Source organism: Lagopus leucura, unplaced genomic scaffold, assembly GCF_019238085.1.
Source record: "Lagopus leucura isolate 7727_CA_CO unplaced genomic scaffold, USGS_WTPT01 Super-Scaffold_100009, whole genome shotgun sequence".
Lineage (NCBI taxonomy): Eukaryota > Metazoa > Chordata > Aves > Galliformes > Phasianidae > Lagopus > Lagopus leucura.
Window position 1 is genome coordinate 16,082,933 of NW_024962266.1, and position 72,089 is coordinate 16,155,021.

The 72,089-nt window shown below is 37.2% G+C and overlaps 1 long non-coding RNA gene across 1 annotated transcript; it reads left to right on the plus strand.

Moving 5' to 3' along the window:
- Positions 1-21,326: 21,326 nt before the first annotated feature.
- Positions 21,327-28,692, plus strand: LOC122181490. The gene is made up of 3 exons (XR_006179444.1): positions 21,327-21,348; positions 25,635-25,683; positions 27,586-28,692. It is a non-coding gene; the product is annotated as an uncharacterized LOC122181490 (long non-coding RNA).
- Positions 28,693-72,089: the final 43,397 nt, after the last annotated feature.

Sequence of the window (72,089 nt, forward strand, 5' to 3'; positions counted from 1 at the left end):
CAGTCCTAGACCATGAATTCTGGAAAGTATGTTCAAATGAGTTTGAGTAGCCTTTCGGCTCCTGCAGGCTGAAAGCAGGGGAAACTAAAGCAGGGAACTACTATGCAGGTGGGTTAATGCTTCTGAAGTGGAAAGTGATCAAGTGTGCCTACACTGACAGCCTCATGTGCTCAGCCAATGCTCTGACAGACACCATAGCTACACAGAAGTTTCTTGCTCTAGACTGCATCCTTCAAGAGTCATGGGCAATTGCCTGAGGCCAGTGCCCAGCTGCTCCAAACTGTGGCAGTGTCAACATAAAACAACTGTTGAACCTTCAGCAGGGAGCACTTTTAAAGTCATACTGTGCTCCTGTGCAAGTCAGGTTTGAAAGACAAATATACTATGTAAGTTTATTTAAAAAGAAAAAAAATATTAAAAAAGAAAAAACCCAACAACTATTCTGCCATCCCCCCGTATTTTGGCCACAATGATTACTGACTGAAGCTTAAGGAGATATTTCAGAGCTTTGCTGATTTTAGTTTGCCTCTTTCTAGTTTTTGTCTACTGAAGACTATTTTCTGCTCATCTGCCTATGCAAAGCAGTGCCCAAAATGCTTTATGCAGTTGGTAGTGGAATTTCTGGAAGAGCTAAATTGCAGCTGCTGAGAGAGAGAGAGAAATTATTGGAATGGGAGAAGGTTCCAATTCAGGTCTTGCTGTGTGTGCTTCTGTGATTTGTTTGCATAGCGCAGCACTGTAGCTCTTACCACCTAAACAGCCCTGCATCATCTGGCCTCCTGCTGTAAGGGTGAGATGTCTAAAAGCGCAGCAGGGGCATGAAAATTACAGAAAACTTGGAGATCAGAATTGGCCAATACAGAAGTTATAGTAATTGTTTAAATCTGTAGTATCCAACTGGTGGATGATGGCTTCAGACTTTTGCTTCTCGTAATTATTTTAACAATGCTGCAGCTTTTAGTCATGTCTGATGTACATCCAGAGAGCAGCTGTTGCTCTGCACTGCTGTCAGCAACAGGATGTGGATCTTTCTGCCTCACCACTGGTGAAACACAGTCTTCTTCTACAGAAAGGTGAAAGGTGTAACTGTGTTGCCAAAATAAAGGGTGTGAGCAGTAGAATGGTATTAGATATTTTTTTCCTGAAATAATACGGGCTTCTGTTTTACCCAGAAAGGTTTCCTAGGATTAGCAATCATTTAAAATCTTGTAAGCATATACCTGAAGTATGACATGAATTATCATTTCCTATTTCACTGTTCTTGTTTACGTGCTGCCAGTGATTCCTGGGTCTGTAAATTATAGCTAAGTTACTGCAGCCTACAAATCCTGATTTTTTTTTGTACAATCTCTGTTGTGAACAGTAAGAGCATGTGTATTCTGCTAATCCATATTCAGGCACAAGTGTGCAGTCAGGGCACTAAATATAGATTGTTTTTAGTCCAGGAAAAATAAGTTGTTATTTTCTCACAAAAACGCACCTTGAAGCAACTGAAATATCGCCTATTTTCTGTGTTTTTGTTTTTAAAACTGTTTTAAAGTATTCTACAGCAGACATTCTACCCACAGAAAACAGCAGGAGAGTTTTCTTACATAATAATCTGACAGATGTGTCATGGTATCTAATCCTTTAAACCTCCAAAGCCCTCTGATAGTGGATGTTTTAAAAGGCCAGATTGAAAAGCATGCTGCTCTTTTATTGAGTCTTTGCCTTCAGTGCCCATTCCCCACTCAACTGCTTTATTTTGCTGAAGCAGAGTACACGGTAGCTTGAAGTCAGGAGAAAAAACACGTATGTTAAAGAACAGAGTAAAAAATGCCATTAAAATAATTAAAGCCAAATGAGAACACTGTTTCAAATCTACGTTTAGGTCTGGATCTACTCATTCAAATCTCTCTTCCGTGCTTTCTCTGTGATTCTATCAAGAAGTAAATCAATAATAATTACACACACAAAATGACCAGCAGACTTGCAACTGAGCCATCAAGATTTTCACATTCCTTAACTATGCAACCGTGTAATCATATTATTGTAACTCTTGTACTCTTTCTTCCCAGGCATTTCTGTTCCGTAGCACACTATATCTGTGAGTTTACCAAGGCCATTCCACATTGGTGACTCCTCTATTTGTCCAGCTAAGCACCTGGTATAGTTTTAAAAATAACTAAGTCATTAGTACAGTCTTTGCCTCCTAGCTCATTTCAGCCTTTTCATTTCCAGGGTGCTTACAGCTTTAATAATCCAAATGTCACATGAAATGTCGAACACGAATTCAGACGATCAGAGTTTTAGTTAATTGTGTTAAATAAGTTCCCCTGATAGTTAGGTAGAGTTAGGTTAGATAGTTAGGACATACAGCCTAATTTCAGTGAGCAGGAGTTCTGGATATCTAGAGTTTGGATAATCAATGTCACAATATTTTAAAAATCTTACCCTATACTGTCATCTGGGAATTGGATTTTAACTTGTATCCAAACTTAAAAGAGGAAAGAAAAGCTGATTTGTTGAGTATTTTTGACATTTCTAATATTGTGTTAATGTGTAGACAAGATTCTTTCAAAAATGTTGTTAATGTTTATATCAATAAAATCATAACTTCCTAGTCATAATCTGTATTGCTTTTAGTAGGACAATTATTTAGGGCTAGTTCACTGAAATGTGAACTGACTTGAGATACATCACCTGATGATGTTTTCAAAGAGTTGTGAAATAACACTCTGAGACTGAGAAACTAATCATCTCTTCTTTGATGGCACAAAACACTCTTTCTTCTTCATGAGTGCAACAACTGACCTTGACTTTATACATGGCCAGTTTCTACCTTTGCTGAAGCTTTCAGAAAAAGCATTTTTCAACACGCTAATCCTATAATGCAGTGATTCCTTTTTCAGTGAGGATTTCTCAGTGATTTTTAGTTCTGTTCCGGCTAAGGTTCTTTATGTACCAGCTGTATACACATTAAATGCAAGATAAAAACAAGAGGATAGACAAGAAGTGAAGATTACACACAAAGACTTCTAGGTTAAAGTGATTCTGCCAGACTAGCAAATGTGAAATACAAGGTTAAGAAAAAGGCTGTTACTTAAGTGGCACATCTTGCTTTATGGGCAAGATTATTATTATTTATTTATTTTTAAAATGTGGATTACAGATTATCTAAGGATGATCTCCATCCTTTGCACATCCCTTCTTATGGAATCAGACCTCTTCTGTACTTCCTCTGTGTACCTTATGCAAAACTGACGATTTTCAGATTACCTAATTTCTTGCTTGTATTTTTATTTTATTGATTATTACTTTGTGTATATTGAGGGTAACCTGATGACTCAGTTAATATTAAGCTTGGAAATATATTATCCCGTAAGTGTGATGATATTCTCAATTTTAAAATATATTCCTCTCTTAACTTGTATACACATTTTTTATGAAATTATGTGTGTAACGGAAGACAACCTTTGTGATTAAGGACTTAAATTGTGAAAAAAAAATCAGGACTTAAGTTCTTTTAGGTTCTGTGTCCTGTGTTTATTGAATTGTTGGTTTTTTTTTTTTTTTTTTCAGTTGTCTTTTTTTTTTTATTTTTAACTTTTGTGTGTATCAAATCATATCAGTTTGCAAGTATGAAAGAGAATTATTGCAGTTGAGTATTATTTATGTCTTTGTGGGCTGTTTGCTACTGTTGAATATCTACACTCAAAAATTAGGAACACAAACTCCTGATTCTACAATCCTATTACAGCACTTCCAGATGTTTGCACAGGTAGCATTTTACAGCAAACCTATGCTTTGTGTTTCATGGCTTGGTGCACTGAAGGGACAAAGAACAGGAGACAAAAAAAAAATTTTTAGAACAGAAGAAAATTGAAGGACATGAGGATAGGGTAGGTGGTGCCTTCGAAAAATGTATTATCCTGTTCTTCTGAAAATGGAGCACAAAATACACTGTGCTTATCTGACCTTTTAGGAAAATTCTAGGCATCAGGCTGCTTTTCTTCCTTAAGCCAGTATTGCACTTAAATATATCTAACTGCTTTTGTTTTAAAGAGTCTTTACAGGCTCTCCACGTTTATTGGTAAAAAGGTTACAACATCAGGGAACAGCTGAAATGTACCATGGTGCATATGGCTACAGCTAGTTTCACTGTTATCTTTCTAAATCAAAAATTTAGATGCTCGGAAGTGATGCAGTCCTGAGGCTGGCTACAAATGTAGGAGAGCATGTGTGCAATTTCTCATGTTGAAATTCTTTGTGTTTTAGCAAACGAACAAATTGTTCCCATAGCCAAAAGCGGAGACTTGAGTTAAGCTGTTGGAGCAACTGTCTAGAACAGGAAGAGATATGTTCCTGCTCTAATAAATAGTTAATTAAAAGAGATGTTTTATATAGGCTGATTTATTATTATTTTTTAAATATTAAATTATATTCCTAATTTAGAACTGTGGATTCCTTCAGGTACCTAGAACAAAATGGCTGGCTAGGAGGGAAGCTCTGCAGCAGAAAAGTTGTCTCCAGAGCAGGGAAGGTGCCAGGTGTACCCGTCTGAACTGGCAGTGCTGCACAGTTCTGCATGTGAAAGTTCGTCAGGCCAAATTCTGTTATCAGTTGCTTCTGTGAAGAGCCTGTGGGCTTTTGCAGGTGTAGTGGATTGGAAATTAGCAAAATTAGTCAATAATTCTGCTGGCAATTCAGAATAAGGAATAAAACCCACTATTTTGTGTAGCTAACTGAGGTGATTACCTGCATAGGGCTAATGGGAGTGAGAGTAGGAAAAAAAATCCACAAATGAAGCTATTTGTTAAAAATGATACTCTCTCAAGACTGCTTCAAGTGAAATATTAATCAGGAGAACTAGAAATACTAGCGTAAGTTTTGCTGTGTGTCTCTTCGTTGTTACCTAATTGTCATGTAATTAGCCTGCTGTTTATTGGGAAGGCACACGGTATGACAGCTATCGGTAACATCTATTTCTTTTAAAAATATAATTAAAAACCCACTACGCCTTTAGCTGAATGTAGGACTTACATTATGACACTCTGGGGGGGCTGTTTGATGATGTGCAGTATCTTGAAATCAGAAGGGATAATGCATGTTAGAAGCTGGGTAGTTGTGGAAACTCCCCAGCACAGGTGAGGCACAGGGCTGTTGTCTGTGGAGAAGGCTCTGTGTTTTGCTATCACCATGCTGAGTGGCTGAGGCACATTCAGAGGGACCAGAGGCAGTGGGTACTGGCACTTGGACCTGCTTGAACCACAGCCCCCCCTGCTCTTCCAGCACCCTCAACCCCCTCATCCACAGCAGAGATAGAAAGTTGTACAGCACAGAATGATTTAAAGTTAGCACTGGATTTTGGAAAAGGCCTTGATGTGAATTCAGTAAGGAAAACCAACATCAGTAAACCTGTCCTGAGTGAGTCTTCCTGCTGCTGCAGCTCTTCAGTGCAATCTCCTGTGCAGTGAAGTTCTTGAGGAACTTGGGTTCCTGACCAAGCAGAGCTGAAGCTCAGTGTTTGCACTCTAATTGCTCAAGGGTGAGGAATCTCCATTCACCATTTTGGGACGTTTAATGTGGTGGATGTAAATCACTTTAGCTCAGTAACTCTGCGGAAATGGATGGAGCCATTGTAGCTCACGTGGTATGGTTTCCTGTCCCATCATTAGCAGTTTTGTTCTCAAATTTCAGACTATAGCAATGCTGCTAACACTGCTTGGAAGTTCAAATTATATCTGTTTCTGAAAGTGGATGTCTCCATGTACGTTTTCAACATCTCAGTTGCTGCTGTGCCTTTACACTTTATTCCAAGAGTTATTATTTTCTGAAGTTGTGTTCTGACTGCACTCCTTTCCTTGCTGATCACTGGGAGGAAAAAAAACTTGCTGCAGGATCAGGATCTGAACTGGAACCAGTGGTCTGTGCTTATTAACAAATACGCTTAGCGAGTGCAGATAGGTTAATTGAAGTTAGTTGTGTGTGACCAGGTTGGTTTGTCTTTAATCTCTTATGTTTAAATTTTATGTGCATGAAGACAATTAATCCTCTTAACTGCTGTAGACTTTGAATGCTTAGTAAATAAGTGGCCTCTTTAATTGATGCTGTGCTGTTTGCCTGTATAAGCCAAAATAAAAGTAAAGCTCTACACACTGGGCCTTGAGGGAATCTTCATCAGTGCAGTGAGCAGTTCTATTATGTAAAAGGCTTAAGAGTCTTCCCAGCTCATTATTTTTATAGTATTGTCTGCTTTGCTCTTTTAAGACAATGTTCCTTTTTTAGCATCAACAATTTTGAGATCAGAGATCATTTCCTGAGCCAATGCAAATGGAGCAAGATATTTCAGCACTTGACAATCAAAGATGCACTTCTCTTGTACACAGCTTAACCAAGCTTTCAATTTTTTTTAAACCAAAACCCAAAAAGTTGTTCTTTTTAAGAGAAGGGTTTATTATCTACACAGTGCGTACACTAAAATAATAGTCCAGAGCTTATTACATAATCATACATGTTTTACAGAGTGTATATCTAGGGTTTATTCATTGTCCAACCATCCAAAATACTGGTATTCTGTACTGGTATGTCTGAAGAACATTTTTCCTGAGATATAAAGAATACCTTATTCATTTTTAATTATGAGTCAGATTTCAGGCTGGCAAACTGCAATCTTCAGGTTTTTTTGGAGTAGCATTTAAGCACTGTTCCACTGAATCCATGCTAGTGACAACACATCTTTGTTTATCCCAGGTTTCAGATCATATCCATGTTTCTTAAATCACTGTTCAAGTGATGCTTTATTTTGCCCTTCATGATGAATAGATTAGGGGTAGTAAAATGGAGGGAAAAGAATACAAATGTTAGAGGCAATTTTTCGCAAGGTATGATGGATAAGAGAACTGTAGTCACACTTAAAATGAAATCTAAAACGAGATGAGTTTCACAACAAATATTTTGCCAGACTGCAAATGTCCTCGGTGCTATGCCAGCCATCAGCTGAGCACAGATTGGAGTTGTTAGTGCCTCAGCCAGGCTTTTTCTGCAGGTGTCACACTTGCTTACTGCCACAGCTTGATGCTGTGTTGCTGTGCTCTGAAGTCCTCAGATCTTATCGCATTTACCTGTAATTGTGTTCATGCATAATTTGTTATTCAATTCAGTCATATGTAATATTTTGGGGGAACTAATAATCCATTTAAAGTACAGTCTGTATTTTTGAATAAGTTTTCTTTGAGGTTCTTAATTTTTAACACAACTTTTAAGGTCAGTGGTCTGACTGTTTAAATTATTAAATACTTCTGAATTTTTAATATCTTTTCCCAGCAACGTAGACTGGATTTTCCCTTCTCTTCACAGTTCCTGGATGTGCAGTATGGAGGGTGATGCTGCTCAGCATTTGCTTTTTCTGTTTTACATAATTGTCATTAATGTGAAATCCAAGCTCTCATTTTACCAATTGTAATGATAACATAGAGAATATTTTGCTCCCTCGCTATGAAAATTGACCTGTTTCTTTAATCTGTATGAGGTTGCACAGTAAGTATCATGTTCATTCCTTGATTTGGATCAGTTCTCAAGACAAGGGCCAGCACTAGCCCAGAACAGCACTGGCAGCAGAAATTGACAGTCTGCATTTCTGCCAAATCTGAACCTGAAGACCCTGTCCTAGGACAGAGTTTTGTCCTCTGAAATTGTGGAGCAACATGATACTGCTCATTTTTAGCAGAGTAACTGTATAGAGCAGAATTTTGCAAGGCAAGAAGAATTCAAGTTGAGGTCCATTTGCACTAGCTGGTGATTTAATCCAAAGAAAGATGCAGTCATATGTATATCTCTCCACTAGCAAGTAGAGAGAGAAGCTTCTTGAGTACCTCTCAAATTGCTTTAGAATTCCAAAGCAATCACATTTGCTGTTGTCTGTCAGTGGGAGATTCCTGGTCAGAGATCCTTGACTTCTATATGTTGCCCTTACTGCTATTTTTTTTTTTTTTTTTCTCAGCCTGTGTGTGACTGAATCCGTGGCTGAGCTGTGGCAGTAGAGTGCAGTGGATGCCTTCAGTGTGTTCCTGCTCTCTAAACAAGGGTTAGCCTTTATCAAATACTTGGCAACTAGTGAGAAAAATCCTTATGACTGGATTTGCTTGTTTATAAATTCTCTGTGTAATACGGGCAATGAGAAGCTGTGAGATGCCTCTGGGACTGTGAATTGCCTGGAGAATTTGTTCTTCTCATCTTGACCAGAGAATCTCATAAAAGCTGCAAACAAATCGCACTGCAGACGCACAAGTGACATGGAGTGCAGTTGAACTGAGCTTCCCGGGCTGGCTGCACAATTTACAGTGTGTTACTTTTCCTTTCATAAATCTTGAATTGAAGAGAATAATGCCTGTATGTGCTAGCAGCTTCTTTGTTTTTATTTACTGGAGTGTGGTATTTCTCATCCTTCCTATTCCTCTTCAGAGAGTGAGTGGTTTTACCTGGTAACAACATATTAGGGTGATTGTGATTACTCATGGGGTTGATCAAGAGGTGGAACTCGTAAGTCTCAATTTGCTTGTACAAAAATTTCAACTGGGCTACTTTGTTTTGTCCAAGAAAATTGAGAACTATCCCTTCTATTACCTTTGTGTCTATTTCCTTGAATGGATTGGAAATATTCGCTCTTAGAGCAGTTATTCTCTTAGATGAATTGTAGCTCTTTAGTAACAGTTGTCTTAATTTGGAAACTTGTTTCACTTTCACATGATAAATGGCTAGAACAGTTCAAATAGTCCTCACTTGGAGACTACTGTTAGTGGATTTGGTTTTTCCCAGTAGAGTAATTACAAGCATTTACATGCAGTAATGAATGTGAATATTTGCAAACATTACATCTTTTTGTTTGGGTCAGTCATTTGGTGCTTTGTTGCTGATATTAATAGAAATCGGTGCAAAATCGCCCTATCAGTGGCAGTCACATCAGCTGCATAACTAGCAGCTATAAAAGAAGTGTAAAGTAAAAATATAATTCGCTAGACTTTCAGAAACAAGAAAATATCCCCTCAGCAGGAACATTTCCCCAAGCTCTCTAGAGAAAGCACATTGTTCTTTGGCTTGTCTAAGTATAGAAATGTTGGTGATACAAATATTCTATCCTGTGACTTAAATGAACAGTGGCCATTTTTGTTTTGTGATCCGTTGGAGTCTTCTTAACACCTTGTTTGCTCTTTTCCTGATTAAAGAGGAAATTTAAACATCCATTTCTTTTACTTCTAAGTGCTGAAGGCATAGGCAATTCTCTTCCCTAATCCCTTTAATTCTAGATTTATCAAGGTGTTTTGTAAACTTACCTAAAATTCTTGAGTTCCATCTGTGCTTTCCTGGATGTGTTTATGATTGCAAAATGACAATTCTAAACTTAAGAAATTCTAGGAAAAGTAGTAGACATTGAGAGCAGTTTGAAGCGAAGAGAATCTGGATAAATGAATTGGTGCATGGAATGGTGCTCCCAGTTAGCTCTGCAACTGATATGTACCGATGGACACCATGATCTTCAAAAAAACATTTCAAATACAAAACAGGGACTTTGTTTTTGTTTTGCTTGTCTGTAAATGAGAAGCTTAATTTTATGCTGATGGAGTCAGGTAATATGCAGCATTTTCTGATGATAACCATGCGTATGTGCAGACTGAAGTGACCACCCACTGTGTGCATCGTGGTGCCCAGTCTCTTGGCGCATTCATGCCTGGCCTTCAGGCTGCACTATTTGCACTGATGTCAATGCGAGCTGTGAGTGTTCAGCAGTTCTGGAAATCAGACACAGATTGTCTCAAGTTGGGTGCCCCAAATCTTCAGAAAGTGCTGCTAATTAGGCATTTTGCTGGAGGGTGCTCTCTGAAACCACCATGAGATAGGGTTACTGTGATTGAAGTCTCTTCTATTTTGGCATCTAATTTCAAAATGAGTGACAATAAACACAGTGCCTGATCAAAAGATATGCAAAGCATGAGGTCCCCTCCTGCTGCATATTTATACGTTGCAATGTGTTATAAATACATTAAACTCAGTAGAAACCATTGTAGTTTATATAAATCAGCTGTTATTGAAGACCTAGCCAGTTCATTAGTGTGTGTGTTTCTGCATATGAACACGGTTTGCTGGGCTGCTGGAGGGAGGCAGTTATGGGAGTATCAGACCTGTGGTGGTCCTCTGGCATCTTACACAACTTGGAGGTACCAGCAGATAATTGTGCGAAGTCATGCATACGTTTTGCAAATAAAAACACTTGAACCTCTGTTTTCTTTAACTGCCTTTCAATCAGTTATAGCGTAAGTGAAGAAACAGATATGAAACACTGGTGTCCTGGGTTAAACATATCCACCTTTCAGAAATAGATTACTTTCCCCTTTGATGTCTCAAGAACATTTTATGTCAGTGCTGAAGATGGAATTTTTCTCTTTGCGTGTTTATCTCTGTCAACAGCCTAATGTCAGGAGAAAACAGAACCCAGTGATTCTTATGCAGTTTTACCTCATAGGTAAATGTTATTGCATCATGAGAGGGTAGAGGGAAGGGCCATAAAATTTATTTTCCATCCTTGGCATTTAGATTAATGCATGATGTGGACCAGAGGAATTTCTCATGGATCGAGTGAAATGGCCATATATGATACAGCAGTATGTTGGAACTAGACAGAAATTCTAACTCATTCATGTTCTTGTATGTCAGTGTTTGAGAACAAGCTTGGGAAATTCTAGAATGTATCTATGACAACTATATATAAAAGACAATTCAGTCTGTCATCTGTCATGGTAATGAGTGCATAAAAATCCGGTAGAAGACCAAATACGTCTCTAACGTTAGTAGGCTTCCCAGAAAGACAAACAAAACCAAAAGGAAGTACAGACGCGTACGTAATTATCTCAATTCAGAATTTTCCCTTTTCATAAAGTGTTAATTTCTCCTGTGTATAGCTACTTATTTGTCCAACACACACCATTGCTTTTCATTTTTTGAAGTTAAATGTTAATGGTGGGAAAATATCTGTCAAAATGGAGAAGTTACTTCTTTGGGAGGGGTGATGATAAGGGGAAGGAATGTTCTTTCTCACCATCTGTTTTCCCTAGAAGGTGGCCCATGTGGAAAATTGCATATATAACTGTAAAGTCAGCTGCTAATGAGCCACTGGGGGCGATCTTGGAGTAGGAAGAGTAAGTCTTACCAGGCTCTTGCTCATTGTGCTCTATGGACATTAAATGTTTGCAATATTCCTTAAGTTAGTGAGTGTTGTTATGCAAGTATTAATCCCTTTTATGTACAGGCAATAGAATCTAGAAACAAAATGATTTTTTCATAATCATGGAGAAAATCACTGCTGGAGCCAGGAGAAGTTCTTACAGGATCCTGTTTCTCTGCTCTGCACTCACAAATGCATCAGGATAATCCTTCCAAGTTTTTTGTCACTGTATTTTGTAGCATGACTCCAGCTTACTGTGCATGGAACGTACTGCACCTCTGCAGATAGCTGTCCTGGTTCTTAGCCTTGGCACAGATCTGGAGAACTGCAAAAAAAAGCACCACTGTGAGGGGTCCTCAAGCACATATCAAGTCCCTGACCTTTGTTTTTGGTGGGACTGTGGCCCTGTGTCAAATAGCTTACAAATCTATGCACGTTGTTGAAGAAATGTACAGTCATAGGCAAGAAACTTTAAAAATCCAGCTTTAACAAAGCTGCTATAAAGAGGCTTGCACCTCTGCAGAGGTACAGGGCCAGAGGGCAGCTGCTACCTCTGTGCCTCATTATCAGGCATTGTGTGTTGGCTTGGAAGGCAGCACAGATCCGCTAAACCAGAGAATCCATAGACTTACGTAATTATCAGCTTCCACTGAGCCCTGATTTGGCCACCTGGTTCCCTTTCTAGCTGGAGAGCTAGCATGTCAATAATAGCTGCTAAGAGGTGAAGCCTGGAGGAGAAAAAAATAATTCCTGTTGGTAGTGTTTGTGAAAGTCTGCTGGAATGTGGCTGAGCGTTGTCCTGACCACAGAAAACATGACAGGATATTATTTGTGGGGAAATGTAAGCAGCTTTTTTTCCTCTTTTTTTTTTTTTTTTTTTTCTTTTTTTCTGTTTACTGACTCAAATTAGCTTGATGGAATAGATAAACTAGTGCAGCTCAAAGCATTTAAGTTTAGGAAAGTATTTGCTCCCTGCTCATTTTGTTTAGTTACACTCATTACAGTCATTAAGAGCTAACCAGATTGGCCTAAACTGCAGCAAGCTGGTAATTTTCAACTGGCTTGGTCCCTAGGACTTGTTTACCTAATGGTCCTATTGCACTATTCATAATAATTTTATGTATTCTGTGATCACATAGAAAGATTATTGGGCTCTTTATTGGGTATGATAATGAGAATATTTTTGTTCAGAAGTGTGTGAGAAGCATTGCATGGGGAATATTTTCTCACTTCAGGCAGCTGTCTAGTGGATTAAATGCTGTTGCAGAGCCTTGATCGGGAGTTTATGGTGTCATGCTGAAGGGTTGGTGACATCACCAGCTCAGCAAGTAAATAAATCCTAACGTGTTTAATGACAACTTTAAAATAACAGTTTGGGACAGTGTAGTTTAAATGTAGGTAGGATGGGGAAAAAGTCCCTGAGCAGGAGGAATTTTTGATAGTAAAGACCTTGCCAAGATGCACTTTGTTTATATATTCCCTTTTTGTTATAGATTTCTCTTCCCTGGAAGATGAAAGGAGGATGTGTTTTCCCTCTGTTTTAAACCTTGTGATACTACATGAAGAAACTTCTTACCCACACACTGATTTAATGAATCTGTAATTTTAGGCTCGTCTATTTGGAGAGAAGGGATTTTCCAGCATTTCCTGAGGAGAGTTTCTGAAAAGCAATAACTATAATATTAAAAACCTCCAAGTCACCTTTTCTCCTCACAGGAAATAACACAGCTTTCCTTGCATCTCTGACAGTATTTAATTACATACAGATTCTTACAGAATGACAAATGGCAGTTTGTCTCAGTGGTAGAAGGTCTGAATTTTTAGCTGTGAAATGCAGATGATGTGGGTCCTGGATTATCTGGGCTTTGCCTATATATTGGATCTCTGTCAGAATTTCCACTTTCCTTTGTACCCTATAAGGCACCAAAAGAAAAGCTGCAAAGAGATGGGAATTTGGCAGTGTGTCTGTAATGTCTGTGTGATACTCCTGACTGGCAGTGCAGCCTGACTCACTGCCTGGCTGTGGGCAATGCCTGAGCCCCACGGGGGAGCGTGCAGAGGAGAAAGTGGTGTGGATGCATATTTATTTGCAGGGAGCTTCCTCATTCCTTTTCTTTTTTTATCTGCCTTGGTGATTGCATGCAGAACTCTCCTTATAATGAAGAGTTCTGGGTTTCTTTTTGGACATCTCACAGCCACTGGTCGCTTTTGCAGACAGCTGCTGAAGGACAAGGATTTGCTGACTTCAGCAGCAGCACAGAGGCAGCTTTTTGCCACAGCAGAAAGTTCTTTGTAACTTGGGACCCCAGTTCTGAGTTCTGACAGTCTCAGCACAGCACCAAAAAATTACGAGGCGAATGTTAACATCTCCCACTTGGGAGAGTTAATGGTGTGAATCTGACGATTTCTTTTATCCCCCACAACAAGGCGATGAGAGCAGCACTGATGTTCCAGTGTGGGTGTGGTGTGCCGCATCCCGCTGAGTTCTGGTAGCTCACATCTGTTACAGAGTTCTGCCTTAAGGGTTTTACCTTACAGGATGTCTCGTAGTCTTGACCCCATCCTGTACAGGAAGGCAAAATACATTTTGGGGGCCTTTTCTGCAGGGCTGGAGTCAGGCCACTGTGGGGCCAGCATGGCAACGGCTGTGTGCCTCAGCAGTTGGCACTCTGCAGCTTTTGGCACTTCTTGCTTCTTTCGTGGGTTCCTTTTTTTTTCTTTTTTTTTTTTTTTTTTTTGTTTTTTTTGGTTTTTTCCCCTGCCCCCCCCCCCCCCCTTTTTTTTTCCTTTTTTCCTTTTTTTTCCTTTTTTCCTTTTTTTCCTTTTTTCCTTTTTTTCCCTTTTTTCCTTTTTCCTTCCCCCCGCATTTGATTATTGGATTCATGGATTGGTTTCAAATTTAACCACACTGTTTTGAAATAGAAGAGTTTCAAGACTGCCTAACCTCGAGCCTAACAGCTGAAATTCGCTGTGCACTTACCACTTGGCAGACACCAGAAATAGCTCACTGGGTGCTTTTTATAGTCATCATCAGAAAAAAATAAAAAATCGCCACCCCATTAATACATTTCTTTTTTGTTCTAACTGCTGGTAAATGTGAGTGTCTGCACAGATTGTTGCTGGCTGAAACTCCAGTCATTATACTGCAATAATATTTTCGATAGATTTTTCAACAGCTCCAGAGTTTCTGTCAACATCACTTTGGCTTTTTAAAGTTCTTGTCTTTAATAGGTCCCAGGACCCATGAAAACATTCAGGTCAGTTTAGTACCTGAATCTTCCCAAGTAATTAGCAGGTAGAATTACCTGGTAGCAGTCAGTGTTTTTCCCCATAATCCATCCACAGGAGCTGCAGCACGGTAATTGCTATCTCTGGCGGCCCTGCAAACATGTCTAATTTAATGTGTCAATAGGGATTTTTCTGTCTGTTTTTTCATTCCTGATGCCAGGCAGTGAATTTTCCTTTCAGAAGGCCAGACTCAAAGTGAGATGGATATATTGAACATGTGGATCTCAAGGAAATGTATTTCTCAGCAACTGTAAATGTGTAAAAGCATTCAGAGCTTGTTCTCCACATGACTTTTCAACAGGTTAAAAAAAAAATATGTATGTAGCAGAAAGATACTCACCGATATGGTCCTCATTTACTGGAGCAGATAAATGCCAGGCTGACCATGTTGCCTCCTTGCCAGCAGTGCAGCATTTCATCCCTTCTGGCTTCTTTGGGGATGCTCTGGTGTTCTCTTGTGTTGACTCAGTGATGTCAACCGCTGGTAAGACACATGTAGCTTTTAGTCTCCCCTCAGTCAACATTTGCTGGTAGTGAATGAACAGATGGGCTCAGATCTGCTCTGAGACCAGATGTGGCGTGTGCATATTTACAGGGGACTCCATAGGCAGGCTTTTCACCGGCAGGTTCTGCATCATGGCTGGCTCTGTGGGTACTCTTGTGACTGTGTTTGGGAGCAGTGGTGGGTTAGAGGACTGCAGTTCTCTTAATTGCTTCATTTGCCCAAGTGCTCCTTTCTTACATGTGAGATTGCAGAGTACCGTGTGCTTTTGCTCTGCATTAAAAAAAACAAGATCCTATTCTTCATGAGGAAAAGAATATATTATAATGATAAAAGTTGTTATTCCCAAAGAGAGACAGAGTGATATGTGCATTATATATTCTCTACAGATCTATAAACGGTCCTTTGAGTCCATTCACATCACACTGTGAGTCACTGATGTTTCCTATTTAGTTTTCAGTGAAGACCTTAGCATCTCTGTTGTAAAGGAAAAATAAAAATTAAATAATCCATCGTGAACAAACCCATTGGGCATGTTTCGGAGCAGGCCTGGATATACAACACACAATATTCTTGCTTATTAAAGGAGAGGATTCCAGAGAATTAGAGTCATGTTCTGTCAGGGACTGTAAGCATACAGAATAAAACTGTCCTTCCTGAGAGCATGAGCATGTACAGATCCTCAGGTGACCTAGCTGCCATTGTTAAGCTGGAGGCAGCAAACCCATATTGCATTAGCCACTTGATAATATGATCTTTTATTCCTTTCCATTAAAAAAAAAAAAATCCCATTTGAAAAAATAAACAGCCTAGGCTTGTAAGATAAAGGACTGTAGTGTGCTACTCAAGTTCTTGTGTTCCTTTTTCTTAATTTGAATTTCCCAGTTTAAAAATTGAACCTTTGAATTTGGAAATACTGTTTTCACTGGCTAGCATTAACATTTGTAAGCACTGCAGTTATTGAGTAAATGGATATCAAAGTTAAGCAAGTGTGGCAGAATCTATAGTGAACATAAGTAGAACAATTTTATCAATGAGTTTAGACCATAATTTAATGTAAAACAAAAGAGAAGATCTTATGTAAATTGAAAGATTCGATTCCTTTAAATACAAGCAAAATTTCATGTAATCGTGGATCACATTTTTAGTATGAGAATTATTTGTATTTTGTTTTTTGGAGGGGCCTTAAATTATACAATATAGTAATACTTCAATGCAGTTCATTTTAGAAGACCTAGAAGTTTTATAGAGAACTCACTCCAAACTGCCTCTCTATTCAGCAGATTAAAAATTGAGGTCCTTCTGTAGTTTAAATGGCAGTCAGTAAATCCACAGGTAATCCCTGTAACTTTTCATATAAATTTGATAACGAAAGAAAGTATGCTACTAGCATCTCTATAACATAACCGAGCTTCATTGCATAACTCAAACCATGATGGAGATTTTGACATGCTCAGTGGCAGTCTGACAGATGTGTCATAGTGTCTAATCCCCCAAAGCCCCAAAGCTCTTTGAAAATGGTTGTTTCTGAAAGACCAGATTGGAAAACATGCTGCATTTTTATTAAGCTTTTTCTCTCAGTGCCTGTATTACTTCCAGCATCCTCTTGTTGGCAGGCTGACTGTACAGCTGTGCACTAACTAGTCTGGCAGTTCAGCTTTGCTAGCAAAGAGATAGTATAGATATTACTATGTATAGTTAAATTACATGCTTTTCAAAAATAATACGGAAATGTAATTCTTTGTTTATGATTTTAAAATATTGAAATTGTTAATTTAGGGCTATTTTATCCACATTTTCCTCTTCTGTCAGGATATGAATAATATATTGATGTGTCCCAACTTCAGTATTTCTGGCTTTAAAAAAAAAAAAAAAGAGGTAACATTAATACAGGTTTGCAATAAATTCAGAAAGTATTCAGGAGAAATAATTGTAATGCTAGAAGAAAATATACTATGTGCTTGAATGCAATTTTAACAAAATGGCCCCCAAATCTAAATGCAGACAGAGTTTCTAGTCCTGGGATTTGCCAGCATATCTCTAGCCAGACTCATGGGAGACTGACAGGGGTTCCACTGAAGCATCGCTGTGTCCTATAGATTGTGCTCTGCAGTTTCTCAGTTGTTTGGATAACATCCACAATTGGTAAAAAGAGAAAATTGGGCCAGTTTACATTCTGTTACAGAGCAGCTTCCTGGATGACAGAATAATTTCCAATCAAAAAGCCCTGGATTACTCCCTGCTGTGAGCTAATAGGGTGCTAATTAGCATATTTCATTTATTTACTTAACTGGGATAAAAACAATTGGGCACAGGTCCCATTTACAATGGCTTCCTGGGGAAGCTGCAAACTGCTGTAAGTGTAACCGTGCTGCATTAAAAAGATATAAGCTCACATAAACATAACGTGCAGACGGAACACAAACTGGCATGGCTGCCCAATCTCCTTATAGACCAAGGTTTAGAACATTAAGTAAAGCTGTATCTCTGTTTCCTTTAAGTCTTCAATGGGATAATGAAATTAAAGCAGCATTTTTCCAATCTTTGCTGGTCCATTGGTGACAGTATTGAAGAAGCATTTTGCTGAGGACACCATCTTGCTTTGCCTAGTGTTCTCTCGTGCTGGCTGCCATCTTCATCTGTTGTGACTATTAGCTGTGCTGAAGGTTCATGCAGGTATTGGCTCCCCATGAAACATGAGTTAGAAATTATTGTCCTGCAACTTTTTCTTCAGTTAAAGAAGCAGCAAACAGCACTTTTAAATTGGCAGTTTCAGGCTGGGCTGCACTGAGGTTTCTGGAGGCTCCTGGGGTCCCTGAGGTTCTTAGGTTGGAGTTTCTTAAAACTGGAACATATTCCCAAGGTGGAACACACCTGCCCAGTGCATTGTGCCATCAGTGAACATCCTTCTAGTTATATGACTATTGAAAGGAGCCTTTTATTTATTTGCTTCTTCGCCCTCAATGTCACTTTGCTCCTGTTTTCCTGTGCACAACTCTCTTTCCACACTATTGAACATTTTAGACCTCATTTTTTCATTTTTGTGTCTTAAGCTAGACTTTTACCTGCAGTGAAATTCCTTATCCATTTAGATTCATATTCTGTTTAGTTATGAAAATCTGGATTAGCCCTGAGGCATTAAAATATCTCTCTGCATCTGGGAGCCAAGTTCATTAAACTGTATGGAGAGATTTTGAGATCAAGAGACTTGAGGTTTGTGTCTGCCCTTCTTCTCCTCTCATTGTGTGATGCTGAGTAATCCACCTTTCCATTCTGCACTTTCCTTACCCATAAACTGGAGAGAATAATGTTTTATCCTGCCCTTTTAAACATGCTTTAATATTCTCAATTGGAAGATACTTCATGGCAAAGATACAATAATGCCCAGCCCTCTGCCCCCACCCCAAACCTTTTCCTCATAGCTGTGGGAGGATCTTGCTCTTTTTCCCCGGACCAGAAAGACCCTATGCTGGGAAAGAGCAAACTTGCTCTGTATGTTTTCTGGACTGCATTGTTTCCTGCACTGCACTGAGTAAAATACCCCTTTGGAAGAATATTGCCCTTCTGCATTTTCTATGGTTGTAAAATGGCTAAGTATAAAGCATCTAAGTATAAAAATTTATAAACCAACTAGAGTAAATGGAGACCTGAGCATGGGGAGACGCAGTACCTTTCTTAGGCCTATTAAAACTTGTTCCAAGGAGGCATGCTTTCAGTGTTTATCATGTTAAAGTCATACTATATCCCAGAAAAGCATAAATTTTTCCATTTGCTCTCCCTGGATATAGAAATACCGTCCGTCTTTTCTGATGCAGCAATTTCTCTGCAGAAAAAATACGGTTCTGCTTTGGGGGTTTTAAGAGTAGGCCTAGCTGCTACAAGCTATATACCTGGGGGAATTTTAACATGAAATGACAAATTTGTTATTTTGTTTTCCCCAAATCCACCTGAACATTCTGAAGAAATGAATGGAACTACCCACAGAGGACTAGCCCCCAAATTTGAGAATATTCCCTAGTCAATCTCGTAGCTACAGTGTATTGGCACAAATTTAGGAAAAAACCCAAAAACTACAAGCAAATTTTCCCAAGGCTTATGTATTCATGACTACAGGCCCAGAAACCTGACCGTTGATCTCTGTGCAGGAGAAAGTAGTGGTCATGCTTTCAGGGCATTTGGATTCCATCAGTGGCCAAAATCTAGATGATAGTTCTGTACAATTTTAGTGTGTTCCATGTTGGAGAGCTCATCGTTGGTGAGTGAACCAATTTTTCAGTAATCTTTGTCACAGCAGGCAAAATAGAAATTGGCCTGTAATTTGTAATCATTACTTCTTTGCCTGAGATTAATCATGGATCACCTACAGTGAAAACAGATGCCTTCTAACCTTAGGAAGGACCATTCTCCATTCAGAAGGCCATAGATGCTTTCTGCTCACAAAGCACACTTTGTCTTGACCATCCTTCTTTTTTTTGTCGGATGAACTTTCATCTATGTTTGCTTTTCTCTGTAAGACTGTATGCTTCAGACTTTTTACATAAAGCAATTTTCTTGATTTTTAGTATTATGAATGAGATTGGAGGGTGGGGGGAGAGCTTTGGGGTTTTCCTATTGATATATTTTTTAGCAGGGACAAAAAGGTGTTGTAGTGCATGCAAGCACATGAGGGCAGTGATCAGAAATAACCTTTATTGACATAGAAAAGCTCTGGTTACTACCAGGTAGTTGATATGAGGAATTCGGGTTAAAGAATACTGTGATTCTAAATATCTTAGTTGGCTTATGAAAGCAAAGCATTCACAAAGCAGCCCAACTAGTCTGACACTGTACTATATATAGTGAAACTGGAAAGCTTCCAATATTCAAAATGATTTCTTAACTGACCTCCTCATGGTATTACTAAAGTTTTGTATATAGTGTTTTAATTTTTTTTCACTTAATATCTGCCTTCATTTGGACACAGATTTTACTCCTCTGCTCTGACCTTGAGTTTGGTGTTGTAATGTGAAATACTTTTGAGTTGAAGTTGTCTCATTTGCTATAGTAGTAATAACAAAACAGGAGATCACAGAAAAGGGAAAAAAAAGTGTGAATAGGTTGCAGAGATGACTACGAGGTATCAATATTGCAAACAGTAAATATGGTCATAGTATTTCATTGGCATCAGGTTTCCAGTAAAGATAGTGAAGTGTCATACTTGCTGTATAACTTTGATCATCCCTGTTTGAGAATCAGAAATTTAGAAAAGGACAAGTGAGAAAAGCCTTCTAGAGTGCTTAGGGCAGTGAATAGGCTATTGCGTGGCAAACAGCACAAAGGAAAAGTTACAAAGGTGAAAGACAAGGGTAGAACGCAAAAAAATATATATGAAGGCCTGCAATTAAATTGGAAATGAAAAAGATTCTAAGCATCATACACCATCACTGGTGTATGCATATATCCATATGGTGGTATAAAACATATGGTGGCATACCCATCGCTGAATAATCTAAGAAGTCCTTTCCAGTATATTTCCTACAGTGATGTGTTTCTACATATGTGTTCATGTAATCTTCTTGGATTGGGATAAAATGTCAGAATAATGTTTTGAGATCTAGTTTTCAAATAATGAGCATGTGAATTGGAATACATAACTTAAATCAAGCTGTAGGATTAGAAATTTCTGAATAGCTTGTTTTGGTTAGCTTTCTTCTTGATCTGTAAACACCAAAACTATTGATTCTACTTAAAAGAGAGCAGCAAGAAATACTGGAAAAAATATCATACATAAATTACTGATCACGTCTTACTGTCTTGCTGATTACTTTTTCTATTTAACTGAGAAGTTAGATACATCTGACTTGTACTTCAGATTCAAGGCAATTCAAAAAAAAAAAAAAAAAGAAAAAAAAGAAAAAGGAGGAGGAAAGGAGTACTGGCAAATTGTAATTTTTCTAATATATCCAGTGAGGCCATTAATTTTAAGTGAATATTTTTGAAGTTTCCCTGGTGGGCTGTAGCTTGCTTTAAATTATCATTGGTGCATGTGTTTTATGTGGGATATATATATGAACTGAACTGAGCTCCCTGCAGAATCTGGGGGAAACTGCATAATTTTACATGTTTTAGAAACATTTTCCTTGTTGAACTGGGATGTCTCTGGATGGGAGACTGTAACAGAAATGCTAAGTCATGGCCTGACGCAGTGATTGAGCACCTTGTGGTAAGGCAGGGCCAAACCAGGGTTGCTCAGGTGCACCTGCAATGCACCTGAGTGACCAGAAGGGGTGGATCCTGACTCCACCCCTTCCCAGACCTTATTCAAGGGTTGGCAGTGGAGGCAAGGCACTGAAGATCCCTGCCTGTCTGAGGCCTTCTAAAGGTAAGCTGCTTTTTTCCTTTGTTTCTGTGTTCATGGCTGCTGCATATGTGCTTGTTTTCATTTGCTGCAGCCAAAGACTTTGCTACAGCACTGTTATTGCTATACTTTCCAATGCTCTATAGCATTACAGGTGCTTTCGAGGATTACTTTTATTCGTTGTTGTGGTATGTTTCTCAAAATCCTTTTACTTAATTATGTACAGAGGTAATGAAGAAGAGAAGTTCTTCTCTGTCTTAGTGGTTCAGGTAGTTGTCTGTAGAAATTATTTAAGCGCGTCAATAAAATAAGTGAACCTTTGTGCATATCTGCCTGGGATATCCTACTGTATATTTGGAATATTGTCCTATGTGGACTTGTGTTCTCTTGTATGTGGGACAGAACTGAAACTCATGTTTTCTCTGGTGGATGAATGCTGTAGGTGTTGGTTAGTGGAAGAAAAAAGGGTGTTAGAATGTTGTCATAGATAGCTCATGCCAAAATTTGTGAGAAAATACCCCCTGCAAGCGTTGTTGGAAAAAATGTTGAATGCAAAGCTGAGATGTTAGTTCACAAATGTTCTGTGACATGTAAAATTGAATTATGCCTGCTGTTGGACATGGAGACATTCTCATTCTATGCACTAGGGGAGAAAAGTTGGCTGTGAACTTGTGGCCCTTCAAGGAATTGCTCCTTGGTGTATGTGACTAAAAGCAATCATATGTTGGCCATCCTGGAGAAACTGAAACTTATAGGAATGTAATTGCCTCCTGGAGGTTTGAGATTAAACAAGACAGGAGAAATATTTGGATGCTTGGGAAGAAGGCACATTGCTCTGAAAAGAACAAACTGTTTCCTTTTCCTGTGTTCTGCTCCTCACCCTGAATGAGGTGGTGACAGGGCAGGAGGGTTCTGGGTGAGCTAATGCTTGGCTGATGGTGCGTGGTCTGAATGAGTAAATACCTTCTGTCTCTGTTTCTTATCCCTTTGTGCTCCAGGATCACACCAGGGGTCCACAAAAAATGAAAAGAAATTGTGCTAAGGGAGTTTCTATTTCTATCCCATTTCTCCCAATGTTGCTGATGTGCAGTAGTTTTGTATGCCAGTCCTTGCTGCCCATTATGTCTGCATATCGTAACTCAGGGATGAGTAGTTGAAAGAAGCTGAAAGGCTCCTCCTGGCTCTAGGTGATTTATAAACTGAGTATTTATATAAAATAATGGAGGGAGGGGGGATTGTGACAGTATGGTAACTACTCAGAAGAGACAACTGGACATTTCTGAACTAATGAAGTTTGTCTGTTTCTGCTTCTTTGCACACAAGAGATGTACTCAGATATATTTACTTAATTAATTTTTTTGCTATTGTCTCATTTTCTGCGTTCCTTTGTTTCCTGATCGATCTTGTTATTTGAGCTTCTCTTTTGTCTGCTGAAACTGATATGTGCATAAGCTGTAGCAACGATAGCTGAATATTTGAGATTTTTGAATCTGTGACTCATTCTGCTGTGAACTGAATACATCATTTTCTTACTCTCTTTACCCTTTAGAAAAATATTAAGATACATATTCACATTCCCTTAAATGAGAAAACCCTACCTCTTTTTAAAATATGTTTAAAAATATCCTTTGGTATAGTTTCAATTTTTGAAATATCAATTTCAGTGAATTGGTGGTTAAAAAAAAAAAATTAAATAATTCTGCATACATCTCCTGAAAAACAAATTCACAACCTCACTCGATCTACTCTGCAGCAACGGGAAAAGGAAAAACAAACAAACAAACAAAACACCCACCAGTATAGATATAGAATAAATATGCCAACTTGAAGTTTTGGTTTTAAAAAGTATTCTCAGTCAGTATAGGCTTGTGTTTTCCAGCGCCTCAGGGCTACATTTTCTTTCTGTCCATCAGAGAAATCTTTTTGTGAAAGTCCACCTTTTGTAGACTCGAGGAGAGGCTGTGACCTGCTGCACTGCGCCTGGTCTGGGAGTCAGGACCACCCTCTCCCTGACCTTGGGCAAATCCCTGTGCTCTGCTTGCCTTCCCTTGCTCTCTCCTGCCCATCTTCTGGTGAGGTGTTTGACGCAGGGACTGTCCCTTGTTTGTTCTGTGTAAGGGCTTCTCTCAGCACGGTGCTGTTCTCTGTCGAGACTCCAGGTTGCTGTTTCTGTACAGGATGTAACTTCTGGTTTGCTTGTAGATGTTTTTAACTAATTGTTGGTGATAGGTGGGTGACTGAACTGGATGATCTTAGAGGTCTTTTCCAACCTTGATGATTTTATGATTCTATGAATTGTGTTCCAATAATAAAATGTAACATACTGACAGTGCATATATTGTGTCATAGGTATGACTTCAAGTAGTTAATGCAGGAGACGCTCATCTCTTTGGATACTAGCTTTTATTTTTGCATTTTTTTTTTTTTTGTCAGAAAGCTAAATGCTCTCTTCCTTAATATAAAATGAGATTTGTATCTTTACAGTAAATGGCCGTGGCTCAAAACATGTTAGCAACTGACATTGTCAGGACTTTGATATGCAGAGAGGTTTTCATTACTTGTACCTTTTATTAATGCTGTTTTCTTCATAAGGTGGTGACTTGCAGTTGCATACAAGAATGTGTAGTAATTGTTTTTTTTTTTTAATGCTACATCAGAAATCTTCATACATGTGTCCTTTTGTAAATATATGAAGCTGTAGAGAGAGAATGAAAGCCACAAAGAGAATTGTTAAATCAGACTTGATGTGCTTTGCCAAACAAAGGAAAAGTTCAAACTGCATTGTAGATGTAGTGCAAATGAATTTTTCTGCAGCCATAGACACTCATCTGTGGTCTATTAAAGAGTATTTTAATTCCTTCCTTTCTTCAAGACATTATAGCCCAGTCTGTCTGTACAGAAACCCTTATCAGAATTGAAGCAGACGAGTGAGAACGCAGTCCGCCCTGGGAAGTTGATCAGGATGTGAACAGAGCCCAGAAAGAGCACTAATCACAGCCCACTGCAGATAGCCTACCAAAAATGTGCTGGATTAAAGAATGATATTATATAAGAACTCAAACATTCTTTATGTGAACTCTTCTTTTGAAAATCATCAAACAACTTAGACGGTTATAGTGTATTTGAAAGTGGTGGAGGAAGGAAAAAATAATAATGTTCACAGAGACTAATTGAAGCAAAGAGATAGGCTTCTTTCTTTATGTTCCATTTATTATTTTTCAGCACTTGTTTTATTAACATGCATCTAGAGTTACATGTTGCTTTAATCTCCTTGATTAAGACTTGCTGAAAGGTTCTGTCACTATTTATTATCTGAGTGCCTCAGGTCCCTCTTTTTGTTTTACATCAGCTATGCCAATACCTCTTTTGACTTGAAAAGGAAATATTGTTATTTCACTAAAGTTTAGTAGGATTGATGTCCTCCAAACAAAACAAAACAAAAAACAAACAAAATAAAACAAACAAACAAACAAAAAAAAACCCCCAGCAAACAGAAATTCAGATGCATGGATAAATATTGCCGTGAAAGAGAAAAGCAGCCTTTTATTCCAGTGGATAGGTTCAAATGAATATTCACAGTATCTTTTCGGAGCTGTTTTCCACGTTCTTTTCTTACCACCGGTTTGCTGTATCATTTTCCTGATGAAATGTCTGGTTTTCTTTCCTCTAATAAATCCATCTTCAGTGCTGAGCTGTGCTGTCTCTTCAGCCAGAAGGAGTTAACTCTGCTTGCCAGCACTTTGCTGCTGAGCCACATTTAAGTAGTTCATTGGGGCATTGTGACTGTAAATGAGATATAGCATCTTGACAACTGTTCATGATTTTTTTTTTTTTTTCATAAATAAATAAGACTGCATCAGAAGGCATTCTACTTCTAAAAAGTAGACAGTTAAAGATAGTGCTTCCCTATTACTCATCCCTAGAAAGAAATTCACTCGAGTTTACTATGATTTCAACCCAAGAGGGGAAAACATATTTTTAATCTTTTTCCTGTCAGTGAGTTTGGGAAGACACTTAAGGATAGAATGAAATAAAGTCCATTGTAAGGGTAACTAACTCATTGTTATCATATGCATGCTAGTCACAAAACAGGTGCTACTATTTCTATGGTACTGTTATCTTTGATATTATAAACTTGATTTTTTTTTTTTCTCAAACTGGCTTTTTATATTCAGGAGTATGTCTGGAATTGTATAACTTAAAAAATATTTCTAACGTGTTAGAAGTATTTGTATGCAAATACCACCTTTGATCCCAAATCTAGCCATTAGATACTGGATTTTGTTTTTTCTTTGTGTGTTTGTGTATAGGAAAGAGAGAAGCTCCAGTTGTAAAAGAATCCGGTTATAATACCTGCAGGTGAGAGAACATAAGATCTGTTTGGAGAGTTGGTAGCTAAAAACACAATTTAAATATTCTGTGCTGTTAATGCTTCAGTTTAATAAAAACTGTTGTAAGAAAATATTTTAGGATACAGATATTTAGAGCATTTGGATTACTTTTGACAACAGTGCAAGGAATCCATTCAAAGCTGATTTCTCCCTTTTGTTCACTGAGGACCTGCAGAATCTAAGATAAAAATGGCAGTTGTCCTCAGGGCACCCTCAGGCATGTCATTAAAATTGGAATTTGATCCTCTTTTCATGGTTACTTGGGACAATCAACCACAGCAAACCTGAAAACTCATCAGTTTTCAAAAATATGATATGCCCTTGACTTTGTCAGTTTGGATTCGGTGTGCAAGACTTGAGTATTTCAAAATCCCTTTAGATGTCACTCTGTCTTCAAGAATACAAACACTGTGGTCTTGTGCAATATGAAAGATGCATCCCAAAATTTTCTGAGCACTTACCCTATATATGCAATGGGACGAGCTAAATTATAGTCATCAAAGGAAAATGCGTTATTAATTGAGAATTTGAACACAGCTAATTGTAACAATTAGAAATGTATAAAGTCCAGCTCTTTTACTATTATTACAATTTTTTAATTGGAAAATTAGGCTGTCAGAAGCAATTTGGAGCTTTCAAATCTACATGAAACTATCAGTTCTACCTGGCTGTGTATTTCTATTTGATAACTACAATTTTAAAAAGTACCTGGAAAATGGATGTAGCACAATGTTTTGCCATTTATTCCTCCATACTTGGCCTCTTACTGCTTCAAGGTGTCTTTTCCTCCACTTTTCTCAGCTCCCAAGTTTAAAGAATTTGCACACCCTTTCATATGCACTTATTTATAAATAGCAGAACGATCACTTTTTTGTTTCCTACAACTGGGCTGCCAGAAAACTGTGTTTTGCCTACATGGCAGGGGAGCCACGAGTTGGCCATTTTGCTGTCGCTCTGCAGTTTGCCATTGGCAGCTCGCTCGTGCCGGATGCCATATGGCCACCTCTTTCTGCTCTTCTTCTCTTTGCTCCCATGAAAGTTGCAAGAGGAGAAGGACCAGCTGCTGACAGCAAGAACAAACAGGGATTTTCCTCAAGAGAGGAACAGTGATGGCAAGAGACCTTCCGGTGTACCTTGGCTTTCCCTGAATACATTTTCTTTCCAGCTACTCATACCCTTTCTGCATTGCGCATTCTCATTCCTTCTGTTTTTTTTTTTAACTTAATGTCTAAACACCTCTTTTTACTTAACTAGCTACTTTAGTTTACAGATTAATATGCAGATTATTTGTAACTGCTAATCAGTTCATTTAATAATTGGCATAAGTGTGCTACATGCACATGGAGCAGCACAGAACTTGGCAGCTTTAGGCAGGCAGAGGTTTCTGTGCCTAATCCCCCATAAGGCTCACTAGTTAAGGTTTTTACTTGCACCATTTCTGTGGTAAGGAGAAACTTGGCCTATTCATGTGGAAATTCCTAATTGCTTTCTTCATTTTGACAGATTTATAGGTTATGGCAAAACATAATTGCAAGTAACATAACAAAGCAACACTCTCATGAGCACCTGTAGTGTTGCTATTATAAATAGCACAACTAACATCTTGTTTTGTCTGTTGTGAGAGTACATAAATCTGCTGTTCCTCTCCTGCTTCTGTTTGCAGGAGGATTCCTTCAGTCTTTAGTCCTGAAGGGCAACATCTGTTGCTTCACTTTCTAGATCTGCTGCTCATCATTGAAACAGTTAATACGATGTGCTAGGGACTCCTGCTAGCCTGATGCTTGTCCTGAATTTTAGCTTTCACAATTCAAATCACTGGGTTTTTTTTTTTTGTTTTTTTTTTTTTTTTTTTTTTTTTTTTTGTGTAAAGTAATCTTCTAGATGACTTTGTAAGATACAATGGAACATCTGAAACAGAGATGTGCCTTTGGCAGCTGAGGAGGTTGCCTATCTACCTGCTCTGCAACACACTGGCGAAAAGAGCAACTTTGTGCTCTGCTGTGATGTCTTCCTCACTGGTGAGAATGTGAGGGGTCCAGGTGGATAAATGAGGGAAGAAACCATCACCTAAGATAAGAAGAAGTCTCTAAGAAGATACCTCTGCTGTTTGCCTAAGTCCTGCACTGAGTTTTCTTTTGCAAGAGTTGACAAAGTACCTGACATCTTTCTACTTTGGTGTCTCCCTTTGTAGACTGAAAATGCTTCTCAGTTAAAAAACGACAACGAAAACCTCAGTCAAAATGTTCTAGGAACATAAAATCTTATCAGACACTGAAAATCTCATCAGATTAGTGATTATTACAACTTACACTTCTATTACAGATGTAATGAATATTCATTGTATACGAACATAGCCCATTGAGTAAGTGATGAAAAGGTCCTTCTCAAGAGAGCTGTTCTCCAGTTTAGAACTGTCCAGTTCTCCAGCCTCAGAGAGTAGTATCTCTGTGCTGCACTGGGAAGGCTCACCCAGCCAGGTCTTTGCCACCACAGCCAGTTTGTGGCTGCCGTCCTTCACAGTCACTTGAAGGACAGGCAGAGGCAAGTCCAGTGCTTTATTAGACACCAGGTGGTATTCTTTAGAAGAGAACTAGATAGCATACTAGAAATGCAATGTATGAATGCTACAGGATATCTTTTTTCAGAGCTCCGATATCAAGACTGTTGTACATACAGCCTTGTTAAGTCCGAGGCTGGGTGTGTTGGTCTTACATGAGCAATACCAAAATGACAGCATGCCTGGTGTTGACACAAGTCAGAAATGACTTTGCTTGAGCCAGTTCAGGTGTGAGGAAAGTCAGAACTTTGAAATTCAGATTTCAAAATCCTCCCCAAAGTTCTGCCAGCGGAGTGCCCCTGACATGGTTACTGTCTGCTTGTGTTAAATCAGAAAGCCTGTCTGCATGAGAGGTTTGTAAGTAATGCAGCTGCATTGACACAAACTGAAGTGAGATTTTTAGGAACTGGATTGAAGAGTTGTGCCAAGATAGAATTCTCTTTAAAATTTATAATCAAGTGCATTTCACTGCATTTGGTTGGAAAATGAATCTTATTAGGTTTTCCCAATTCTTAAAATTGAATGCTGTGACTGTGGGTAACGTTTAAGAGATGGGTGAGAGAAATGGACATGAAGTTGCATTTTTTTGTACAAATTCTAGATTTTGATCACCAAAGATTATTTGCATCTGTACACTTGTAATTACACTGAGAGGAAGTATCAAAAACTGCCATCAAAAATCCAATTTAAATAAGAAGAAAATGTGTAACTTGTAAAAGATTTAAATTTTCTCAAACAGTGGCTGAGTGGCAGCACCAGAGAATTGAAAAACAAATTGGTTGTCAAAGATGACTGGGAAAGTAAGTGTGTGTGGGAAGCTATCAGAAGTGATCCTCATTTTAATTACAGGCTGTTTTTTTAACAGAAAATGCACTTCCATTGCCTGACCACTTGCTTTGTTTTATCTTTGCTTTGTAGAATTTCACCTCTTGAGTTCATATAATTATTAGAGAATTTAAAATTGTTATCTATGCAAAGAAATCTTCTAATTTATGAAGAAAGCTTGAAAATGTTATTCAAAAGAGAAAAATGAACCTTGAAAAAAGTTCAGAACTGGGAGATGTGCAAAACAAGCCACGCATAAGTAATGTTTAAGTACAAATTTTTAAAGCCAGTTCATGATTATTTTTTCATCTTTTTCATTTATAAATCTTTCACTACTAGTGGTAGAATTAATCATTAATTTTGGAAGGATTTAAGTTTACTGCAGTGAAAAAATTCTAACCAATTCTAATAACAAAGTAAATCTGGAACAAGTCCATTGACTTTGGAATATACTTCTTGTCCTCTAATTCAACACATTCTGTTTGCTGTGCCTTTTCCCTCTTTTACTGACCGTTTTGTTCCCCTTCCCTTTTTTTTAACATGTAGATTTTTTCATTCTAATAGCTTTTTATCATTATGTTAATTCCTCACAAGGGGTGGTGAATATACAAGAACGCTAATACACTGAGTTTGCATACTTTGTACTGTGTATGGAAAATTGAGTCATGCTAGTTTTAAAAATTATATATTGAAAATATAATGAAAACTGAATAAAATCTGCTGCTATAAATCATATATTTGGATTGCAGTCACTGTGAGGCTGAGCCCTTGCAGATCCTTAAACTTTCCTCAGGATAATTTTAAAGCTTCACTCAGCCTAGGATTTTAGCTTAAATCTATTAAACAGAAAGGTCTTAAGACCGTCTGTCAGAGATTTCTATAGATAGTAACATAAGTACTGGGCTTACTCAAATTTTGGCCTCTGAGTACCTTGAGCAAGGTGCTTCATAGCAAGAGCTGAATCTAATATTAAATATAAAATATTGATTGTTTAGATTTCTTGCTGAGAAAACTCATTAGCATTTTAATACCAGTGCATGTGTATTTTCATATGACATTCTATTAATTTATATTTGGTCAATATGAAAATGCCCTTCTGAGGCTCAGACGTTCCTATTCTTAAAGATATATAGTTTTTTGTTCTGTGACCTTTATCATAGAAACATTGAAGAGTAAATCTCTTTCAAAGCATTTAAATGAGATCAAACATAAGCTGCAGAGTAGATAGAATGGAGACTGCTCTTTTTGTAATGCTTTTGATAGCAAAACTTGCCTTTATCCCCTTGTTGTTGAAGTACAACACCACACCAGACTAAACCAGTATTGATACAAGTGGCTGTGCTCTGAAGGCACTGCAGATGAAATCCAAATCAGATGTGTAAAAATTAGTGCTCCATTTATATTTCAGTGGAAATGTTTTCTTCACATTGTGATAGTGGAGACATTTTAATGTTGAAGTGCCAGTTCTGTGTGACAAAGGCAGTGTTAGTAATACTTATTAATACCACTTACGTACAGATTTTTTTAATGTCATTTCAAGTCTTGCTGTGATATATCTCAACAAATAGCACCAATTAATCATCGCTGCTCTGCCTTAGTTTTGGTCCATTTACTTTTCTGTTACTAAAAATGTAGACTTAAAGACATTTAATTATAAATATGAAGCAAGGATGTTTGCTATTTTAATTGAAAATGACCTTTGTTATGATGGAGCGTTTGTGAATTTGGAAGTTTTGGAATATATTGGTTTGTATACTGTACTGTATTTCTGTCGTAGTTAAAGATTTCAGGATAGAAGGAAATAGTCTCACACCTTAGCTAAAAATTGTGAGTGTGGCAATTGGGTAATGAGGGATTTGTAAACTTAGTAAAGTATGTAATTCTCCTACTGGGTTCTTGTCTATCTGGATTTTTGTCTTCAAGTACTTTTTTTTTTAAATGTCTTTAAGTACTTCATGATCAGTAAATAATAAATTCAATTTACTGAAGTTTTGTCACATAGAAATACTCACTTGGAATATATATTTTTAATTGGCATCAATGGCACATTTCCCAGGGAGCATAACAAAATGGATCATTTAATAGATGCCCAATCTCTCCATCCATCTATCTATCAGCACAGCACATGATGTTTTGACTTTAATATGGTAATTATCTCAGGCTGACTTCAGAGGAGGAAGCTGCCACCCACACAGCAGTGCTTAATTACTTTAGACTTCAGTTTGCCAAGAGAAAATTTGACTTTTTTTTTTGCACATTGCATGGAATTGAAATGATTTCATTGTCATTTTATTTGAAATGCAGCCTGACATCACCATGGCATCATGGGAAAGAAAATGCAAAATTTCTCTGAAATTCTTAAAATAGGCTGAAAGCTGCCTTATATTTTAATGGTTTTCTATGAAGGCTGTGTTCACATTCCTTGAATGTTAATGATGAGCTGCTTCAGCTTATGGGAGGAATTTTTTTTCTGTGAATACATTTCATTTGCAAGCCTATGAATGCACTTTGTTTTAAAGTTGCCAAAGCTGATACAAACTTTGGCATTTTAAGGGCAGATGACTGTTCAAATTAATGTTTGCACAGTGTAAAGTTTGAGCACATAACTAATAAGATGAAAGAGATAATGAATTAATGGTAGTGTACAGGCAGCTCAGGAATCAAAGAAGTAATTTTTGTCATAGACAATCACAGTTATTATCATGAAGTGAGATGAAGTTGCTTACGTATGTTTTCAGAAACTGAAAGCTAAACTTAATATCGATGAAAATTAGCGCAAGGTTTTTTGTCTGTGTTTTTAAACATGCTGCTAATTGATTCATTATACAAATACTGGGAGTAACCCGCTTGAATTAAACACTGCAGACAGGTTTTTGTGCTCAAAGAGAGGAGCTCAATTCCTTGATATCTTACCTCATCTCTGCTGAAGACGAAGGGCCATCTGGGGATTGATTTCAAAGGCTTCCTTGGGTCTCTTGCAAGCCCTGATGCCAGTGTTGTTAAAATCATGTAACTCTGGAAGAAAGGAGAGGAGATTTAGCAGGCCAATAGCAGGAGAGGTCCTGTGGAGCTTTGTTAGGGTGGAAAGAAAAGACCTGGGTCCTGGCTCTGATGCCTCCAGTAAGTGGATGGCTGTGGGTGTGTGAGTAGTGCAGATGGCTTCTGCAAAATGCCTGATGCAATCTCTCCAGCTGTGGTCATGGTCAGAGACAGGCCTGATCAGCACACACTGTGCATGCTTCCCCTGGCCCTGTGTGCAGGACCAAGGTGGGAAGCAGCAGGTGCATTTCTCTGTGCCACGATCTGCAGCAAATCTTCACGTGGTGAATGCTGCCAGTCTTGCTGTTATAATTTTACCCTGAACAAGAAAATTCAATATACTGTCTTCCCAAATGGCAAATAAATAATATCAATACTTTCCTTTTTAAGGTAAGATATATCTTCTTTTTTTTTGGTTTAGACAGCTATGCAGCAAAGAACCACTGAAATTATTATTTCTTTGTCACATAAACTTTTCACAAAAGAAGAATATAGAGAAGCCTTTTGAAATAAATCTGGTGACACTGGAGAGTTTACAAATACTAGCATATTAATATACAGCTAAAATAATAATAAAAAACACCATGCTGCTAAAGATGTTTAGTATTATCCGCTCGCTGTGGGAGTTTATTAGAAACTCCAGCTTTCTTTTATTAAAATTTCAATTGGCTTGGTGAATGAGATCCTATGTTAGTGTCATAAAGTGAGAAGCCAGAAGGAGAGGATATTGGCATTTAAGTGCAGATTTCATTTTGAAATAGGGTATATTAAAGCAGAATATTACATATCACAAGTATTACATATTAGTGGTGTTAGAAATAGTTGCACTGATTTCTGTATTCATCAAATTGTTGTTTTCTGTGCCATCTGCTAGTCTATATGCATCATTTTTAAATACATCCTAAGAGATTTTTAAGTATAAACAGAAAGCAAATCCTGCTTGGTTCTGGCTGGCACAGATCTTCCAGAAATGGCTTCAGTATCAAGGAGTCAACTTTGACCCAAAGGATTAGGCCTTTGTGAGCCAACATAGGGAAGACCAGGGATTTAGATTTACAAGTTGTATCTTTTTAGGTCTGAGATTTAATAAGGATTTTGGTTTAAGAATGTCCAGTGTTATTTTACCTACTCTCATATGTATGTAAAGCAGCTATATGAATGTGAGAACTTACCTCAAAGTAAACTGGGCCTTTTTTGTCCTTTTAAAACATGATCTCTGAGCTTTCAACTGCATTCAGCTGTGGTGCATAGTACTGTATAATTATGCTAAAAACATCGATAAAGATTCTTGCTGTGTATCAATCCCTATTTTTCCTGGCATCTTCAAAAAGGATGAGCTGGAAAGTAGGTAGTATGCAGAGAAATAGTGGGGGTGGGGTATTTACTTATTGCTCCTCTTTGGCTGGAATGATTCTTCTTCTCCTAGACTTAAAATAGTGCTATTTTTTGCATGCTGTGGGCAGCAGAATTTGAGTAGGATACAGTATCAAGTAACAGCACAAGGCTGGTGAGGGAGGAGTAGTGCTCTTTCATTTCTCTGCAGAAATGAAGAGACTTGTTAGAACTGGTGGTCAAAGCTTTGTTCCTCCTCAGAATGAAAAATACGAGTGTAAGATGTGTGTACGTATGTCTGTGTAGACATACACATATGCACAATATAAATATATTTCAAAACTCAGTTTCGTACCTATGCTTTTCAAGACCATCTCTGAACTGCTGTTCAATTATATATTGATATATATATATATATATTTTTTTTTTCTTCTCATAACTTTGGTGGTCTCAACACAGTGACATCTGGGCATGTTGCAGAGTGGCCATAAGTTAGCCCACAGTTTGAAAGACTGATGTGATTACCTTCAGATTTTATATATATATATCTAAATATGTATATATTTAGAGAGATTCCTCTCCTGCTGGTTGTGATTGGGTAATCAGTGTTTCATTAGTGGGTGAAGTGTGACTTCAGAAGTTGATGGCACCACCAACTTGGTCCAGCTGGAACTCTCCATGCTTGGAAAAAAAAAAAAATCTCACACTTCCCATCTGGATTCTTCAAGACACAGCAAGAAGTTTGCACTTCTGCATCTGCAGTTCTTTCATGACAGGTTCTGTAAATTTTACACATGGCTGCCTGCTCGGAAAATATTTTCCAGATTTACATGTTTACAGTATTGATATGTGAAGCTGAAGAGCCTTCCTTCTTGACTGTGGCACAAGTATTCACAGATTGCACACTAACTTTATAAAATCTGGAAATGGATCATTTACAGCTTTCAGCCAAATCAAAGTGCCCTTTGATCTTGACTCCAAGTTTCCTTAGGAGCAACAAATAAAAATAACTTTTTTGTGTGTGTGTTTTTCCCTAAATATGGTCACTATTAATGTAGCTGTTATATCTCTCTGGAAATGTATGCACCACATTTAATCTGTTTTTGTTTTGAAGTGCTCCTCCTCTGAGGAGAAATATTAATTTGGCAAATGTAGGCATCAAAGAGTGCACTGTACAAATGTGGATTGCATTTGTAGGGACTGTACAAACAAAGTGATGCCTTGCTCCTTTCTTTACTCCCTTCTACTTGTATGGTTTTGTATTCACAAATATTATCACAAAACAGTATTAACTTTGTTGGGGTAGGAGGGAGTAAGCTCTGTGATAGTCTGTAGTTACTTTGATGCAAATTAATTTATCCTATAAAGTTCAATTATGTTTCCAGTTCCTACATAACCACTAAGCACTTTTGGTGGTTATAAACATTTTTAAATGTTGCATTAAAAATGTATGCTTTTGGAAGTGTGAAAAATCTGCAACAATTAAAGAGCACTTGAATTTTAAAATATTGCATTCAAGTAGTAATCATCCCTGATGAGCTTCAAGTTATCAGATTGCCTATATTCACTGTTTTCCTTTGACCGTTATTTATTGTATCTTGAGTGAAGTTTTAAGATGCCTTTTGGATGCTATAAAAGTTTAAAAGGGAAAAATACAGCTTGTTGACAAAAGAAATGCACATCATTTATTAACATTGGTGCCAAAGATAACTTTAATATTCGTTAGACATTTCTGTTTTCACAAATGTGTACTTCTGCTGCCTGACAAATAGTCTGGCAGCCATCCATGGTGCAGTGTCCTAAGTGTTCTCTTATTGCCAGTCACAGCGTTGCCTGAAATATTTCATTTTTGTAACAGATAAACTGGCACAAAGGACGTTAAAAACCCATTTTCTATATTAAAGGTGGATGTTAGGAAGAAAAGGCTGGGTATTTCAAAAACAAAAATTGTCTTGGAGAAATGTGAAGCCATGTGGGTTAGCAGAGCAGGTGTCAGATATCCCATTTACAAGGAAGGAATGAAATGTGTGTGGGCAGTTTTAGTGTTTTATGACCTGTGTTCAAAGAGCTGAGCACAGATACAGTTTATGCAGAGCCCCAGGTGTCCTAAGGCAGCTTTACATTCAGTGATGTGCATTAAGATGGAGAGAGCTTTGAAATGTTTTGTCTTGTTTGGACTGAGAAGTTCGTGGTGTAGCACTGGCTGTGCCAGCTGGGGGGATGGAGCCAGGCCCCTGGCCCTGCAGCTCATCTGTTCCCCTTCCCTTCAGTCCAACTCTAGGGAAGCCTTGGACATCGCTGTCCCTACCTCACCTTTTCATCATATCATTTTATCATGGAAGCTTCACCTGGAGGTGCTGTGTCTACTGCTTTAGATATCCTTTTTACATCTTTGTTGTATGTACCTAAGCCACTTGCAAACAAGCAAATGACTTAAAATATTTGATGCTTCTCATACTGGTTAAAGATAATGACGGATGTAAATAAAACCAGAACTGAGTCTTTCCCCTCTTCACTGGAGTCAGTACCCTAGATGGGACCACATGAGGCTGGAGTAGAGTGGGACAGTCACCTCCTTCTCTCTGCTGTCCATCTTTCTGTTGATGCAGCCTAGCATGCTGCTAGTCTTCTGGACTGTATGAGCACACTACTGCTTCTTGTCCAGCTTTTCATCCGTCAGGCCCCCCATGTTGTTCTCTGCAGGGCTTGTCTCAGTGAGTTCTTCATCCAGACTGTAAACATACCTGGGATTGCTGTGCTGGGTTTGCAAGGTGTTGCTCTTCACTGTGCTGAAATTTATTAGGTTACTGGAAGTCCACTTTTTCAAGCTTGTTTAGGCTGCTCTGGATGGAATCCCCTTTTATTCTTTCAAGGGCACTACTCAGTTTGATGTCATCCATGAACTTGTTGAGGGCTCACTTGATCCCACTGTCTGTGTCACTGATGATGCTGAATAACACAGGCCCCAGAACTGAACCCTGGGGGACACCCACTACAGGCCTCCATGTGAACATGAACAGTTCAGACTTCATATCCATCTTTTTCCAATTTAGAGATAATCGTGTGTTACCTGACCACGTTAAAGGCATTGTATGTACAAGTTTTTTATGATAACACGATAGCAATTAAGTAATAATTTTCTAATTGCATCATGGTATCCATTGCCTTTCTATTTCCCATGCTGAATGCATTTGTATAGAGGCACTTCAGCTGGGCTATCACCCACATTACTTTCTTGGAGGAGACCCCCCCCCCAAAGTCCTCTTGGGCAAATCTGATGTTTTCCCCTGCTGCTTCCTAAAGTGACAGTGCTCCTTGGCTCTTGTCTGTCAGAAATACATGTCCTTCTCACAACAAATCTATTTTAAAGCTTTGGTAATGAGCCCAGCCAGTTTGCTGCCAAATATATTCTTGCCCCTCCTAGTTAGCTTCATTCCAAGTGACATCAATGTGCCATCTCTTGAAGATGCATACAAGATCATAGTACACAAAACCCCGATCATGACACCATCTACAAAGACATTCATTCAACTGTTCTGTTCTCAACCAGTACACAAGCAAGGCAATGTTTCATTTTCTTCTACTATGAATTTCTACCTAGTACTCTTTCATCTCTGCATAGCTTTCTGATAGTTGGATAAGTTTATCTGAAAATGAGCTTTACTGTCTTCTGAATCTGAAAAAAAAACAGCCCTCAGTGTAATGCTATAATCTAAAACTCAACAGTATAGAGTTCGTAAAGATTTGTATTACTTTATCAAGCTAAACTCAAAAATCTGTAGTATAGTTGCAAATGATTGTTATTTCAAACAGCTGTCATACAGCTTCTAAATCTTTTCCCCTGCTGCTTTAATATAGAATTTCTTTACAGTTTTCCATGAAATAACTTTTTTTTTTTTTTTTTAAATGTAGTTCTTTGCTCTTGTAGTAAAAATTCTATAATATGTTCTTATCGTAGAAATGCCTGGAAAAGAAACTGTTAATAAAACTTGTCTGTGGGCTAATTGATTGTTGAAAGAAACAAAATGGACTTTAACAGGCATTAATAGTCAGAGGGCATTAATATGTGAAAGTTGCTTTTTGAGATTATAAAGACTTTTTAAATGGACTACTTTTTTTTTTAATCACTGTATTCTGTAGTCCAAAAATCGTGGAGAGGGAATGGCTGAAGGACATGTGCCCAGGGCTATCTCTTAGTTAAGTGGTGTGGGGAGATATTTGCAGCACTGCATCTGCAGAGTTCTTCTCATCCTCCTGTTGTGAAGCCTGAGAAGAAAAAGGAAGTTGTTTTCTAAAAGCTGAAGTTCAAAATCTATGCTGCACTTCAATCCTTTCCGGAGTTTCTGACTTCTGTGTTTGGATTCCACTGAAGGGAAGTGAGGAAAAAATCATATTTCCATAGTGAGTATCTTACACTGTAAATGATCTGAATGTCATGGTGCCAGTGATGACTTCTTTTTCCTCTTACTTCCTCAGCTGAAGGACCTGGGAACCAGTCTTCCTGCAGTCACAGAGATAGTGGCCAGCCAATGCCAGCTGTACAATTTGGTACTCCTGTAGAGGCTTTCTGGCTATTTTGTTCTTCCACTTCTTAAAATAATAAGTGGTATTTGGTCTACTAAATGTGTTATGGGGGTGGGAGAAAGAGGCATGGGACTAGTAGCTGTGCTTGTGCCATAATAAGCTGATAATGTATGAAATCTGAAGAGAACAGGCTTTGTGACACACTAGAGGTTGGAGACGCAGTAACAGTGATGGGAAGATCTGCTCTGCTTATTCTGATACTTCTTCTGCACTCTTTCTCTGTGACAATGAGGACAATTTCAAATTTTGTTCATATAATGCTGATAGAAAGAATCTGTCATAGATAAAAGAAACTGCTGATCTTGTTCTCTTTTTAATTTTTTTTTTTTTTTTAGTAGACACTTGAGACTTAAAGAAACTCCCTCTGTATCCTCTTACTTTACCTTGTACTTAAGTTTACCTCTTGGCAAAATAACCATTATAACATTTACAATCCTTGCAAGAAATCTGTAGTATTTCAAACTTCAACGTTAATGGATGGAAAGCAGTTGGTAATTTAAATTGTCATCCAGATGTCTTCCCTTTGTGCTACATTATCATGTTATAAATGTTTTCAACAAAATACTTAATGCAATTAGTTGTTTTTTTGTATCATCATTCACAAAACTTCTTTGCTAAATGTCTTGCTTGGAATGGTGAAAAATGTAAGCTGAATAATCTTACAATTAAACATTTGTCTTTCCAGTAAACTGTTTGTGAAATTTAGGCAGTGTGTTGAATTCCAAGGTACTTGTTAGTGAAACACTAACTTCAGAGATGCTTTAAAATTCTTTCCACATATCACAGGATGAGGAACATTTTCACATCATCCATTGCAAGCGTTTCAGCTGTGACTCTCAGCTGCTTGCTTGCTCTTTAAGCGAAACAAAGTGCAGTGCTCTGGAGCTGGCCATGTCAGCCATGGGAAAGTGAGTGGCCAAACTGAGCACCAGGTCATATCTTCACTGGAATGTATTCTGTTTCCATTTTATTGCAATTGTCATAAGTTTCTGCAAAGGAGTCTTATTTGCCACATAGCAAATGTGGTTGTTAAATTTCAACCAGCACTCTTTCACTTTGTTTTATCCTAAATTAAGCCAAGATGGATTGCCTTGGATTTGAGACAAAGAGCTTGATTCTTAGTTCTTCTGGAAATCCATGTTGTTCTTGTATTTTTCAAATACTATGATGTAAAAATGCTCATAAATATCATTACAAATGAGAATAGAGATTTTTAAAGTTTTTCTTTCTGGTGAATAAGGTTCTCCATGTTGTATGTCAATGAGAGATTGTTTCAAAATATTTCTCAAGAGAAAATTCAAGTGACTTGCTTCTCCTGGGGATAAATTCATGTGCTTTTTAGTGCGTGGGGAAACTACTCAAAGAGCAGTGGTAAACAGAGCAGAGAGATCTAAATGAGCAGTTATTTCATGGAAAGCAGTCACAAATCAATGCTTCTGAGGGTTAAATCTCATAAGGTATGCCATTTATTTTATATCTTTCTGACCAAATAAGAAAGAAGCTGCTAGGATTTTTTTTTTTCTCCTGTCCTTCTAGGTTTTTAGTGTGCTCCAACAGGGAAGTGCTCTGGGGATTCACAGAGAATGCTAAGCAAAGAGTTAACTCAGAGCTTGAACTTCTGCTGATTGTTGTTCATGAAGTAGGAGATGACCTAGCTTGACTCTCAGATTTGAAATTGTATTTGCATGTTGGCAGGCAAAAAAGTAAACAACATTTAACTTGTAAACTTAGAACTTAATTAATGTTATTAAAGTAATTGAGATAACGTGAATGTAAAATGCCAACATGCGTTTTTTATAGCACCCTGTACAGTACTGTAGTAAAAGTAATTCATTCAGAAGAGTATAAGACCAATATTAATACATCAATATTTGTGTTTATGGAAATTTTAATGGCTTATAGGACAGTTGAAATACTAAAAAAATAATGCTGGAGACAGCCAAGAATCACAATTGACAACAAATATGTTACAGTATAATGAATAATCCAGAGTATTTCTAGAATATCGTGAAGAGCAGGCAAAGACCATACTGGCATGGATGTGACACTGTGTCAATTGCCTGTTCAGTGCACATGGTTTCTTAAAATAATGATGAAGCAGAGTGTTTCTGGAATATCGTGAAGAGCAGGCAAAGACCATACTGGCGTGGATGTGACACTCTGTCAATTGCCTGTTCAGTGCACGTGGTTTCTTAAAATAATGATGAAGCAGACTCAGCCACAAGTCTATCTTGTATGCTTGTGCTAACCTAGAGCCTGCAGGAGTTCTTGCAGTGCCAAATATTTTGTCCTGTAGCAACTACCTAGATGGCTTCTGAAAATCATCACTGTTCAAGGGCTGCTGGTCTGGGATGAGTCCCTCAGAACTGCCCATCACTAAGTGATGTTGCTTACTGTAGCTGCTATTTCTGGGAAAGATCATGGTCAGTTTGCTTCAAGGAGGTATGACTTCACCTATGCAGCAATACCGTTAGTAAGCAAAAGCAGGGGAAATGAGGGAATTAAATCTCCTATGCTTATTTCTGAAGAATGGTGTCAGACAAGAATATAATTTTGATTGGAATTAATTGTTAATACAGTGCAATTAAATAACCTCTAATATTCTCCAATGTGATATTTTTATAGTAGTAATGCAATGACTACACAGTTAAGTAGGTATGTGGAAAAGTATGGAGAGGTTGTCTTGGAGGGCTATCAAGTCAAGTAATGATGCAGAGAGAAATGAAAGTGTAGAAGTGAAGGAAAAGGAGAAGAAGGAGCAAATCAAGTCCATATTAACAACAGCCGGATAGTTGGAATTATATTCTTTCAAGAGAAATGAATCTGTGTCCAACTATTCCATGTTCCAGATTATGTTGTTAGAAAGCCAGCTCTTAGAAGAAACAAAAACCACTTCATTTATTTATTGGAAAAAAAATCTCATGCTTGGTATTGAATTCAATCTGTAGTCTAATAAAGCTACAGAAAATAGTTTTGAGTTTACAGTATGGACCACAGAATGTGTTTTTAAATAACTTTTAATTTCCTTAGGCTTTTTCCAGAAGGTCTTTATTTTTCTTAGAAAAGGAAAGACTTTTTTTTTTCTTTTCTTTCTTTTAGTTGTGAACAACACATTTTACACATTTGACCCCAGCTAATGTTATTCATCCATTTTAGTGTTTGAAGGAGAGAAAATATATGTGCTAGTTTTGTACCCTATAACTAAATTAATAGACTCAGGGACCAATTCATTAAAATTTTATATCTAATTTGTTTAGGTCATAGCTCTGTTATAACTAGTTATAAATATCTTATATTCTTTAATATTGCACACTGTGTTAACATAACAGACATTAAAAACAATAGCCCATTTGGAGTTAAAGGGAAAATAGCAGTAATCATTTACCTCACTAGCTGAAAAACTACACAAAGACCTCATTTTTTACAAGGGTGATTTGACTCCTCTTACCTGTAATCAAGGAAATTATAAATAATTAAATGGCCTTGGGAGGATCAATAGGAACTGTCCATATTCCCTCCCCTAATGATCTGATCTTTTTATTTACTCCTTCAGAAATTCACTGAATGGCACATTAGACTGAGGACCTCTTCTTTTCAGGTTATTTCATTGAAGAAATTGAGCAGTTCTTGCTACTTTATGACAGGATTAAGTTGAGTCTTTAGCTTTTGTATTAAATTTTTTTCATGCATCATCCTTTAAACATATTGACTAAGAACCTCCAAAAAGGTTCTTACAGACAGCAGCAGTGCAGGCACCACAATGCTACCCAAACCTCACCTCACAGCAGAGCTCTTGGAATCTCATGTTGACTGACTGTTCTTTGAAACTTTGTGGTATAAGCAGTGTTACTCATGCCATAACTTGTCTCTAAGTGCTGGAAAAGGTGAGAATGACGTGGAGCTGATTTTCTCTCTCCTGTCTTATAAATCTACTGTAGATCTCATGTTCCTTGTGGCATAAAGTGGAGTGGGGCATATGTGGCTGTTGACCAGGAGAGTCTGTGTGTGCTCATATAAAGGAGAGCTGCTTTTGATCTTTGTATGCTAACCTAGGCATATTGTAGGCTTCATTGATGGGACTTTGATCAGCAAGCCAAACTCACATGAGCTGAGTGCAATCGAAGAACAAAGGCTGCCTAAAGTTGCAAAAATGCTACATTTTACTCATCTGCTACTAAATATCTGTCTTGGTTTTTGAGTTCTTCTGGAAGACTGTGAGAGAGGTAGCTGAGAGCGTTTTGCCCATCTCAGGTATTCCCCAGTTAATAGGAGGCTGCCAATAATTGTCAAAATGTCAAATAAATAAATAAGTAAAATGGAAAGATTTACAGCTTCATAGGAAAACAAAAAAAAGCAACTGCCCATTTTGCTCCTATAGTAAATTGGGAGAGTTGGGAGGGGTTGGGGAGGACTAAATTTTCTTTGACCGTGTAAGATCTCTCACAATCTCTCAGCAGATTCTTAATGACTCTTTAAAGAAAGACAGAGTTGCTCATTTCTACTTCCATTAACTGCTTTTGTGTCAGCACTGTGCAAACGCTGAACATGACTCATCAAGTTGTAGAACTGCAGTGGCTACAGCTTTGTTCATTAAAGCAAAGACAAATCATTATTAATAGTAGTATTAGGGAAATCAGAGGTTTGTAGATGCTGAGTAGATTAACTCAATGAAATCATAGATGAGTGCTGTTTTTACTTCAGGGAAAATTGGAGGAAAAAGTCCTGTTTAATTTATTTGTTTATAGGTGGATAATTTGGAAGCGCAGTGCCTTCTGTTATTCCTCATAAATATAATTTAGATTTTCTCTAAAACTAAGGTGAAAATGATCAGTCTGGCAAAATGGAGAGTAACCTTCATTTCTACTAATGCATCATATTGTTAAGCATCTGGAATGGAAAACCTTTTAAATGCAAGACGTAGATCTTTCAGAACATTGTAATGCAGTAAAGTGATTGCAAATAGTTCCATGTGACATAATAACTTTAGGGTGGGCCTTCTGAAGTACTCTTTAAAACATATTTCAGACCTTTGTTATATGTGTTTAAAGGCTAGTGAAATATTTGTGTAGAATAATATATTTCTTAGTTTTAGTTGCAGGATTCTGTCATTTGCCGTTAATCATAGTGGCAGTCTTTTCTCTTTAGGCCAAGGGCAAAAGTTCCTTGTTGATCTCACCAGAAAGTATTCTAAAGTTTGCAGTGGCATGTCATTAATATTTATGCTGAACAGGTAATAGAGTAAATATTAGAGCCATGAATTATTGAAAATGAAAGAAAAGTGATGAAGCACTGTTTGTTGGTTTGGTTGTTTTGTAGATTTGCATGTTATTGTGAGAAATGAGGGACTCCTAACAGAAAGTATCACTTTGATTACTGCTTATGATTTCTACATTTATGGGAATTTTCATTGTCAAATGATATGAATCTTTAAAATACTTCTAAATGCAATTCTTATGATACATTGTAGAACAAGAAAGAGTGGCATTAATTTAATACAGCTAGTTTACAGAGGATGCCAGAGCGCCTTTTACAAATCACTATTCTCTGAAGGGACAGTTGATTCCAGAGTACTGTCAGTCTTTACTGTGATTTTCTGCATGATGTTAGGCAATTGCTTTAGCCCAAATTTTCCCCTCTGTTAGAAGATAAACAAAGGCATATTTGCATCAGGTTTTCTGGATCCTTATCCTGCAATGCCTGTCAAAGAGCTGGTCATTGGACTAGAGTCTCTGATAGGTTTTTGTAAGCTTCTTTCTTAACTTTGAGGGAGGATTTTAGGAAGATGTACATGTAAATAGGGGGAGTAATGTTGGTGTACTCACGTCTACTAGTGTGAAATGGGGAAATACATAAGGGGTTTCTTTTTTGGGGAAGAGTGATTCTATGGTAAGTTTGTAGCAGACTGCAGCTACTAAAGTCACAGCACTTGCCAACAGATGGCATGTAGTACAAAGGTGATCTGAGCAGCTCTCTTCACAATTTATCAGGTTTCTTTTTTTTTCTCCTTGTCTGGCACTTATTAGTGAAACCTGACCGTGCAGGAGCAAGCATCATACAGGAGACTGAGTCAAGACTAATGAAACTATCCTCTGTGCAAAGCTTCAAAGCTGGTAAGCAGCAGGGATGTGAGGAGACCTTCTATGCTTTGGTGTTGACTTCCCAAGGAATTCAAAGAAAATCTGCCCCGATGAACTAAATCCTGCCATGACCTGGATAGTATGATTGGTCTTCTGGGATAGACCAGGCAGATGACACAACAGCAAATCACTGCTGGTTTCTTAATTAGGGACCTATAGTAAATAAAAAAAATAATCAATTTTGTGTTGAGGGAATCATTTAAGCCAGAGGGCCTGCTGAGGACTACAAGCAGTGTGGTAGGAATCAGCAGGCGGTGGTGGAGCTAGTCAGGCAAGCTGCAGTGCTGAGACAGGAGAGGACAGGAGTAAGAAAATGCAGGAGGGCTGGGCAAGTAGGAAGCAGGACCAAGGATCACAGTGAGGAATCAAGGTGTGAAGCATGATATTGAGGCTGCAAATTTCCACAATGGTTCTTGTACGGAGAGCTGTTTAATGTCTCATTTCATTAAGCAAATGTGCTGAGAATGGCCATGGCTTTCCATTACCTCAGTCACCATAGACCAGTGATCAGAGGAGCCTCACTCCAGCTGGGCAGCAAGTTCATTACATGCTTATATTTGTAGTATGGCAGGAACTGTAGTTCCCATCTCAGTGGTTTTGCACTGTCTACTGAGTCTGTAGTTCTTTATCCAACTGGCAGTGAAGCTGTTATCAGAAATTTACATTCTGACAATCCAGGCTGTCTGGACTTAGGAAAACTACAGGCATATTTCTTGTTGGCCTGTTAGACTAGTATCTGCCTAATCTTTACCCCTTCCCATGCAGCCTCTCTGATTGTTCAAGAATGGAGTGGCTGTGATTTTGCTGACTGTGCTGCTTTGGTTCGGCTGTGAAGCAGTTGCTTGTAATTGGTGCCAAGGAATAGCAATCAACTGGAAAAAATGCGCTGGGAAAAGTTGAATTTTTTTTTTCTGCAAAATATATCCATGAGCTGAGGCTTGAAATGAAAATGTGGGTGGAAGGAAAGAAGGCATAGAAGAGTCTGCTTTTCTGTGGTTTACAGTGAAAATCTGCTTCTGGAATAAAAGGAAAGGAAAACAAGATGATTAGCACATATGCTGCGCTCAGTTCTCAATGGTACTTTTTATGATATCTCAGGGGAGTATAGGGTATGCAAAGGAACAAAATTCTCATGTTCAGAATAAGGCCATAAGCTCAAGTCACAGTAAGACTTCATTTGTGGGAGAAAAAATAAAACAAAACAAAAAGAACAAAACCAAAACCTTCACAATGACCAAAAATGAAGATCAATGTTTTGGGTACCTGTAGGGAAAAAGTAGTTTCCAAATACTAACAAAAATAGAAATTGAATTTCTCTCCATAATTAGGTATTTCTCCTTGGAGAACCTCAGAGTCATTTTCACAGTGGATTTCACAGTACAGTATGTATTTTGATCACAAGCTATTTACTAGTATAGTTTTATGCTTTCAAATAGGTGCTGAGTGTCCTATCCTGAAAATAAGCAAAGTAAATTCTAATGTCAGCTACTTCCAAATGTTCAGGAATAAGATGACAGAATGCTATGTATGTATTTCTAGGCCATAGTCAAAGAAAGCACTTATTTCTGATTTTGCCTATATTGTTTTTTGCAAGCCTCACACTGATGTGTGAATACTGCAAGTATGTGACTCCTCAGTTCTGCAGCAGAGCGTGCTCGCTTAATGTTACCACGGGTCATCTGTTTGTTATGGTCATCTTTAATTATTTTTTAAGCTTTTAGCTTAATAACATCTTATTATCCAATTTCATCTCTCTTGCTACTTGAGATCTTAAGGTCATCCAGTTCTTATTAAATTTTCATATTTTAATTTTTTCATGTCTTACATCTTTTTGCTTTGATTGCCCTCATCATTTTCAACAATATCTTATTTTGTAATCACTAAAATCAATACCAGCGTTTTCATCTCCTTGATCCTATTTTATATAAAAACCTCAATTATTATCAGCACTCTGAGTGCAACTTTCATTTAAATGGAATAACTCTCTTATAATTTGTATTAGAAATACTTAGATAAAAATTACATTGATGAAAGTAATATACCAAGCTCAGCCCCTGACTTTTACAGCGTATCTGGTTTGGCTAACGTTTCTGTGAAAGTTCTTCCCTTCCGAAGGAGCTTTCTCCATTTTTATTTCATTTTATTTTTTGTTTGTAAGGAATTGCTTTTTGCTACATCTTTTCATGCAAGTGCTATGGAAACCAGATGAACCTAAGCTGAAGGTGCATGGAGCTCCAGTTCCCTTAAAGAAATACTGTATTCAAAGACTTTTTCTAAGTATGAGTGAATCTGGGACTCATGAAGATTTGTAAACATTTTTTTAACTACTAAGTTGCTCCTGCTGCGTGTGTAATCGTAAAATGTGTATTTCATACTTGCCTAGGTATGCTAGGTAGAGCATCTATGTTAAGATAGAGCTATTAACAGAAGAGTCACTGAGGAAAAAGGCATTTCTGAGCTCTCTGCCAATGTATTTCTTATAGGCTTGGAGCCTAAATGAAGTAGTGAGGAAGTATGCTGACCTATCATTTGAGTAATACTTTACATTTTGAATTTGAATGACTGCTCTAGGGTTTTTTGAAGAGCTGGTTAAAGAGTTAACACCAATTCACTTCTTTATCTGTGGTTACACAAATTGGCAGTGAAACTTTGTGTGGAAACTGGTAGAGATTTGTAACAACATAATTGCTTCGTCAGGGAGACTGAACCTGAGACTTCTCGCTCCAAGGCCCAGACCTTTGCTGCTGAGCCAAAGGACTGATCTGCTCACTGTGAGCACTAACAGTTGGCTCTTCTCTTTGGGTCAGCCACAGCAGGAGACAGGAACACAATGTGTTAGTGTTTAAAAGAGTTTCTTTTTGAGTTTTTACTTCTGAAAATGGGAATTATGTAAGTCAGCTACATAGAGCCTCTGCTTAGCTACAGCCGGCGTCATGCTGGTCATACTGAGCCAATTAGGCTTCCAGAAGTCTACCATGAAACCTATGCCAGTGACTGCAACAGCCGCAGCGTTCAACCTTGGAGGGGGAGGGGGAAAAAGTGAAATAATTAGCCTCTAGAAATGTGTACAATTCCAGATAGTGCTAAAAATTACATTTCTGGTTTTAACGAAAGGTACTCGGGCTCAATAAAAATTTAGAGCAAAGCTGGTTCAAATTATTAGTGCACACCTTGGACCTAGTGAGTTTTATATGGTTTCATGTGGCCCTTTGAACATTTTGCACAGCTTTAGTTCAGCTCTATTGACCTCCATGTAAGAACCCTTTTATAGACTTACATACAGATGAAATTAACTCCTAAGAAAAAGTATTAATGGGATGGGATTTCTCATAATACTCCTTGGAGGTGGGGAGGTTTTCCAAAACAGCAGTATGCTATTGAATGGGGGAAAAATTACAGGTCTGAGGTCCTTGCAATTTAATTTAAGAACAGTAATATTCCAATAAAATGAAACGCTATGAGGACAGGGTTGTAATTGTGGTGTGTCAGTTACAGAGGAGTGTATTGAAAAAGGTAGTTCTGGCTGTCCAGCTGGCAGACAGTTTGCCCCCCAGTTATGTTCTTTTTTTCCCTCACTTAGTAGTGTTGATGTCTCAGCATTATTTTCTGTCCTTCTGTGTCACACTGTTGCATCCTAAATGCCTTGGCAGTTATCATGTGAAACAGTCTGACCTGACAGGTATTGATCCCTGTGGCTTTTTCACATGTAGGTCATGGGATTCAACAAGTGGGAGAAGGAAGCACAAGTGCAGTTCATTTAACCCCCACATTTTATAGCCTGTCCTGGACTGCTTTGATGGCACATCAGAAGGGAAGGTTTCAAAACAGTGCTGAAGAGGGATGAGTTTATTTCTTTCCTATAATTAGAGAAAAAGATGGAAGACCTGTTGTCTGCAAGCTTAATGGCAGTAAGTTAGAAAAGCATGAGATAAAGGAAAAAAAAATAACTTCCATGAAGGAAAATAAATGAAAAAAAAAAATATCTAGTTTTCTGCAGGCAACTGCAAATAAATGTATTAGACATCCTGTGTATTTATTTTCTGCAGAAAATCCAGTCATGGATTTTGAGAGAAAGAAAATCTTCTTTTAATAGTAAAATTATTTATCCTTTTAAAATTATTTCTTCTAATTACTGATTTCTCAGAATGAAATAAAAAGAATAGGCACCAATCAGCTGTGACACCTCTGATGAGCAAATCAGGGAGATCTCCACTGTTTACGACATTTAATATGCAAAGCTCTTTCTACTGTACTGGTTCCATTCATGGCTCCCAGTTGTTTTTGTTTTTAAATACTCTGCTCTTTTTTAAAAATGATTGTTTGTCACAGTAAATAACCTTGTCAATTTGTTCTGCATAATCTAAATATGCTTTGTGAAAAAATGACAGACATCATTTGTCCTAGAGACTTCAGTCGAGTAACACTATAGAATGAGTGAGGCCCAGGGTGTGTAGGAAAGATTTAGGAATTTGACCATGCAATGCAGGTTTTAGATAGCTGCTGATCGTTGTAGTGCATAGGCTAGCAATCCCTTTTAAAGGCGGAAGTATGCAGGATAAACTTCTGGAAAGGACTAAGACCTCCACCAAAATAACATCAAACATCTTATTCTAGTTATTAACCACCATTTCTGTTAAGTCTTATATTTCACAGAGTGTTTGTAACCACTCGTATCTTAGTTGAAGTAACTTACAAAATGTCCGTAGTGGATGAATACCTCAAATTGACAAGATTAATTCCATCCAATATGTGAGAACAGTGGATGTGACGTTTCCTTCTTTTAAATGTACCAGCTAGCTTGACTTGAGCCACTGTAATTTCCAGCAGTTGTGATGGTGACATTACAGAATGATTCCAATTACTGCTGCATATTGTCTTTGCATTTTGCCCATTCTTTACATCTGGTTGAACTGTGACATATTGCTGATGGTTTGAAGAAATGAGGAAGCACATCAGAGTGGCCTGAACTGCTGTTCAGTTCTGATGAAGCTGGCAAAAATGGCAGGTGAAATCTAAGGAGTCTCCTTAATGCTGAAAATGACAAAGTTCCACTATTCTGTTTGATGTAGAACATATTGGGCATACTGGTGTTCTGTCAGAAATATTTTCATTATACTTTACTCAGTGGAGTCAGTGTATAATTACATTACAGAAAACAGAAGGAAAATGTATATTTCTAGTATTTTCCCTGTATGGATGTGACGCAGAATTCCTGGCTGATAGCATTCTCAAACCTTATGAAATACACAATCACTTTGATGTCCATCTGACTGATTGCACTATTAAAGTTATAAGCTCATGCTGATTAGGAAATGTTACTTGGGAAAAGTTATTTTTTCTTCGTATCTGGTTGTTGTGGGACACTGTGTAATGTCACTTCAAAATAAGTAACATGACAATAGTTCTGGAGATATTTCATTACTGTAGCAATGGTGGATAAGAATAAAAAATAATTTCCTTCCTAGAGGTGGACAGAGATTGTTATGTTTTCAAAGTAGCGTAGGTATTGATGAAAATGTAATAACAATTATATGTCTGTGGAAATGAAGTAGGGTGACAGGAGACTAAACTGAGTGTGGTCAACACATAGATGCAGTTATGGGAAGAAAAAAGTGCCAACAAACATTATGAATGTAGAAATCTTGAGAAAGAAAAGTTTTCATTTACTTTGTATTATATATACTTTCTGTTTAAAACAAAGACTTACTATTTCAATAAACACAGAATAGCTTGAACTTCCAGTTTGTAGAACTGATGAGCTGGTGAATGTGTATTATACCTTTCTTTGGCATCATTCCTAAAAATTTTCTGTGTGTTTATTTAGCTCTGGTTATTACACTTTCCCTTCTTGAAGAAAGTGCAGTAAGAGAGAAGACAGGGAAGCAGAAAACAAAGAAAAGGGCTCCATGTTTCTAAATAAGTCACGCAAGGGATTAAATATATTTTCTTGAAATTTGGGTGCACCAGAGCTGCAAATCATAATCAGTTTGCTAGATAATATCTTAACTGTAAAACTGTTCCTACTTTCTTAATCCTTTTGCGTAATGCAGACGTTTGGCCACTAAGTCTCAGAGTACTCAAAAGGTGAAATTTTTTCTCATTTTGCCAAGCTATTGGGAAACAAATTGTTGAGAATTCAGCACTCGTCTTGGATGGAGTCAACATATTAATAGACTAGGAATTAGGAATTGTTAGCGTAATATTTGATATAGCAGCCCATCTCATATTATGTTAAAAAAGAAAGAACAAAAACAAAAACTTTTGTGTATTCTCTTGCCTTCTAATGATAGATTGCACGGAGGCAGGAAATGCAGCTTCTTTCAGAGAACTCTCCAGATTCTGCTTTGAGAGGTGCAGTGGCACTCAAGTGCCTTGCTTATTAAGAACTCAGATAAACTGTAGTTGACTCCATACTTGAAGCCTAGTGCTACTACTGAGTTATGAATCTGTACAAAAAAATAGCAAACATAAATGAAGAGTAAAGAGGAAACAACAGTATTTGGAGGTGAGAGTTTAGCAGCAGGTACAGTCTCCTCAGTCATGGTGTTTGACTTCAAGGAAATTACATGAAAAGTGCAGCCTTCTGAAAAACAGATACATCAGATATATCACATGTATCAGAGTTTATATTTCATTTGTAAAAATTAAAGATAGAGTGTGATTTGAATTGTATGTATGAACTTCCAAAATCTACAAAATAACATGTCAGATTATCATCTCGTTACAGTTTACTTAAAGGAACAATGGTTTTGTTTTTTTTTTTTTTTTCCCATGGGTGTGCACTAGGAACTGTCAAATTGTATATACATTGATCATAGAATAATAGAATGGCTGAGGTTGGAAAGGACCTTAAAAATCATTAAGCTCCAACTCCCTGTCATAGGCAGGGGTGCCACCCACCAGATCAGGTTGCTCCAGTCCCCATCCAAGCAATCTAGCCTTGAGCACCTCCAGGGATGGTACATTCACAGATTCTCTGGGCAGCCTGTGCCGGTGCCTTACCGTGATATCTCAGTTTCTTTTTCCAGGATAGAGTTAAAGTTTTAAAATATAGCTCATTCATTTGAAGAGAACACTTGTCATTATCAGACCCATGGGGGTTCCACAGTTTATAGACTCACTTCTGTTCAGGAGAGAAATTCAACATTTCTATGCTTGTCCTTGCCTTAGCTGAATATTCTCATTCTCTTCTCCTCTGTCCTTGCCTAGTCTGCATAATTCCCCATAGATCCTTGTCCCCTCCATTCGCAGCTGCCACATGTCAATAGACAGCACTTCTGCAACTTCTGCAGTCCAGTATTAGGCTCCTTTTTCCCTTTGAATATTGGATCATGAGACTCAGCAGTTTTGAATTTTTTTCCATTTAAAAATGTAGTAATTCTGTCACTTGTCCTCATGTTCTGGTTTGAGTTCACACACTCTAACAGATATCAGATGCAGACATTTCCTATTTCATTCTAAGCTTCTGTATCTGCTTTAATTTGCTTACAGCAAAATATTTTTACAGTATGATTTGGAAATAGAATATAATACGAATGCAATTTTGGTGCATGATGCAGTCATTCATGGTGATTAGGAATGTGGATGGCAATTGGCATCTATATGTGCACATACAAGCAAACAAGCAGGCACATATGCACATCCATGCATTTTAGCACCCGCCATCCTTGCAGTCTGCTAGAATATACAGCCCAGTATGCACACACAGGCTGTTCTGCTGCACAGTGTGACAGAGACACTTATGTGTCAGTACAGAAGCTTCCTTTGTCTTCAGAAAACATCTTAGAGGGTGAGAAAAAATTACTTCATATAGAAGGGATAAAGGTGCAGGAGACAAAAAAAAGATATTGTGAGAGAGATAAGGAGGGGAAAAAAGGGGAGATTCCTAAGTGTGCTTGCTGTGTTGAATATGAGTGAATGGTAGAGATGTAAAGATTGTCATGGACAAAATGAGGAAAAGAGACAAGGTGGTAGAAGAAAGGGAGGAGGAGAGCCTGAAATGTGATGAAATAATTTGGAAAAATGATGTGCTGGGAGGAGAAACAGAGCATAAGGGAATGAAAAGCATGAAAATGGGTGGGTGGGTAGGGGTTGCGATTTGTCTGAGCAGAAAGTGATCGTGTAGAGGAGGAGTGAAAAGCGAATACAAAATAAAAGGGAATGACTGAAAAGGGAAAAACAGTAGTGCACATTCTAGTAAAATTGAGGTGATTTTGTTTTAATTGTATCACCTTTATTTCTTAGCCTAAAACAAGAAAATAAAGATAAAATTAAAAGTAAGTTAAGATGAGCTAAGGAAGTGGAAAAATTAATGAGACAAGGTAGAACTGGCTCAAATCCAGGAGACCACTGTCTTCAAAAAATGATTAAATGCAGAAAACCCCTAAAAGCTACATCCACGTCTGTGATACTTGACTGAATATTCTGTCTTTAAACACACACACACAAAGTGAGGAAGACGTATGAATAATAACTTGGTTTTGGATTTCTGTCTTTTGTGAAATGTCTTTGTCCTTTACATGTTTGTTTGGTACAAACTTCAGTACAAATTATTTACAGATAATAAAACAATCCTACTTATTTTCATAAGCGTCTGTACTAATAACATTCTTACTTAGTAAAATGAATTAAACATGACCTGCATAATAGCTAAATATTTGTCATGGTAATGTCTTTTTATGAGAGATGAATTATTCTAAAGAACTCAAATCTTCCAAACTAAATTCCAGAATTTGTTATTATGAGGTTAAAATTAAAAAAAAAAAAAAAAAAAAAGGTAGGGCTGTTACTTTTCTGCAGAGACGTTATAGAAAAAGTAGAATATTCTCTCCCCATTATAATTGTACACAGTCTCTTTTCAAAATACTGGTTCATAATTGTGGGAAGGAGAAAGTTTATGCATGCTAGGGGGGGGGACCTATTTTTTTGAACACTTACCAGAACTGACCAGGAAAATCAGATGTGGCTGTGAGCTGCCAGCCAAGTAACACAGTCTGCTTTTCTGTGTGTGCTGAATGTTATGTTCAACTATATTAATACATGTATAGAGGTTTTGAAAACTAGGTCATCAGTGTGACAGCGTCTTTTTATTATGATGTATAGTCTGAATGGGTGAACAACCAAAATAATATCTGTGCATTCTATGAATCATACTCGTATTTTATCCTTAGTTTCACTTTTCCCTGATATAAGCAAACTCCTATTGATTTCGAGCAGATTTTACTTGAATAAGGACTGAGGAGGGACTGTAGTATTTGGCCCTAAGGACTGTGAGAGCTAGAATGAATCACAAGAATTTGGAGACAATATATTTTAAAATGATTTCCTCTCAAGTGCATTGCTACATACTGTATGTTACTAGGAGCCATGTGAATGTTGTTACCATATGGCTAAACATCCTCTTTCTCCCATTCCCTGTTCAGTCATTTTTCAGAGCCTCCCTAGTTTTCTTGGCAGGTTGTTGTTGCAGAACCACTATTGATGGGTCTCTTCAACCCATGCACCTTGATTCTAATGCTCTATCCAAAAGCCTGGTATCAAGCTTTTCATTTACCCATGGACTTCTTTTGAAGACAGCCCCCCTCAGTATAAATCCTGACAGTCTACGTCAAGGCCTCAATCTTCTTTCTCCTTGCCATGGAGATTGTGATCAACAGCAAGAAGTCAGTTCTGTCTCCTTTATGTCTCTTGAGTTTTTTAGAACTCTGAATATAAGAAGAGTGTGACCTTGGGATATTTTTTTTTTCCAGAAAGTGAACAAAGAGGAACCTGACAGTCAGTCTTTTTGAAAGCTAATTCTGACAGGGAAACTGCAATCTGCTGCTGACGTTGGTCTAAAGATGTATAAATATGGCCCAAACGTGAGGCACGCTGTAAAGCAGGTCTCAAGTGAATGCAAGATGTTAGTCAAAAACTTTCTGACCCTGAATGGTGGCTTCCATGAATCAGGACATATGCTTGTGGCCAGCTATAGTGTACTCCTTGCTAACCCTTCCAACAGAAGCTGTATGCCTCCAAGGGCTTTTTGGTAACTTTGTACTATTGTAGCATATGTGGGAAAATAGGTATTTTTTGTCTCTGAATCAGGGCCTGTTGTATTTCCACAGTTTTACACTGATTTAAGGAGTAAACCAAATGATATAACAAACTGCATTTTAAATTTTCAGATAGATAAAGGTATTACAGAGACTTACACATTTGCTTCTTCTTGAATTGGTTAAAGTGGTAATCCAGAGTTTTTTTCCTATAATTCCTGTGCTTTTTTTGTGGGTAGTGGTTGTTGTTTTGTTTTCATTTTTTTCCTCCTGGGTTTTTGAAATTGTATAAATTATAGATTCGTGAGTCCAAATGGGTTCTATATTCCAGTAGAATTCTATTTCCAATAGAACTTTATCATGCCTTAATTGGAAATGTACACTATGTACTCATTAAGAAATAATTGAGAAGCAATGTAAATAAAGAAAGGAAACTTACAATCTGCTTTTTTACCCTTATGTCTTGGAGGTCAGTGTAAGAATAGAGTGAACACCTGTAAATTGTAAATAAAGGTGAAAAAAACAGTGTTGGTCTGATAAATTGTTTTTGAAAAAAGTAATTACTATTCCAGAAGTGAAAAGGGAATATAGCATACTGCTCACTAATCAAGTACTGTGTATTTGTACACCACTCAAATTATTTTCTTTAATGCCTGTGAAAAAAAAAAAACATCTTTTCAGATGTTATCAAATATGCAAAACAATGTATTAAAAAATCTTCAAACCGTTTGCATAATTACTTCTGATAACAGATGTAGGTACTTTATCTACATAAATTAAAACATTGTTCTGGAGTGCTGCTGCATTTAAAGTTATGTCAGTCAAGGGCAATATTAGAAGTTGCTTGGCTCCCAGTCTCATTGGACCGGGTTATTTCTGCAGATACATCCTTTTTGATATAGCTAAATTATTTTCTAAGTGCTTGTTTTTTTACAATAATTAATCCTTTGCACTTCTATATCTGTTCCATTAAGAATCTCCTAACTACTGAATTAAATCTGACAAAATCCCATTGGAGTTGCATTTAGTTTATTAGCTTTAAAATTCTAATGGAAATACTTATAGCGGTGCAAAGGATTCAGAATTATTAAACTAGGAGGTCAATAAATATTGCATCCATTTTACAGATGAGTAAACTGATGCAGTGTGAGGTTAAGTGATAAAGGTTGTAAGGGAAAGGTTTAGAAAGATAGAAATAGAATTCAAACTTCAGTAATGCAGTTGCACTAGATAGGAATACTACGGATTTTCACAGTTTTTATATATCAGAATTTATCTCTACGTGAAGGATTCAAGACCTGTAGTTAATAGGTTTTGCTTTTAATTAGAATAATGGCATAATCCCTTTGAAAAGTGCCAATATCTGAACTGTCCTTTTACTAAGTTTTTTTCCTTCTTCCTTGTCTCCAGTTTGTGTGACACTTTGGAGGAAATGTATTTTTGTTTCTTTGGAAAAACTGGAAGTATTAATTCAATCTTTAACTTCAGAGATGGAAAAGAGTTAATAGAAACATTAATAAGTACAACCTTAATAGGATTTGAACTCCCAACCTTTGAAATATGAATTAGAAATTTATCTGGTAGTCTACTCAGTCTTTCATTAGCAGCTGTGGGAATTTACAGGTGTTAAATTAGTTAGAGAAATGCTCCACTATTTCATGAATGCAATAAAAACATAATGAGAACTACAAGGAAATAAATTAATTCTAAAAAAGAAAATCTAATATAAGGGCAGAAAAGTTCAAATAAAGCCTGCTCTCTAGTTTCTAACAAGATCTGTGAAATGTCACCAATATTAGACTTAATATTGCATTGTTATGCTTCACTTGTTAAAATATTTTCATTATATGCAAACTTTACTGAATTTTTGGCCTCTCTTTCTATTTTTTTTTTTTCTACATTTTGAAAATTTCCATGTAATAGTTTGCCAGTTAAAATGATAATGTATCATAATAGGGTAGAATTGCAAGCCTTTGCTCTTAAAATAATAGGAAGCTCACTGCTCACAGGTGTTGATGAGCTAGGAAAGGAGTAGTATGGAGCTGCTGGAGGTAAGTAGAGCACAGCTACTGCCTTTGGAGGGAAAGAAGAGAAAATGGCTTGATTTAACCAAGCATCTTTTCTATTTGAGTATGTGAAAACATCAGAAATTTTGAGTAAAAGTATGTTTTCACTTTGAGGGAATTAAAATACTGTTATCCCAGTTGGCTAAAGTAAGGATTAAAAAGCATGATGAAGCGTACAAAACCTGGAGTCTTCACAGTGTAAACACGTTGGAGTGTGTAGTAGGGGATTTGATTTTATTAACTTATTTTTAGTTCTCATGTTCCTTTTCCTTCCCCTGATTTTCAAAAATGAAAACTTGGGTGTGAATTATATTCAGTCAACAAATACAGCAATTAGTATCTCAGGGAAGGAAGAGCAAAGAAACTTTTTAGAGAGACATATAGAAGGCTGTTCAGAGAACGTTTCTATTGCAACAACAGCCAATTCGTGTAATACATCCACGTAGGGCATTTTGCTCCATTACACCCTTAAGCGTCTTCTCCAATGTATTACTGTGGGTGTGTGTTAATAATGTAGCTGTAACAAATGAAACAAATCTTTCCTCTTAGAGAAAGGAGTGGCTGCCTCATAGGCATGTAGGACTGTAGAATAGTCACCTCTGAGAGATTTGGTATATACTGCCAAAATCGGATCAAGGTAGATGTCCTGTTGATTACTGTGGGCTTTCTGTATCTTTTTACGGAGAAGTAAAGGCTGAGCAGTGAGGTAGGATCTAATGCAATGCTTGGTGTTACCTGAAGGAGAAGTGTGGAAAAGAGACATAATTTGTTAATGGATCTTACATTTCACATTTCTTTAATACAACTGTGTCAAACTCTGGATGCTGGTGTACGGTTTGCAAAAACAGACATACCCAATTTTCAGTTTAAGAGTTTCTGAATCAGGAGCTGCTATGTCATCTCTCTACTTCATTCCTCACTTCATTCCTGTACAGACCTAAATACTGTGGGGAAAAATAAATAAATTAATGTGTTCTACACAGATCAGGAGAAGAGAAAGAATAACAAAAGGCCAAATGAAATTCTGTCTTTGTATTTGCATCCACTCTTGATTAAGGGGGAGTGGAAAAAGCTGTTGGATTGTGGTAACCTGGTAACCTTTTTTTTTTTTTTTTTTCTTCTCTCTGAATTACTTCCAAAGCAGCTCTGATCATTAGGGAATAGATAATAATTTCAGAGTTTTATCCCTTGAATATTCTTATAGAATACTTAACTAGATAAAAGTATGTTAAGTTTGGTTTCTCTAAATTTATCCTGTGAGTTTCTTCTCTCCAAGAATTCTTCACCATCATTTACAAAGCTGGGTTGAGTGGAGTGAGAGTCTCCAACCTTGAAACAAAGTAGAAAGGAATATCCAGCTGTGCTGGGTATTTTCTAATGAGTTAGAGCAGCTTCTGCTGTCAGGAGGCTCTGCTTTCTGTGAGTGGGCAACTTGCTTTGGCCATGGTAGTATCTCACCTCTCCTCTCACAGGATTTACAGAATTCAGTGAATGCTGAAGGAAGGAAAGTTTACCTGTATAGTTTTTGGTTGCTTTTCCTTCATTCTGCATTAGTTGCCTTTTTTTTCTTTTTTTTTTTCTTTTTTTTTTTTCTCTCAAGCTTTTTCTATTCATTACCATCTGTTTTATATTGTGATATATCTTCACTGTGGCATCCTGTAGTAAATACAGCGAAATTGAGACTTGTTGAGAATACTACTTGAATGCAGTTGTGAACCTTTATTTCAGTTGTACTGCATGACTTAAAATGGATTAGAAGTCTCCTCTGGACCTTTAGAATTACATATCTTTTACTGTAGAAGTATGTTGTTTTTAGGTATGTAAATATATGTGTTATACTCTGTATGTTCAATATAAATATTTAATACCTTTTGGGAAAATACTTGGGAACGTGAGTTCTCAATAATTAAGGATGAAATATGCACCACTGTTTCCGAAGTTATTTAATAAAATATACCATTTTAATTTGTTATATCAGTCACATAGTGGAATTAAAATAATTCAATTTTCAAAGGCTTTATGCATAAAATATCTTTTAATTTGGTGATTTAATACCATATAGCTTCATTATTTTAAAGCAGAGCTATAGGCACACACATCACTGTGTCACTTTCTATGAAACAAGTTATATTATTTTAATTATTAGAAAAAAAAACAAACCCAAAACTGCCAGCCATATAAATAACAGCAATTTGAAAGATCTACAAGTCCTGTTTGATGCCAGTAGGTAGCTTTTTAGAGAAAATAAATTTAATAGTCACTTGAAACTGTTAGGGTGGTTCATGTCTGTGGAATTAAAATAAGTATCTTCAGAAGCAAAACCAAAAATGAATTCAACACTTCGGATATTTGTTTGTTTCTTAATGCAAACTTTGTTTGTCTGTGCTACTGTGCTTCCGTATGTTTCATCAGTTGGAAAGATGTCTTTATGTTCTTTAAAATGATCTTTCTAGTTTCTAACAATGCTCTGTTGTTATCTTACTGTGAGGTATGTGTTCTTTTCTTTTTCACTTCTCTTTACAAACTCAGACATGAGTTTCTGGTTGGGATTTTACCAAGAGTTTCAGGTGAACCTGTATCCAGTATTTGGTCATCCCCTTTAAAAGGGGACCTTCATTTGTTGCAACATCTTCCCTTGGCACTGTTTCTTTAAGCATTTTGCTAAATAACCTACGACATATAACAACTTACACTGGAATTATCTTCTCAGTCACAGTGGTGCAGACCCAATGACTCCTGTTTTGTTTGTTTGTTTGTGGTTAAGTGCGTGGGACAAGCAGTATTCACTGTACTGTTTCTTCCCTGCTGATCTCCTTTAATTGAGCTGGTTCCTTCTCCTGCATGCTTTGCCACATAGGTATGTTAATTCAGTTCATACAGAATGAGCTTTTCTCCTTTCCCAAGAGGAGCTCAGCCCTGCCTTCTGAACTCAGCTTATCATTCAGCCTGTTTTGCTACCTGGCAAATCTCTGATTTTAGTGATTCCTGTCATACCCTGCTTTCTATCTCATGCATTCACTTTATTTTTTTCCTTTTTTTTTTTTTTTTAAACATGGTTTTCTTTTGATTGATTTTTTTTTTTTTTAAACATTATTCTCTTCTCATCTTTTTATACCTCCATCTTCGTTTCAAAGTCTTCACGGGTTTATTCCAGTCCTATAATATCACCATGTTTTGATCCAGCAGTGATTTTTTGTATATTTTCATGTTTGTTCCTGAGGTGAACAAAATTTCACTGCGGTAGTAGTGTTTTGGATATTTAGTGCAGTCATTAACCATGTGTATGGAGCAAAAGGAAAACATTTCTCTAGATTTTGAAGTAGCCGCCTTATAGAAATGAGTTCGGAGGTGGAGGTGCATGTGCCCTACCTATATGAGTTAACTTGAATAGTACTAGGCAAGCTTGTTCTCCAGTATTTATTATGGTGGAGTCATTCTTGAAACATGTAGGAAATATGGCAGAAAAGTACTGAAATCAGCTAGAAGAAAAAGAGGAATGGGAACAGGTTTAAATGTTTCACTTGGTACTAGTGGCTGCAGATAATGCCTAGACCTGCAGACATCCTTTATAGCCTGGTATCTCCAGTCTTGACAGCTGTACTTAAATATGGACCTGCTGTCCTGCAGAAGATTGCTTTGATGCAGCTGAATTGTGGCTGCAAACCACAATCTATCACAAGAAGGCCTTACCTCTGGAATATTCCTGAGCAACTTAGCTGAACTAAGCCTTTCTGAGTGCAAGCTGGGCAGTGAAAATCTTGAAAGAAAAAGTCGGATGTTTCATGACTCTCACCCTTGGTCTGACACAACCTGGCTCTCTTTTTTTCATTTCATCATGCAGAATAGATCAGTATGTCTGGTAGCATTACAACAAGCATCAAAAAGTCTGAAATCTGATTAGAAAATGTTTAGTTAGAAATTACACATCATCACTGAGAAAAATGCTGGAGGTAGAACAACACTGGGACTCCAGTTTGCTGAATTTATCCTATACCCTTAAAGCTACTTTTAGTCTGAAATTTAGCAGTCTGTTAAGTAGCTGTTGTAAAATGTTGTGGTGATTGTGTTTAAAGAGAAAGACTTGTATTTTCTTCCTGTAATAAGTGAAATATGGTGTAATTCCTACATGTAAATGAAAAAACAACAGATTATGAGATAAGTAACCCTTCAGTAGTTGTCTTGAAATCTCAACTTTTTTTCCTTGACCTGCTGTGCTGCTTATTTTGATGTTTTCAGGATGATGATTTCTAGTTTGGGCAGTGGGATGGCAAACTGTATCTTGGGCTAATGTAAGGATTTCTTTTAAATTCTTACAAAGTATTAGCAGTAATTCTCATGCTGAACAGTCAATATTATAGTATGTCGCAGAACTGATGAATGGCAAAGTGTAAGCCCAACATATTTATTTATTTTTTTTCTGGCAAATTTACTCTTCCTTTTGTAAAGGCCAAGAAATTAATGAATGATTTTATTCTTTCCCCTTGCAGCCTACACAGGGTAATTATATATTATTAATAATGCAGCAGTACAAATGATATTAAATGAACTACATTTGTTAATGTAGATCTTATCCTACTGCTTTTTCCATCAGTGGACTGTTTCTCATCAGGGGGTACTAATTAGCTGTAACATGTGGAAAGATGGGACAGAAATCCAATCTGATAAATAGGATAGATTTGGGGAAATTCAGGATGGAAAAGTACCATTTAAGGCTGTGAATGTATTATTAAGAGGGAAGATTAGAACTTCTGCATTTTTATACATTTCATAGCCATCTGAAAACTGGAAAGTACCACCTCTTATTCTACCAGATCTACCAAGGGCTCATTTCATTTTTCAAATTTGTAATGTTTTTTCTTTTGCAATAACAGAAGTGCATAGAAAGGCTATCCAAGTCTTTGCTATTCTTGCTCTTGCATTTAAACTAATGCATTAATGAAAATTAGTGATTGTTTATTGCAGTTAGAAATGTACTTTTAAAAAATTACAACCCCCCCTGGTAAAGTTTATTTTCCCTCTGTTTGAATAAGTCTCTTAATTTTTACAGTTACACTGTCATATAGTTAAACGTGGCTATATAATGCATAATGCGTAGGAATAATGGATAAATATAAGGGATTGTTTTGATTGCTGTTAAAATCAATGGAAAGACTGTTGTGGGCTCCAGAGGGCGTGTTTTGAGACCAAGTAATTGTTCTTGTGTTTAATGTATGGTTGAGACCCAGTTCATATCAATATGAAACCAACATAATCTCATTTGAAAACAGCTGTTTGCACCTGTGTTCATGAGATGGAAATTAAATTAATCTCGTTCATTATGAGGCTTACTACACATTTGCATTGTATAAATTATTAGTGGAGTCCAGCAGTTCTCGTATGTGCTGGGACCCCACCAGCTACACAGTCTTCTTCTCTTGTCCTTTAATACAGCTGCTTTCTTTTTCAAAACTTCCCAAAAGCATCTTTCCATTTAGAACATCACAAAAACAGAAACTTGTTTGAAAACTCATGATAGCAAGCTTGACCCTGTGGCATGCCAACAACCACAGCAGGCACTGTTCAAAGTCCTCAACTGAGGTGAATTGCCTCATAATTAAAAAGAAAATGATTAAATATAGGGTTTCATATTCCCCTCTGAAGTGATAGAATTTGCTTATTTTTTTCCTTATTATTTTTGCTGGTGACGTGCATGACTATCAGTTGCCCCCTATCAGGCAGCAGCAAATCCCATTGCCAATAGGTGAAGCAGAGTGAGCGATGTGTTGTAGGGGCAAGGATATAGTGTTGTGACTGTGAGCTGAGACATCTGATCCTGCTCAGCTCAGGTGCCTCTGCTACTCCCATGGCAGCCACAGTGTCCAGGAAACTGGATCCAGTTTAAAACTCTTTGTAGAAATATGGATGTTCAGAATGATTTACATTTTAATTCAACTATTTCATGTAATTAAAGTAAACAGATAGATCAGTGTGTTGAAACAGATAATAAAAATATATAGATAGACATATTGCACAGAAACCTTAATATTTCATCCAAATGAAATACTCTATTCCAAATATGCCCCATAGGAGTTTTGCTCAAGGCTATGCTTAGGTATACTCAAAAATTCCCGATAGCTGGTCATGAGGGAAAATATGTTCTCTTACAGATAATTGCTACTGGCAGCTAGAGACCTAGAGAATTTGATGTGCAATAATGTGACCTGACTATGTATTAAACTTTTTTGAAGGACACGTGTAAAGAAATTTTATATGCTACTCACACTCCTTGGTTGTTTTTTTTTTTTTTTTTTTTTTTTTTTTTATTTTAGTATCTGTTAGGGTTCATCCTAATAGTTCTGACTTAAGATTGGAGGGTTTTAAAAAAACTTCTAAAAATTATTTATTTATTTATTTATATTCAAAACAAGTGAGGTTTAGATGTGTAGGATGGAAAGGTGTAGTGCAGAAAAATAAACCTCATGGGCCAAGTAAGGAATATGTAAACAAAGCAGAATTGCATTATTGATGATAGAACTGGAAAAAAAAAAATGAAGCCAGTAAGTAATTTTTTCGTTAAAGATGCATGAGATTAACTATCCAACTGCTGCTCATTTCCCTGCTTTAAATCACAATGTTGTCTTCTAAGCATCTACTTTGTATCTAAATATATGCAGCTACCACTCTTTTATTTCTTAGGAAAGCTTAAGAGATGATTGACCATCTTTATTCAAAAGGATATATAGTAAACACCCACTTATTTTCTCCATTGGAAAGTACATAGCAATTGCACAAACACAAAAACGAATGTCCAAACTGCTTGTTAGACTTAATTTTTCCTTTAAAGCTAGTTTGTAACATTTGTTTCCCAGTTAAGTTTGATTTTTTGTGAACTATGAGAAGCTGAACATGAACTTCCAATTTTACAAAATGACAGAACATGTTCAGTAAATATTGTTATACAGCTCATAAAACTTCTTGATATCATTTAATTTTCTTGTTGACCAATGTTAATGGGCCATAAATATGAGTCACTGTTGTTCGCTGGCCAAAGACTGAAATAACTGTTTCCCTCAATTATAAAATTTCAGTTCCTCTTGTTTGCTAAAAATAAAGAACAACAAAACAAAAGAAAAAAAAAGAACACACCCCAAAATTCCAAATTTTGAAGTCAATAGAAGTCATTGAAATATTGATTTTTATCTTTTTAGCTGTTATTCTTTTTTGTGTTCTTTAAATTTTATATGTGAGTACAGACAGGAATGTAGTGTTTGTGTATAAGGCATGACAGTATTTTGGTATAATGTGGAATTTTAAATGATAGAATATTTGACTTTGTTTATGTAAAGGAATCTGATTTATTTTTGCTTAAAGCTAACAAAAAAGCCAACAGAATCAAACATAACAAAAAATCCCATGTTTTTGTCATTGTTTAGATTTTGCTAATCTTAGCATTGGAAAATATTAGGCCATATAATATAATAATTAATTGGAAACATGAATTGCATTTCTGTTCCTCAAATCTCCATGGTTTGGGCAATTTCTGGGCTTCCCTTGGTACAGCACAGATGAATCTCAGTAAGTCTCCGTCCTGATCATACGTTCTTCTGAAGATCCCTGTGTGAGTGTTGTTGCCAAGCAATAAATGCAACTTTTGATAACCAGGGTTATACTGAAGGATTATAAAATTGTCACAGTTTTGTCAGGAATGAAGTCCCATGGCTCTGTTGTCAGTGGGATGCATGTAACTCTGCTTTTTGACTCTCTCCTAATATGCTGCAAGACTGATCTTTCTACCTTCTGAAGATGTTTGAATTAAAGCTGTTCCATTTGGGCCCTGAGAGGTTTGCTGTAGTGCTTCTTCAGTTCCAAAAGAAAGCATCTAACTGTTGTAGCAGTGTGGTTATAAATGAACTGAGGGAAATTGACTTCCAGCTTTCTGTGTGGTGGAGGCAACCTGGGCCCAATTGATGTACTGTGTGAGGTAGCCAGGTGGCACCAGGCAGTTAGCAAATGCAAGGTAAAGATGACAGCAGCAAGTTGCAGCCTGGGGTTCAGCATGCTTGGCTTAGCTGCAGCAGGTCCAGGCCTGGGGCAGGGCAGCATGAGGCTCCTGAAGGAGCATGAGGCCAGTTGCCAATGCTGCTTAGCTGTGGCTGAGTGTCTCTGTGGGGCTGTGAATGCTACGTGCAGTGACACTGTTACAGGTCTGCCATATGATCTGTGACACCCAGCTTGCTCCCGAAACCAAGAATTCTCCAGAAACACGAATCAGATAAAACCTGAGCCCCAAATGTATTCATTGAAAAGTGCATTATGAAAACAAATATTTCATTACTTAAAGGATTTTTAATTTTTTTATTTGTGGGATGTGAGGGGTTTGTATAAGGAAAGTGTAAACACAGCTGTACTGTATGTCCCAGACATTCCTACCTGTTGCAATTGGGTGGTGGGTGGCTGCTACTGGACCCATGGTAAACCTGAGGAGGTGAAAGCACTCAGGATTATCAGAATTAGTTGTTCATGAGGAAAAGTATAAAAGAAACAATTCTTTGCATCTAACTTTAAGAGAATCTATATTCAAGCCAATATTTATTTCTCTTATGCATATCCCCCTGATAGAAGGTTGTAAGCCCACTTGTCAAGTATTGGTCTAATAATTATTTTCTTTTCTTGTAACGTGCCTCTTGCATCCTTATAACCGACATTGGCTATAACAGCTTTACTGCTACTCTTTCAAACAGGAGATAAATGATCCTTTCTTTCAAAAATAAAACCTCATGAGGCAAGCAGAACTTTCCATCTTCTAAATTTCAAATCACAAGAGATGAATTCCCACTAACAGAAAAAACTCCCAGGTCTTTTTGCGAAGGAAAGGCAACTTGTTGAAATTAGGGCAAGGGAAATAGTATGCAGACAGATTAAGTCCGGATGAAAATATGATGTAAACCGCATGAAGAAATAAGCAGCTACCTGTAAGGCAGTGGCTCAGGAAGAGTGCAGATGTAGACCCTTGTCACATCCCTGGACATGCTGCTGTTCTTCCATGAAAGACAGTTTGATATTTCCTTTAGCTTGGTGCCCTCCAGCAGAGCTAAGTATGGGTGTGTGCCCAGTGAACCTTTGAGAAATGGTGCAATGAGCAAACCAAGCACTGCACACAAACCAAGTCTCTGCAAACTCAGCAGGCTCATCATTAAGAACTGTTGTGAGATATGTTGTTTTCTTCTCTGTGATTCTCTAAAGGACAACTGCTTTGAAGTGGAGTAAGCTGTGCTCAGTCCATGCTCTTAGCTAAGATATTAGCTTGGGTTCTATGGTGTTTTAACTGTGACAATGAAAGTTTGAGTCACTTCAGAGTGCAGGCAGAATGAGCTCTCACCCCTCCTTGCGGTTATTCTGTGCAGTTATAAGCAGTCGAACTTGACTTCAGGCACCCTGTGCTTGAAACAACAGGAATCTTTCCATTAATATGAAGTGAGAAATCAATCCTGAGAGCAGAACTTTTGTTCACTGTAAGGCTAGACGTAAACAACAACAACAAAAGTAAAATAGTGAAATGTAATTTGTAGAAATCAATCGGTGTATTGATCTTCGTATGCTGATGGCAAAAACCAAGATTGCAGTGTTTCAACGGTGTCCTGCTATACAGTTTCAGATGGATCAAGAATCAGAAGAAAAGGTCTTGCCAACGTTGTGTCTTCCTTGCACATGAAGCTCTTCTGAAATCAGTGACAGTACAGTCTATACAACTACTCAATTAAGTACTGCATCCAGAGAATCGCTGGGTCAGTGTACCAAGTTTTCTCTCTTTCCATGCATATTTGCATTGGTATGAAATGAAATAAACTTGTCTAGATGAAAATGATGTCCTTTTAACAAAGACAAGAAATGAAAAATTACCAGTCTTATCAATGACCTTAAAATATTTGGACAAAAAAAGGCATATACTAAGTGCATAGCTGTATAATGATTTACATCAGCAACAGACACCTTGTCTGTCTGAGCTCATCAGTGACTGATTTCCTGTAATTTCCAAAGCAAGTGCCAATATCTAAGAAATCAGGGTGGCAAATATGAAATACATTTAAAAAAAATAAATCCAGAGGGGACAAAAATCCTTTCTATTAAACACCAGTTTTAAAAACTACATAGTTAGAGAATAATTTTTTTTTTTTTTTTTTTTTTTTTAAGAGAAAAGTATCTTAAATTTTTGAAGTAATGTATGTTTAATGTAGATTGGTATCTCTGAAGCAGATGTCTCCTTGTCATGTGCATTCAAGCTGTTGGTTGTGACCTTGTAGGGTGAAGTGGTTTTGAAAATTAACTTTTCCACCCAATCTGTGAAAATAATGCTGTAGTGAAGATTTAATAAAAGTCATAGCTTCTCATAGAAGCCTATTTCAGCAAAGTAAACTATTAATTAAAATAACAAATGTCAGCTATTTCTCAGCTTGACAGTTAACACAACACAGCTTTTGCTTAGCATGATGTTCAGAATGTATGGGAGGTATACCTATAATTCATTTTTTCTACGTCTGGTTCACTTTTTATATTTTAATACAGTGATAAATTAACAACAAAAAAAGTGGCAGTTTTCTTACTGGTGTGAGAGCCTGGGGAAAACCCATCTGGCATGTAATCAGTGTGTGGCAAAAATGGATAGAAAAATGAAGTTGGGGGATTTTGGAAGGATTTTAAGGTTTGCCAAACAAAGAAGGAAATTTGTAACCCTGTCGCTTGCTGATTATGTTCTGTTACCTCCTGAGGTGTAGCAGAAGCAGAGGAATGGGAAAAAAAGGTGTGTGCTGTTATAAAGTGCTTTTTGCTTAAAATGAAAGAAAAGGCAAGAGGAGAGGATTATGGCTTTTAGCCAGGTTAAACCACAACAAATGCCACTCAGAAAATGGGGGAGATGGCAGCTGCAGTCAAGTACTTTTGCAAGTTTAGGTCTGGCAAGAGGGTCTGCTGGATCCTATTGCAAATCAAAGCAAAACCCTTGGAGTTTTGACCAGCATTGTCTTGTACCAGATGATATCACCAGGAGGAAGCAGTGTACTAATGTGACTTTGCCTTTGTGCAGCAGCTTTGCAAAGAAACTGATATGGGCATTTCTGTGGATGCTTTTGGCCTTTGCTGTGCTGATGTTTTGGTCTAAAAACATAGCTATTGAACATCTGAGTTTCGGTTTCCATTCTTGACTTGCATCTGAGCAACCATCTAAGCTTGTGTGTGAGAAAAGCAGGCCATCGCTAACCTCTTCTCTTGCAGCTCTATGTCTTTGGGAACCCACCTCTAGGTGTCCAAGTACTTGTAATTTCTGCTATAGCATTACTTTTTTGTATGCTCTGAACTTCTTGCCCTGTGTTGCTGGAATCCCAGAACTAGAGAGTGCTCTTTATTATGCCTGTCCTTGACCTCTTCCAGGAGTTTCTTACCTACAAGTTATCTATAATGATTTTGTTCTGTCTGAATGCTTTGAGAAATACAAGTAACTCAGCATTTTATATTCTTGTAGAGTTAATGTCCTTCATGGCTGAGAAAGGAAATCATGGAGACAAACAAAAGCCTATGTCCAATGTGAATGTAATGGTGGATTCAGAGAAGTTTATGTACAGGCCCAAAGGTAGTCAAAAAGTTTATTAAACCCTCATTTCTAGAGTCAGCATTTAGAAAACTAATAGTGACTAGAAATTTTAGAAGTCAAAAGCAGTGCACATAGTATGGTTTTTTTTTTTTTTTTTTTTTTTTTTTCAGGAGCAAAGGGCATTGTTTGCTAGAAAACAGTAACGTAATCTGCATTTGTGTGAGAGAGGGATTGCTTTCCTTTTGTAGTGGGATTATTTAAAAGCACTTAAATAATATGCAAGCAACTGAATTCTCTAGTTTTTCTGTATTTCTAATTTTTTTTTTTTTAATTATTCTGTAATCTGCCTGTCAGATGAGTAAATAACATTTTATATGAGCACATCAAGGTACTGGTAGTGCAACTCTGAAATTTCTCCATAAGTAGTTGACAATGTAGCAGCCATGAATGGGAAAAAATACCCTTCCCTTCCCTCCCCTCCCCCCTCCTTTTTTTTTTTTTTAATGGTGGGAAGCTGAACCCATACAGAAATCTGGAATGATTTGTCGTAATGTTTAAGCAACAGTGCACTCAAAACTGACCAGCTAAAATATAACTTTTTTTTCAGTTGGGATTCTAAGAAGCTGCTGAAAGAAAATAATTCATCTGACCTTCAAAAGACACTCAAAGAATTGCTATTTCTGTGATGTAATTTCATTCACATAGGTGTGGTAGCACTATTTAGCATTTGAATTTTAGCTGACTCTGGCCTTGATGCCACACAAAACATTGCATTAAGTAGAGTCTTGGTATAGAGTAATATACAGACCTTTTCACATTAGCTTCCTTGCAGCCTTGCTCTTATTTTTAACCTTGAGATCTTGTGTAAAGTGCTCTATATTGGGATTGTTAAAAATAAACAGTGCTTGGAGAGAAAACTTTTTTTTTTTTTTAAATAATTAAAAATGGCTTTTATTGCTCCAAAATCTTGCTTAGACTTGCTAGTGAGCTTGAGTAAAGTAATGAATCCTTAGCTGACTCTAATCAATGTAGCTGAAGCTGACATACTTTATACTGTGGCATTGGCTGCAATGAAGCAATGGAAAGGAAGCACTGCTATCTTGGAGAGTTGGTCTGCAGAGCAGCTCAGCAAGATGAAGCCAAGAGTAGTATATAGTAAGCACAAGACTTGTTTGGCAAAGTTTTTGATGTTTTCACTGGGAATTTTTGCATTGTGGACCTATAGTCTGTCAGTCTCTCGAAAAGGATTTACACAAGATACTCAGTGTAATAAATGCAGAAATAAAAGGGCAACCCATGAACTTGGTATCAAGGGTTGTGTCTGTGGAGAGAGCTGTTTACCAACATTTTTATTTCTCTGGTTAGAAATGGCTGTTATCAAGAGAAGTCCTTCATTTGGTGAATGAATACAGGTTTTCCCCTGTAGACTTTTTGGGTTGGAGAGGGGAACATTTCTTGAAATCTGAACAGCCTGTAGAACTTTCACTTAATTAATAATTGCCATTTTTGAGCAATGAATTAATTTCAAATTAAGTCATGGAATAAAACTTATTGAGGTAGAGAACTGAAAATTTTTACCAAATGGCTGCAAACTTGCACAAAACATGCATTGTGTGGATGATTGCAAGATATTGCATCTTCTCAAGTTGTGAAGTCCCAGCTAAGCAGAAGAAACTACTCTTGTAATTTCCATGGAAATAAACAGGAGAGATTACTTTCAAAGTGACCTATGTAGTTGAGAGAATGTACAAGATGAAAATTTTCAAGCCTTAATTACTACAAAAACTTGTATTTGAAACCTGCATACAATTTGCAAATAAAACCACTAGTATACTTCCTGTTTCACTTAATACGTTTGGCTCTTTCTGTATTTATTCAGTTACATTTTCGCAAAGAAAACATGATATTCTTTGGAGTCCACTGGAAAGTGCTGTCTTCTGCTGATCATAATTTGGCATAGCGCAAGTCTGTTCTAATTGTGTAGTTCTTTTCATAAAGGGAAAACTGGCCGCATCAAACATTAATAAGCAACAAGAAGTAAGCTTTAATGCCGGTCTAATGCTGCTTTTGCTGTGTCCTATATCAGTATATGCATGTTAGAGTGGGTCAAATAGAATAAGAACTAGCTAAAACATTTGTCTTTGACATAAAAAGAGTAAGGCTGTCATTGCATTGTTTTTCACAGGTTTTAAAATACTGAGTTAATAATGGCTATTGCAGTGTCTGCTTTCACTTGATATATTCAATTACCTTTGCTGCGAGGGAATAAGGAGCTCATATTCCACTTTCCTTTCAAGGTGTTTGTCATATGCTTTCAGAGTTGGAATTTTGGGTGTTTCAGAGGAGTAATTTTTTTGCCATATTTTTTCCTTCTTTTCATGTGAGTAAGAGCTGAATAAATGGGTCTCACCAGTTTCTATCTACCTTCCACGTGAGAGGGTAGATAGTTGTAGTGCAGCCAGATCTCCAAATATTCCTTTAAAATATTTTGATTTATAAAGTCTTTTGCACTTATCATAAATAATTCTAATATGTAATTTTCCTGTATGAGAGTAATACAGCCGGAACTCATATTGGTGGCAAACTGTTTTTATACATAAAGCTGCAACTGTGGGAAAAGTTACTCCGAATCAATCCAGGGAAGTGTCCCCATCTTTTGTTGATTTTTGAGGAAAATTAGAGTTTATTCATTAACTCATAGTTCCTTAGTACTGTATGGTATCTAAAAAATAAAATGTACATAGTAGCAATAAATGTTTCTCTGAGAAATGGTTATCTCCTAACATCAGTACATTATAAATCAACAGAAAGCGTATTAATTTTTTTGGAAAAAGCTGTGTGCATTTAACTTTCTAGAAGAGTTTAGCTGATAATGTGAGATGCAAAAGTTGCTTTTCCCACAGGTAACAAAATGTGTAACATTTATGTAGCTACTATTGCAAAGTTTTGGTAAAATCTGAAGCAACCCATTTTATATGTAACATGAGCCATCTTCTGTTGAATCAAAAACCCAACCTGACAAGTAATGATCAGCTTTCATCTCATTTGATTTCTATTTATGAGTATGTTTATTTCCAACTCTCTTTAATTCACCTGAAGTAGTGCTTAGATCCAGCTGTGAAGATGAGACTCTTTAGAAACCAGTATCAGACATTCTCTTATGAAAGATATTTAACCACTTCTTTCCTGAGACTGTCTTTAGAAACCAGTCACCATTCTTAATGTCAGGCAGCAGATGAGGGTTCTGGAGAGAATCATTAAAGAAAGCTGAAGTAAAATGTTCTTTATAGGATATAGTTACAGTGGTTATGACTTCATCTTTCAGAAGTGGTAACTGATTCTGGAATTCAGTATGAACTATCTGTGATCTTTGAAGATTCTGGTTCAGTATTCTGGACTTGTATTATTATGATTACTTGCTATCTCTGAAAACCAGTCTGTGACTGATGTGTTGGTGCTAACTGCATATATACCTGCTTCTACTACCTTTAATCATGATTTATGGTTTCTTAAAGGTGGTCCCAGTAAACCAAGACAATGTGCAGGTACTCTGCACTTGTTAAAGCAGGTTAGGTCTCGATTTTCCAGGATGTTAAAACACCCTTTGTGCTCTGTGAGTCAGAGACAACTCTGCTTTCTCAGCAAATTGCAATTTTCAATCCTTGCTGCAGATGGGCGTAGTTGGAAATACTGGCACTTTTCCCAGAATGAATCAGGCTTAACACTGTGCAGAAGAGGAGAGCTTGTCTTACCTACCCTTTGTCCTAATGCTCACAAACTACTTATATTTAGCTGATATTGCTGGTACAGAATAACTCATCTAAATGCAAGAGCCCACTCTTCATGCTTCAGTCACTCTAAAGGCTTCATGGTTGCTCTTTTGTAGTGATGAGAGCCCTAAAAACTATTTAAAGCATATATGAAGTGTCTTTCTTGAGAACCACATTTTATAATGCTGGTTAAGTGCTGCTTGGTTGCATCTGGTGAAGCAATATCAGAAGTGCTTGACAGCTGATCACTTTGAGAAACTAGAAGAAAAATCTCATTCACTTCTCTGTCTTTGATGTGGGCAAAAAATATTTGTAATGCAAATCCAGTATACTAGAGAACTATGAAAAGTTCTACTGTCGGTAGGCTTCTACACTGATTAGTGGAGTTTGGAATGTTATTTTGCTGATGATAACTGTAGTTCCTGGCTTCCCTCTCTGCTATTGCCAGCATTTTATTAGCTAATTTA